This window comes from Zeugodacus cucurbitae, chromosome 3 (assembly GCF_028554725.1).
Source record: "Zeugodacus cucurbitae isolate PBARC_wt_2022May chromosome 3, idZeuCucr1.2, whole genome shotgun sequence".
Lineage (NCBI taxonomy): Eukaryota > Metazoa > Arthropoda > Insecta > Diptera > Tephritidae > Zeugodacus > Zeugodacus cucurbitae.
In genome coordinates this window covers 69,291,438-69,363,526 of record NC_071668.1, presented here as the reverse complement: position 1 = coordinate 69,363,526, position 72,089 = coordinate 69,291,438, and the positions used below count along the sequence as shown (strand labels likewise).

The following is a 72,089-nucleotide window of genomic DNA, read 5'->3' as shown; positions in this document are numbered from 1 at the left end:
ACTTGCTGGATCACTTATTGGCCTACAAGAAAACTGAATTAGACATATCTCACTCTCTCTCGCTCCCTCCATATACTTCTTGCTGCTACTACGTTTTCAGCTGTTACTTTTATTTCCATTTTATTGTTGCTTCGTTAGTGCGCTACTGAAAATCTATTTTATTAGCTGGTTTACCATCCGTTTTCTCTGCATTCGAACACAATGCTTTAAAGTTGTTTTTTTATTACCGAAAGTGTTGAATATTTCCAAGTTGACATATCTGATTCGTTACGGAGGCTGTTGTGCTCTACTTTTCAGGCCTGGTAGTAAATTGTAAATTAATTTTATGTTTGTACGATTTCGAGTTGGATTTTTTTGTCGAAAATGGTATTTGTATATACCAAATTGAAACTCCCAAATTACATAATTATATATGTACATTTATGTTCATCTAATTTTCTACATAGAAATGCATAACCTGTTTGGTAAAATATATTCGATGCCTAATTAAATTAGCTGTTTCACTTTTTGTTAAAAATTAAAAATCATGCAAATATACAACCGATAAATTTGTTCAATGATATTTTCGGAGACTTCATCAAAGTAATTAATATTAGATTAATGTTGGTTCATTAGGGTAATCTTAACCCGCTTCGAACACATCTTATTATGAAATTTCTCGAATATTCATCAGAAAAATCATGTTTACAGCATTTTATATACATATGTACGTTTCTTAAGGTGTCTATAATATTCTTCACAAGAGTAAGTAATTCCTTCAAAAATCAAAATTTCCTACCAGGAAACACAGAACACACATACAAACACATTCATATTCATAAATGGTCAATAATTCTAGCAACTCAATCACATAGCATATCGAATTAACTTTCAGTCCATGCAAAAACCGATAGTGGCGATATTAACATGCACTCATAATGATGATGTCACGCACTGATTATACCGCAGGCAAATGGTGTTGATAGCTGTTTCAGACATATGCAAATTTGTGGCATGCAACAATGAAGTCATCTTGTATCGATAACTGTAATGCAGTTAGTTAATTGCAGTTAATGATGATTGCAATGAAAGTTTGCGGACTTCGTGGTGACAATAACTGTATATATGTAAGCTACTTATACATTTATCCAGATATTTGTACTGCTGCTGCAACATTTATGCCACGGCTTTCGATTTGCAACGCCATCACTGAAATTAAAGTGCATTTGCTCACAAACTGTATATTTTACTGAACAATATTGACAACCGGGCAGACATATTGGCTGGAAGTTAGTTAGGCTGTCGGTGCTGTTCTATTAGCCACCCATCCACATCCAACTATATTTGTCTTTGACCGTACATGATATTGTGGATCTGAACTATGCAAAGTGGCTGCATTTGGCGCTTTACTCCATTCATTTACCAATTTGTGTGATTGTGTGCGAAAGTGTTTCGCAATCGATGGGTTGTGTGTGTGAGAAAGTCCCAATGAATGGCTGTGCCACACGTCAGTTTTTGCCAATTTAGCCTACTCCATTAGCGGCGCTACAAAATTGGTCCAATTTTTGTGTACAGCCATCTTCACATAAACATTTTATATTTAGGCTTATGTGTATTTTGGTCCCTGGTCTTGCATATATATATATACTTGAAACCACATCATTCCCTCTTTGTGTTGATATATGGTGTGGTACATGTATGTATACGAGTATGTGTCCCCTGCAACACCCTTCCCTTCCATCCATCTTCACATCCAGTTTTTCAGCTCTTGGCTGCCATTTCACCAATTAATATCCATGCAAGCTCAATTTTCCATGCTCTTGCTCTTGACTTTCTTGACTGTCGGTTTAAAGCGCCATGAAATTGAATTATACGCTATAGCACTGGGCTTTGCTGCAATCGCGCCAAAGTTGCACTGTTCTACACTCATAAATGCATACATTGGGGGCAAGAACACAACTCCCAAAAAGCACTAACAAAATATGATTTCTAGCCTTATGTATTATATGTACATCGTTGTTCGTTTTGCATCAATGACGAATTGATTACTAGCATGAAAAATCGGTGAATGATGATATCATTGAACAAGGTCGCACAAGGTCCCTAATATAAACTCATATCTAGATATTTACGTAATAACCACTTTGTCATAAATGCTACACCAGTTTATTTGATTAAACTTGTCTTTGAGTTGTTTTTATACTTTCGCAACAAAGTTGCTACGAGAGTATTATAGTTTTGTCCACATAACGGTTGGTTGTAAGTCCTAAAACTAAACGAGTTAGATATGGGGTTATATATATCAAAATGATCAGGGTGACGAGAAAAGTTCAAATCCGGATGTCTGTCTGTCCGTCCGTCCGTGAAAGCTGTAACTTAAGTAAAAATTGAGATATCTTGATGAAACTGGAAGACGTATTTCTTGGCACCATAAGAAGGTTAAGTTCGAAAATGGGCGTAATCGGACCACTGCTACGCCCACAAAATGGCGAAAACCGAAAACACTTAAAGTGCCATAACTAAGCTATAAATAAAGCTATGGCAGTGAAATTTGGTATGAAGGATCGCACTATGAAGGGGCATATGTGGATGTAATTTGTTTGGGGAAGTGGGCGTGGCCCCGCCCCCTCCTAAGTTTTTTGTACATATCTCAAAAACTACTAAAGGCATATAAAGGAAACTTTCTAAAGTCGTTTATTTTAGATACAACCTTATACAGTTCAAAAATGGAAAAAAACGGATTGTAACCACGCCCACCTCCCATACAAAGGTTACGTTGAAAACTACTAAAAGTGGGTTGACTCAATAACGAAAAACGCCAGAAACACTAAATTGCACATAAGAAATGGCAGATGGAAGGTGCACTCAGATTTTTTTACAAAATGGAAAATGGGCGTGGCATCGCCCACTTATGGGTCAAAAACCATATCTCAGGAACTACTCGACCGATTTCAATGAAACTTGGCATATAATAGTTTAGATCCTTTACATCCCAATGATATGTTGTGAAAATAGGCCAAATCGCTTCACAACCACGCCTGGGCGTGGTTATATGTAGTACCAAAAAGAAACGACTCTAGACTAGCTTTAGTAGTTTGTGAGATATGTACAAAAAACTTTGTAAGGGGCGGGGCCACTTCCACTTCCCCAAAAAAAATACATCCACATATGTCCCTTCATAGTGCAATTCTTCATACCAAATTTAACTTCAATAGCTTAATTTATGGCTGAGTTATAGCTTTTTATATGTTTTCGGTTATTGCCATTTTGTGGGCGTGGCAGTAATCCGATTACGCCCATCTTCGAACTTAACCTTCTTATGGTGCCAAGAAATAAGCCTTCCAAGTTTCATCAAGATATTTCAATTTTTAAATCAATTTTTCAATTTCAATTCAATTCAATTTTTACTAAAGTTACAGCTTGCACAGACGGGCGGACGGATTGAGAGAGTGACAGACGGATATCCGTATTTGAACTTCACTCGTCACCCTGATCATTTTGATAAGTATAATCCTATATCTAACTCGTTTAGTTTTAGGACTTACAACCAACCGTTATGTGAACAAAACTATAATACTCTCGTAGTAACTTTGTTGCGAGAGGATAAAAATATTATCGTGCTTTTTATATCCAGGCGCATATGTATCGTTGTTTTGAACTTCATGATATTCGTAAGATCTTTAATGGCCCTTTTTTTCTAGAAAAATGTCTAGCTAATTTTTATTTTCAGATTTGATAAGAGTTTGAACGAACTAGTGTCCTCGACCCTTAGTAATTTTTTTGTGAATATCTCGGAAATCAATAAAGCTATATAAACCAAAATTTCTGAAGTCGGTTCCCTTACGGATCCCATTACACACATATAAAATTGATATAATCGGATAATAACCACGTCCATCTTCCATAAATTTTAGGAGAGCTGCACTCAGATTAAAAACATTGGAAAAAGGGCTTGACATCGCCCACTTAGACCCATAGACTCATATCTCAAAAACGAATCGACCGATTTCAATGAAATTCGGTACAGAATACTTTCTAGCACCCTGATGACACTGATGGAATATAAGCGAAATCAGTTCACAATCACGACTACTTTCCATATAACTCAATTTTCAATTCAATATACATTATAAAGTATTAAATTGAATTCAAACCCTCTCATGCCCGAATTAAAATGGGAGAAGCTAACATGTTTTTAAGGACAGATATATATTACTCTCAACTAAATATGAAGTGATAAAAATTTCAAAGTCCTATGTTTCCTGGTTCATTAGTTACAGGATGTTGCTTATAGGCACAAATTAGATTATTATAAATAAACTAAACACTTTTCTCATGAAACTTTTTTTAAATAACTCTCTTACCTTTGCTTATTTATATAGTTCACTTTGTTTTAAAATAAAATAATTATTTTTATGTTTTTGAACACTTTTTGTACAAATAAATAATAATTATAATATGAACACATGCACAGCTCATAACAAAAAATGTAACTGTAAGCTTGTTTACATAATTGTAAAAACCGCTGGTCAAAAAAATTTCAATAATGAGAATTAGAAGCCGGTAAGTACAATGTTGCCATTTTTGTATCCTCACTGATCGACTGTATCGCATAAAATGCACCAAAGTATAAACACATCAACACCGGCAATAACAAATATCCATGGTAGCAACAGCCACTGCATTTTACCTGCGGCATTGTGCGGTGGCACATTGCTGGGTGTGGCATGCCACAAGCGCCTGAATGCGCTTACTCTCACTATACTCGTATGAAGAAGTACAAAAACGTGTTCAGAATCATTTTCGCGGTCAAGTGTGCTTGGCATATTGAATTATTAAGCGTGAACGCACAGTTTTATTTATGCTCACACATTTGTAAAGGGTGATTTTTTAAGAGCTTGATAACTTTTAAAAAAAAAAAAACGCATAAACGCAAAATCTCATCGGTTCTTTATTTGAAACGTTAGATTGGTTCATGACATTTACTTTTTGAAGATAATTTCATTTAAATGTTGACCGCGGCTGCGTCTTAGGTGGTCCATTCGGAAAGTCCAATTTTGGGCAACTTTTTCGAGCATTTCGGCCGGAATAGCCCGAATTTCTTCGGAAATGTTGTCTTCCAAAGCTGGAATAGTTGCTGGCTTATTTCTGTAGACTTTAGACTTGACGTAGCCCCACAAAAAATAGTCTAAAGGCGTTAAATCGCATGATCTTGGTGGCCAACTTACGGGTCCATTTCTTGAGATGAATTGTTCTCCGAAGTTTTCCCTCAAAATGGCCATAGAATCGCGAGCTGTGTGGCATGTAGCGCCATCTTGTTGAAACCACATGTCAACCAAGTTCAGTTCTTCCATTTTTGGCAACAAAAAGTTTGTTAGCATCGAACGATAGCGATCGCCATTCACCGTAACGTTGCGTCCAACAGCATCTTTGAAAAAATACGGTCCAATGATTCCACCAGCGTACAAACCACACCAAACAGTGCATTTTTCGGGATGCATGGGCAGTTCTTGAACGGCTTCTGGTTGCTCTTCACCCCAAATGCGGCAATTTTGCTTATTTACGTAGCCACTCAACCAGAAATGAGCCTCATCGCTGAACAAAATTTGTCGATAAAAAAGCGGATTTCACATTTCGAACCGAACACTGATTTTGGTAATAAAATTCAATGATTTGCAAGCGTTGCTCGTTAGTAAGTCTATTCATGATGAAATGTCAAAGCATACTGAGCATCTTTCTCTTTGACACCATGTCTGAAATCCCACGTGATCTGTCAAATACTAATGCATGAAAATCCTAACCTCAAAAAAATCACCCGTTATATACATATGTACGTGTGATCGAGTATGTGCAAATGCCTGCAGTTATGTGATATATTTTCTTTTCACTGGATTTGGTAACATTCTAGTTGCAAAAAGTCTTGAGTTATGAGGTAACTTAACGGTAGGTGAACAAGTTAAATCCGTTATTCTGACAGCTTATATTTCTTGTTACACTTTCGAATGCATTCAAATGGTCTGATTTCAAACCAGGGATTTTCATATCAATTTTCATATAAATTACCAAAAATTTTAATTCGAAAAAAAAAAAATATATTTTTAATCATTGTTGTTTCATTTGCTTATTATTAAATTTTTAATAACAAAAGGAATACCCAAGTGTTGTAGTTTTACACCTCTTTATCACTTTTTATATATTTTGGTTTTTAGTAAATGTTGCCCACCTCTTTTCAATATAAACTCATCTAGTTTTATACCACGTCCTACATAACTGTGCGTATAATTTATATGCACATATATTCCCCATTATAATATCTTCATTTTGCATAAAATATGTTCTGCGTGTTTGTGCGTGCACTCAAATTCAATACAAAAAATTGCAACATGAACAAAAAACCTTCATTTCTCATTATCATTATTATTTATGCTTGCCTACATACTATATACCTATGTTGCATATTACAGTTTTGGGCTTGTTGCCAGAAAAGCGCTACGAAATAATTGATTTAAATTAAATTGTATACCATACCATGCATACCATATAGAACAAAAACAAAAATCACTAATAACTGGCAACAATAAAAAAAGTATAATGGGAAAATTGTTATAAGAGCTTGTAGGAAAAATATTGTAAATACATTAGTAAAGTATAAATTATAATGGATAAGTGTAATTGAAGCAATTCTTCAATGGCAGAGTGATCTACAGTTTCCTTTTTATTCAATCCAGGATACTTTGAGTATATTCCAATGGACAAAGGAATAGATTCTTTAAGACATGTTAGTTTTTAGCCAGTATCCAGTAACCAGTATCTTGAAGAAGCTATAACCCTCTATGTATGTGATTGGCGTTGCAACCGTTTAGCCGGTTATAGCCGAATCGACGATAGTGCGCCACCTGTCTCTCTCCTTTGCAGTTCGGCGCCAGTTGGAGATCCCAAGTGTAACCAGGTCGCTCTCCACCTGGTCCCTCCAACGGAGTGGAGGCCTTCCCCTTCCTCGGCTTCCTCCGGCGGGTACTGCATCGAACACTTTCAGGGCTGGAGTGTTTTCGTCCATTCGGACAACATGACCTAGCCAGCGTAGCCGCTGTCTTTTTATTCGCTGAACTATGTCAATGTCGTCGTATAACTCGTACAGCTCATCGTTCCATCGTCTGCGGTATTCGCCGTTGCCAATGTTCTGAGGACCATAAATCTTGCGCAAAATTTTCCTCTCGAAAACTCCTAGTGTCGTCTCATCTGATGTTGACATCGTCCAAGCTTCTGCACCGTAAAGCAGGACGGGAATGATAAGTGACTTGTAGAGCTTGATTTTGGTTCGTCGAGAGAGGACTTTACTGTTCAATTGCCTACTCAGTCCAAAGTAGCACCTGTTGGCAAGAGTTATTCTGCGCTGGATTTCGAGGCTGACATTGTTCGTGTTGTTGATGCTGGTTCCCAGGTATACGAAATTATCTACGACCTCGAAGTTATGACTGTCAACAGTGACGTGGGAGCCAAGACGCGAATGCGCCGACTGTTTGTTTGATGACAGGAGATATTTCGTCTTGTCCTCATTCACCTCCAGACCCATTCGCTTCGCCTCCTTATCCATGCGGGAAAAAGCAGAACAAACGGCGCGGTTGTTGCTTCCGATGATATCAATATCATCGGCGTACGCCAGGAGCTGTACACTCTTGTAGAAGATTGTACCTTCTCGGTTTAGCTCTGCAGCTCTTATAATTTTTTCCAGCATCAGGTTAAAGAAGTCGCACGATAGTGAGTCACCTTGTCTGAAACCTCGTTTGGTATCGAACGGCTCGGAGAGGTCCTTCCCAATCATGACGGAGCTTTTGGTGTTGCTCAACGTCAATTTACACAGCCGTATTAGTTTTGCGGGGATACCAAATTCAGACATCGCGGCGTAAAGGCAACTCCTTTTCGTGCTGTCGAAAGCAGCTTTAAAATCGACAAAAAGGTGGTGTGTGTCGATCCTCTTTTCTCGGGTCTTTTCCAAGATTTGGCGCATGGTGAATATCTGGTCAGTTGTCGATTTTCCAGGTCTAAAGCCACACTGATAAGGTCCAATCAGTTTGTTGACGGTGGGCTTTAGTCTTTCACACAATACGCTCGATAGAACCTTGTATGCGATATTTAGGAGGCTGATCCCACGGTAATTGGCGCAGATTGTGGGATCTCCCTTTTTATGGATTGGGCAGAGCACACTGAGATTCCAATCGTCAGGCATGCTTTCTTCCGACCATATTCTGCAAAGAAGCTGATGCATGCACCTTATCAGTTCTTCGCCGCCGTATTTGAATAGTTCTGCCGGTAATCTATCGGCCCCCGCTGCTTTGTTGTTCTTCAAGCGGGTAATTGCTATTCGAATTTCTTCATGGTCGGGTAATGGAACATCTGTTCCATCGTCATCGATTGGGGGATCGGGTTCGCCATCTCCTGGTGTTGTACTCTCACTGCCATTCAGCAGGTCGGAGAAGTGTTCCCTCCATAATCCCAGTATGCCCTGGACATCGGTTACCAGATTACCACCTCTATAGGGCTGTGTTATTCCACGGTAGTTCAGTTTACCATCAGAAAACTGCAGTTTCACACTTTTACTTACACCCTAGATGCATCCATAACGATTTTTCTAGCATAGCACTTGTATTTCCATTACTACCTCGAATCTACAAAGAAATGAAGCTAAAGGCATTCAAATTTACTATTGGGTTTATAGTTTTTCATTGTTACAACATTTTACTCTTCGCTGGAATTGTTAGTGTGGTGACTGACTGCGTGCTCGCTCTCCCTAAACAACCATTTTCAGACATCGTCTATGGAAAAACGCGATTTTAATTGTTGTGGATAAATGAAATATGCAGGAAATTAGAAAAATTAATGGCGCAATGGCTGCACAATAAATTAACGAAATTAATTGTAAGCGTCGGAAAGTAGTGTAATTGTGCAACAAATGCCAGTGAAGGGCATCTACATTACATTATTCAACATTATTTTTAGCAGGGATTTCAGCACAGCACACGGCTTGCAATGAATGTCATAAATATTTAGCTTAATGATGAATTGCATTGTTCAATTTTACTATATAATAGGATTTGGATGATGGAACATCACAATGCTTTATATTGTTTTTGTATATGTTCATTCTTTCCGCTCTGGTGTCTACATTTAAAACAATAATTGATATACATATATCTATTAAGGAATTTTAATTCGAATTCTCTTTGATCCTTGGTTCAAATCAAAATTTTAAAATTCAGTCCGAAGAAGTAACCATCATCGACTGAAGTCTGTTGCCAGCCGACACTATCAATAGAGGTGTTAATTTCGACATAATGACAGAAAAATATAGTCAGGAAGCAGTGAGTTTTTAAGGGAACTTTAAACAATAAAAAACCCGAATCATACACGGAGCATTTCTACTGAATCAAAAAATAATAACTCGAATATAGAACAATTAAAATTTTTTTAAATATAGTTATCATATATTGAAATATATGAATGTATCCTATTCTGGAACTCATTGCCTTGCTGTCGATTAGTTTCAATTTGATTTAAAAAATTCTTAAACACAAATATATGTATGTTTCGGTAATATTTGCATTACCCACTCATGTTGCCAGCAACATATGGATTTTTAATTATCAATACATTACTCACCTATGTTGCCAGCAATATGTTGCTCGCTAATTATTTCAACATTACTCACTTATGTTGCCAGAAACATGTTGTCAGCAACTTATTGCCTGAACATGAATTCAATCAACTTATAAAGTGTAGCTACTGAAATTTCTTGCGGTCCAACAGCTAGCAACATTTACACTTTTCCGATGACAACAAACTCAAACCACCCGTCAGTGGCTTGCGCTTCGTAAAGCCGGCTCGCTTCGGCTGCTATTGTATTCACTACACTGTGACTACTTGTCGTGCAATTATGGTGAATTTCCACTCGTATGCACTCAATTGCGTGTGTGGAGCATTTGGCTTTGTTGTCATTTGAGCCGAAACGACGGTTAGTTTCATAGTGACCGCCATTAAAAATAGTTTACCTTTTGGTGGAAAATTCTATATCCAAATATACCATAATTTCACGCGTTTCTGAGCGTTGAAGTACTAGTGTTATAGTATTAGAGAGCAGTTCATATTTGAATTTTGGTTATTATATATATACATATCTTTATATGTAAAATAATAAAAAAATGGTTTAAAGAAAGTGCTTACTAAAGAAGTGAAGTGAAAAAGTGTTAAAGATTCTAAGTTATTCGACAAAAAATGGTGGCTTGGCTGCCGATAAGTGAAAAGCTAATCCAAAAATGAGTGTTCTTTGTTTAAAAGTAAAAAAATTTAGTAAGCTAATAAGGCACCGGCATTATTCGGTTGAATAACAAATAAATAAATAAAAAATATCAAATACACACTAACATTTATAAAACAGTCCCAACCAAATCGCCTTCCTTGCATTGTCGCCATTCACATGTCGTCACATTCTCTACACTCACAACCACACGCATGCATGTGCCAGACACTTCGACCTGCTTTTCAGCCACTCGCTGAGTGCCACTTGGCGTCTCAAGCCGTTACGTCTGGCCACGCTGTTTGCGAGCTGTGTCTAGTCTGCCGCCGCGTGTGTATCCTTGCGTCACGCCACATTGTCGCTGTGGTGCATCCTTTATTCGTACAAATTTATTTGTTGTCTATATTTTGCTTGCCACCTGAATCCCCCTTAGCTCAACACCACACATATTGCAACACCGACTGTTAGTTTGTTTTTCTTTTCGTTTTGCCTCGTTATTTTTGTTGTCATCCGTAAGGTGTTTGCGGATTTCATAAACAATGATAATGTTATTTCACTAGTGTCTCGAAAATCCATTGCAAGGTTAGTTGTTGTTTAGCCGCTGCAAGAACGCCGACATAAAGTCTAAAGTTAAGTGCCGTGCGTGCTCAAGAGTATTTGTGTGTCTGTGTAAGTGTTGTTGTTGTATGCACAGGAAGTGAAAGTCGGAAAACGTAAGCGCAGTGAAAGTGTATTTCATCCTCATGCAAAAATGAGGAAATGTGCACTCTTTATAGTATTTACATAGCTTTAGGACCAACCAATGGAAATAACGATGCAAAAACCAGACAACCACAACAATATCACAAACGCGGTGCATTGCTTTCTAATTTATGCATTTTTTCCATCTTCTTTATCTAGTGTTCGCCGTAACAGTACATGGCTAAAAGTGCAATAAAACGTGGAGCATAAAAGAAATCACGAAAACCAGTAGAAGTCCTACAAAAGGATTTGTGCAAAACAGTTACAATTTTATTCTCTTCTCGAACAAAGCCGTAAAAGGTGTGAAAAAGTTTGAAGTAGTTGGTCTTTTGCAGTAATAAAGCTGGAAGTGTGTGCAAAGTCAGAAGTGTAAAAATTAAAACTTAATTCTAATAAGAAACAAGTAAGGAAGGGCTAAGTTCGGGTGTAACCGAACATTTTATACTCTCGCAATTTATTGATGTAATTTTATAAAGACAACACAATTCGACCCATATATTCGGCATAAAGTTCAATAGAATAACGAAAATCTTCATAAATAGTATATGGGGACTGAGGTAATTCCTAAACCGATTTCACTCGTTTTCACCACCAAGATACAACGTATCGAAGACTATACGCTCACTCAATTTAATATTACTTATAATTAGGTATATGGGATCTGGGGGAAGTTATGACCCAATTTTTACCATTTCAGGTACAGAGAGAAACTGTTATAAGAAAAAAATTCAGAGGGAATGAATTACATTAAAATATCTGAGGGATTTACCTATATTTTCGGTGAAAAATTAACCTTAGGCACTGAGTTCTTCATGTTTGATATCAGGGGCCTTGAAAAGTCATGGTTCGATTTTGACAATTTTTCCACAAGTGATGTCACAGCTCAAATACAGTATTTGTGTAAAGTTTTATTCCGCTAGCTTCATTGGTTCCTTATGAATACATTATAAAGTGAACGAATCAGATGGATCGCCCATATTCCACCCGTGTCATCAGGGTGTCAAGAAAGTGTTATATACCGAATTTCATTGAAATCGGTCGAATAGTTCTTGAGATATGGTTTTTGACCCATAAGTGGGCGACGCCACGCCCATTTTCCATTTTGTAGAAAAATCTCAGTGCAGCTCCCTTCTGCCATTTCTTATGTAAAATTTGGTGTTTCTGACGTTTTTCGTTAGGGAGTTAACCCACTTTTAGTAATTTTCAACCTAACCTTTGTATGGGGGTGGGCGTGGTTATTATCCGATTTCTTTCATTTTTGGACTGTATAAGGAAATGGCTAAAAGAAACGACTGCAGAAAGTTTGGCTTATATAGCTTTATTGGTTTGCGAGTTATATACAAAAAAACTTATTTGAGGGCGGGGTCACGCCCACTTTTCCAAAAAAATTACATCCAAATGTGCCCCTCCCTAATGGGATCCTATGTTCCAAATTTCATTTTCATAACTTTATTTATGGCTTAGTTATGACACTGTATAAGTTTTCGGTTTCCTCCATTTTGTGGGCGTGGCAGTGAACCGATTTTGCCCATTTTCGAAAGCAACCTCCTCAGGGTGCCAAGGAACATGTGTTCCAAGTTTCATTAAGATATCTTAATTTTTACTCAAGTTATCGCTTGCACGGACAGACGGACAGACGGACAGACGGACGGACAGACATCCGGATTTCAAATCTACTCGTCATCCTGATCATTTATGTATATATAACCCCATATCTAACTCTTATATTTCTTGGTGACACAAACAACCGTTATGTGAACAAAACTATGATACTCTGTACAACAGGTTGCGAGAGTATAAAAATAAAGATAACGGCACCTGGAAAGTTCAGCGACTGCAAAGCGGTGGTGCCAAATGAAAGTAACGGAAAAAACGGGCGTTGCTATCCGCATCTTATAGTCGCATAAAGTACTGCATGGATTAACAAAGAATTGCTGACTTTCAAAGCTGACACTTTTCGCTTATATACTTCCCATATACTTGGATTAATAATCTTCTACCAACGCTGGGAATGTAAGTTTGAATAAAGTATAAAAAAAAAATTTATTATAAAGATTATTTTTTATGTGAATGATTTATAGAAACTATACTTATACCAAAATTATCTCAAAATAACATTTCCCAAAGTGAAGCCGAGTGAGGCTCAATTATAATGAGTTATTTCCAAAAATATTAAAAATATTCGTATTGAAGTGAAAACGACTTTGAGAACAATTAAGAGTTGAATGATCGCAGCATAAATATACATTGATAGATCAGAGATGTACAACTAACCTTCGCTATCCCTTACTTTTTTGTCAATCCTCATCCCTTTGCAAACAAAAATGTTTCAAAAATTCTCATTTCGACTAAAATTCAACCATTTCAACCATTAAACCTAAACCGGCAGCCGGCTGTATTAACATATTTCTACCTATATACTCAACAACACCGAAGCAAGACTCAAAATCCACCGTTGCTTTCATTGCACTACCTTACTGCACTTTACAACTAGTGCTGGCAGGAACAATTACGACGACTGACTGACTGCTAACGACCGCCAGCTGACTTCAGAAGTAACGGTTTTGTTGGCAATCCACAACTCCCAATGCCAAAACTCGCTTGCAATAAGTGTACTACACGAAAATGTAATTGAAAAAGTTTATGTTTTGGGAAAATCATTTTGGTAAACGTTTGTTATTTGCAATGCAGACATTGTAACGTAAAAATATTTGGAATGCAAATAAATTTAAAGAAATTTATAAAAAAATATATTTTGTAAATAAATACAATTTTTGTAATCCAAATTCACCAATATCAGAAAAAGTAAAGCCGATGATAATCTTTACTGAATAGTTTTCATAACAAAGGTCAGGACAAGTCCTACAATTATGCAAATGGAATGTTGATATTTTTAAGACATTTTAGAACACGATCCGTTAATATTAGTATATTTTTGGTTACAAGCATAAATTATCGACATATACTACGTTATGTAACATCTGGAAGACACCTACTGCACAGACAGGCACGCAATTTAGGGCGAAATTTTGTTTTCTCTCCTCGTATTTTATTATTGTTTCTCCTTCGCCACTGATTTGTCTTTCGCTACTTTTTTTTGTTTTATTTATTTAGCAATTCGAAAATGGCGGAAAGTTTTCGCCACGGCAAAACAAATTAAAACTACGGTTTGCTGCGGCACTCGAATTTCGAATTTCGCTTGTCGCTGAGGTGCGCGTAACGATTAGCCAGAAAGTTCTTAACCCTTCTAAAGTTGTGTTTGAAAAGATTTTCTAGATTGGAGAGGAGGAAATGAAATTTTACTCGGATGGAAAAACTAAAAGTTTCCGTTGGTCCAATTAGAATGCAATGAGCTGGATTAGTTGGGAATTCAGAAGGCAAGCGTAAGGAAATTGTTTAAATGTGAATATCCGCCTAAGAATGTTGGTGTATCTTCTATTGTGAGTTTCGCATAAACCTTTAAATTTTCGAAAAAAATCTTAAATTGAAACAATCTAATATTTACCCTAACTAGTACAAACTTTAGATCAGGTTCAATTGACCTCGTATATAAATTATTGATTAGAGTTATACAATATTTATTATGAAATGTCTAACATATTCAATTAAATTTGAGAATAATTATATACGAGGTTACGTTGCTGAAAATTTTAATTCTCTATCGTATCCACATACGTTCTGTTAACTGATCTCATCTTCGTCGAAGGGTAGACTAAGGTGTCATCTGAACAAATTCGGAATCTGCTCGTCGGATCAGTGTAGGTTTTGTGATCTAACAGTCTAGACAACCTTGACTGCGCCGCGATTACGAAGAAAACGAATTGGGTCTCTATATCACCAAAGGGGAAGTATCACGTCCAGCAGCCCAGTAATACTATTAAGGCTCCAACGGGGTTGGATTGTATTTTGTGATAACAAGAGAGCTGACAATATGCCTTAGATCGCAATGCGTTCCTGAACTCTTAATCTAATCTAATCTAATCTAAGGGTAGTGAATGTCTGAGAAAAGCAAGTAAGTGTGAGAATGCGGATGAAGTCGGATCGGCAGTTAGAGGTGTTTAATATTTGAAGACCAAACAAATTTTGTAAGCATTTACATTTTGGACGACTTTTTCAGCATCACTTCCATATGATGCAAGCGAAAGAAGTTTAAAGAAGCGATCATAAAGGCAGTTTGCATTATTAGATTTGGAGTACTTTAGGTTCAAGTGCAATTTGGCAAGCTGGTTGAAATATAACGCGGTAAATTTTTTATTGAAAAGAAAATATGGAGTTTTCTATATAAAGAATGTAGCTTTTAGAATAAATGCTTCCATAGTAATGTAAAAACAAACGTATGAAAACTTGTCAATATTTCTTCTAAAGCTGCATGATACTCCTTATCACCTTTATTTTATTTCCTTTATGTATCCATCTCTCTCTTCCAAAGTAATTTTTTTGTCGCTGTGGCAATTTTTCACAACACATCCTTGTAGCCATATCACTGCAGCTTGTCAGAAACTTGCGAATCCATGAAAAGACTTATTTCAAGCTCAAGGATAAAGTTGCTGCCGATGCACTTGCACACATGCTGGCAATATTGTCACATATATATTTGTACGTGTCTCCTATTGTTATATGGTTGTATGTTTGTTTAGATATGTGTGCTTCCTCACAAGCTACTCGTATAGAACCAAAGTGGGTCACACCTGCTAACTTTTACTTGTTTTAATTTTCACTTTTTTATCACTCTGCCACATACTGGTGCTGTCACAGCTGCTGCTATTGTCGTCACTGTTCTTGGTAGTTGCCACCATTTGTGCTCCTTACTCTCTCATTCTGGCGTTGCTTTCTTGTATTTGTCGTTGCACTTTTTCACGCAACGATTTCCTTGCAGTTTTTTTATTGAAACATATATGTTTTTATGTATATATGTATGTCTGTGTTTTACTGTACTTTCATTTAATTCCACATGCGTGCTTTTCTATTTCTATGCAACTTCATGCGTGTGTACTACTATTCTGCGAAACAAATTGTTGGAAAACTTTAGACGTACTTTGTTGTTGTTGTTTTTGTTACTGCTGCCTTTGTCGGCTAATTAAATTCACGACAGTTTGGTTGTTAACACATTGTTGTGTTTTTTCTTCTTCCTCTTTCCTCATTTTTATCGCCTGTACAAATCGCATCAACTTACTTGCAGCTTTACACCTACACTCATTCATAACCTCTATTCATATACATATTTGCTTGTTAATAGTTGAGTGCGTTTGTTGCAGCCACCTGATTACAGTGTAGAAATCGTTTAAAGGCGATTACTTGAACTGTGAAGTATGCATATGGTCACATCATTCTTCGACCAATTACTGTTATTGGTAAACACATGTTGCATTATTGCTGGTCATGCTTGTTAAGATTGCCCCTACTAATGAGAAGTAAATAAATTAATTTGCTGATTTTTCAATACATTATTACTTCGTGTAGTAAATTGTTGAAAAAATGGTCGGCAATAAGGCAATGTAAAAACTTGTTAAACTAATCAATTTGAAGGCAATCATTGTACTTTAAATTTTAATATTTTTTTTGCCTTGCATACAGATATTCATTACCTTTAGTGTTGGCTTACAAACCTTACAAGAACTGTTATGATATTGCACGATAAACAGTTCTTTTACTCCATGTTCCTTTTTATCTTGTTATATCGGGTGATCCAAGTAGAGATACTCTTTTCAATAGCCGTTTTTGACTGATCACACATGAGTCGTGTGACGCTATCATGTTATTTTGGTCAGTATTGTTAGGCATTTTATCATGGAAAGACTTACACCTAAACAACGTTTACAAATTGTTTAACTTTGTTACAAAAATTTACGTTATGTAAAGAATTTGTTTCGTGCGCTTCGCTCAACTTATGGTCAACATAATCGGCCTACTGACCGTACTATTGGCAACAGCATCACCCATCTTGAGACATAGCACTCATTATTGCATAATATTCGACCGAATAGACCACGTCCTGCATACAGTGAAGAAAATATTGCAGCCGTGGCTGAGAGTGTACACGAATTGATCCCGCTTGACCTTTCCAAGCGACATCGCTTCGCTCTATAGACTGTTAAAAAAAAAGGTAAACAACCGCGTGCAGTGGATTGTGGGCCAGTGGAATCATCGGTCCATATTTCTTCAAAAATGATACTGGTGACAACGAATACGTCAATAGCGGTCGTTGTCTCAACATGATAACCGAGTATTTAATGCGTGAAATTAAAGCTCGTGATCTCGGTGACATTTGGACTCAACAACTCAACGGTTGGCCAACAAGATCGTGTGATATCTCACAGTTAGACTTTTTCCTGTGGGGATATGTAAAGTCTAAAGTCTATGCCGACAATCCGCTTCGATTCCGGCCTTGGAGCAAAACATCACGGGTGTCATTTACAAGTTACCAGTCGAACGAGTCATCGAAAATTGGTCTCAAAGGTTGGAACATCTGAAACGTAGCCGCAGCCAACATATGTATGAAAACATTGTAAATGTGTATATTTATGAAGCTGAGGAATTTAAAATATTATATTCCTATTCTTAATTAATTAGATCAACCACTCTCTATTAAATCCAACGACTTTCTTGTTCGTACAATTATTGATAAATTTATATTGAGCCGAACCACACATCAGTTCATCTTGTCCATTTTTTATTAAACTTTGTTTAAGCTGTTTTCCTTTTCTCCAATCTATCTTCATAAGTTTTGGCTTTGACATACAGATTGTATGACCTATATAACAGCATTGAGTTATTCTTACATCAACCATTATTTTTGCCTAACTTTACAATTTTATTGTCCGAAAAATTTTTCTTCCTTTTAATTAAAAAAAAAATTTAAGTTATTATTTTTTTAAGAATTCTCGCTATAATTAATTGTCTTGAAAATATTCGAGCTGTCTGTCACAAACTTTTGTACTCAACTGACCCCGTTAAAGCAGGTACGAAGGCTAACCGTAAATCAATTTGCAGGGTAATGCGGATTCTGCACGAAAAAGAGTGTAAAATTAATATATAGAAAAATGCTGAAATGTATGTGAAAAGATGCCACATAATAATTAGGAGGACACAATTGAAAGCCAACCTGCAAATTGGCGCTGCGGCGTTAGCTGTCCGTCAATCTTCATTTAGTTAATCGCGCGTTTTTAGCGCAGAGTTGCCATTCACCTCGTTTGCATTTTTCATTGCAAGTCGCGGATAATCCACCGCTCCTGGCATAAGCTTTTATTATTAAATTTGTTGTTGCTGTTCTTGGGCATTTCAGTAAACTGTCAAACAATTGGGTAGTTGATGTGCTGTAGCAACTGCAATAACAATAAGAACCACCGCCCACACAAATAAGCAATAAGAAGACTGCAATAATTTAATGAAATCACCGTTATAATATATATTTTTTTTTTTTTTGCAATTTCGTATATTAAATTTTATGCCTTGGCGTAATTGGTTAGTGGTGGGCTGCAGTCGGCGACAACAACAACAATGCTATTGCCATGAGCTGTTCCACCGTTTCAGTTCATCGTAATATGGGATCCGATGTGCATAATCTGTGCGGTTAATTAGTTAATTAGTTAATTAATTACACCATGATTGACGTGACGAATAAGGAATTTACGGTTAATACAAATATATTGACATATGCATGTACATACAAATCAAAGTATATGCATGAAGTATACTCTTTTTCTTCTCTCTTCAATAATAGATAGATATTTTATGTACGATGTAAAGCATAGAAAGGAATTTGCTCATATCTGCTATATTTATTTTGTAGAGAATATATTATATTTTTTCGATTTTTTCCATCTAAATTGTAAAATATTAAAATTATTAAGTAATTCTATGCTATTTAGTTCCTGCCTCTCCTCCGTAAGCATTTAAACTGGTGTATTTAATAATAACCAATAATTGCATCAGTTTTGAATATAGTTTCAGAGTACTCAACTTATAAGTTATATGTTCCATCGTGCAATCTGTTACCTCTTCAATGGAACCACTGTGACAATCACATTTCCAATGAAAACTGCATTAGCAAATTGCATCTCCGTGTCGCTTTTCATTTTTAATTTTTAATTAGCACAATTTGGCGAATAATCTGTGAAGTCATTCACCTCCTTTTACAGCACTGTATTTAACATTTCTGTTAATGGAGTGCCACACTGTTATAGTTGAAGTAAAAGGTTGTTATCTCCCTTTCTCTTGCTCTTGATTTAATGCTTTATAAAAAGCATTACAGTGATCGGATTTACTTCAAATATGCGCCGTTTCGTTCGATAATCTGTTTAATACAAACTTAATTCATCAAGCGTATGTGTAGCCAGCGTTCTGTAGATGGTTTAAAATGGTTTGGTGACTACCTCCCAGGTTATGTAGGTTATGTCAAGACCTTTCAAAGATGTATAGCATTGCTCTATAGCGCTTTACACATAGCTGCGAAACTCAAAAGACAAAAAGGCGGAAGGGAGATATTTCTATTCAATCTCTATTTTCCTCTCCGCCTAAAATGATATTTGTTCATATTCCTTTCTTTTCTCATTGTAATGACTTCTAAAATTAATTAGAGGAAGTTTCTCATAATTAAAGAAACTGAACTTCAACACCGACCGGCGCCAAAACTATAAGAGGCCATTCTGTATTCATTCTGTAAGCAAAGTTTGACATTTTATATAAATAATTATTGTGAACGCCATCGTTGGGATTTATGTGCCTGTCCTTCATTGCACTTTCTTCAAGAATTTTGCATTTTTAATGAGTCAGACGCTAAGGAAAAATGTTCAAAATGTCTGAACTTCAGTTTGTGGGAATTTTCATCTTAAAATTTGTATTTTTCCTACGATTTTTGCTGTAACTTTTTGAATATTTTAAGAGCCTTCCTACAGACGTGAACATTCTTCCTGTTCGTGAGTTCAAGTGGGTTGGTTGTTTCGTGAGTGTGGTTGCACGGTTACAAATGTCGATGAGCCTCAGCCGCACTTTTCTTGGAACTAAAAAAATTTCCCGCAAATGTCGAGAATTTGCCTCAAAAAGTGACATTTTCAGTTGAGAATAAGATCTCTACAAATATTTTGTTGGGTTAATGTTGACACAAATGTCCAAGATCGATATAAAAAAACAACTCGATTTAATCGACCAGTGCTTGACCCTAGAGACATCTATTGGAAAACGGCGGAAGCAAAGTTGTAGATATCTGCAATAGAATCACACACGAAGAAAAGGAAAATATATCTTAATAGGAAAAATGCAATAGGAAAAATGCAACAAGGTGTTGAATTACAAGGAATTTTTTTAAATTACTCGGAATAATAATAGTTATAACGCAAATCCAACAAATACTTTGATGTTTAATGCCCGGTTTCACAGTTCGTACTTAAGTTGTGCCCAAATAAAACCTTAGCTAAGCATTGTTGTTGACTGAGTAGTCATTTGCGTTTCACAGTCGATGCTTATTTTCTATAAAATTCTATTATGATATATGGCAGCACAATGAAAAACATTTGTTTACAAATACCATCTGACAAATTGAAATTATTGCTGATGAAAAATAACTTTGCGACGAATAAATTTAGAATCTGGGAAATGGATGGAAACAATAAAAGGACACCGAATTTCACCGCAAGCGAGTGGGGGCACCTATTGCAACTCGCAGGAAAGCATATAACCCTCATTGAATGCAAGAGATTCCAAAAATTTTTTCAGCAAATAATTTTTATTTTATTTTTTTGACAAATAAGTCAATATTCAAAACAAAAATCAGCTGCTACTTAAGCACTGCTTAAGTCTCCCATTTTCAGTACTTAAGCGGAACTTAAGTATGAACTGTAAAACGCAATATTTCTGTTTTATCATAAGCACAACCTAAGCACTGACTGTGAAACCGGGCATAAACATTTTTGAAATTTTCTTATTGCGTAATTATTCATTTTTTTGCATTTGCAACCCACATTGCAGTATTAGTATAAATGGCCAACAAAAGTCTTCTCAAAGCAATTAATTATCAAGGGTTCTAATCTACAATAGTCAAAACTTTCCTTTTTAAATTTGTTTAAGTCCCACTTTCCTGAAATTCTTTCATTCACAAAAGTGCAATTATTTTGATGTGATTTTTCGTATTGAAAGATTTTCGAACTTTTCATGCCGAATATTGAGTTTTCATCTTAAAAAGATTACAAATTCCACATTCTCTTTCAAATACAGACTTCTACGCTACTTGAAGAATTGAGTTTGCCTTTTCAATTGTTGACTTTTAGTTTGTTTCTTTTCTTTTCCCTTCGTTTTCTTTGCTGTTTAACAATTTGCGTAATTTATCAAAATGATAAATTAGTCTGGCAATTGCAGTCGAAACGAAGCAAACACGGTTTTCATTATTCTTTTGCGTGTGTTGAAAATTTCGATAGCAAAACAGGAGAAAAGGAAATCAAATCATAAGAATGGCGAAAGAAAATGAATGACATAGTGTGACCAAAGATTTGTCAAAAGAGCGTGACGACAAAGAACCAATTCGGACTGTATTATAATATTTGGAACGGTCACAAATTTGTTTGAAGAGGTACATATATCAATTAGAAAAAGTAGTATTCAATATATCCTAATCCTAAAACCCATTTCATTTCACTTTTAGCTGTAATGGGACTAATTTCACCAACATTATTTATATACTCAACGCATCTAAGGAGATTTTTAGTGAGATCAAGAGATTACGGGAGAGTGTTTTTCAACCCTTGACATCTTCAGATCCCCCTTTGGATCCAAAAATTATTAGAGTTTCATTCATCTTGTAGATTGCTCATAGGAGTTACTTGAATGGAATGCAAAGAAATTGGATCAGCATCAAACAATTTTACTGCTCTAAATTTTGCTTGGTTCAACACTTTCTCTAAAAGCTGGAGTTTGTGAAGTTCATTGAAATCCAATCGAAAATAATAAGATTTATTGAAATGATCAGAAAATCAATATAATCAGAAAAATCTGTGTGGATAGTTAGAAATATGAAGTTGTTGAGGGAGAAAGATCCGTTTTGGTAGGGTTCCAACGTAGAAGAACCTTCAACGTTATAATTTAATAATTTGAAACAATATCGATGGTTTTGCATCAGAAGTTTTAATGGTTCATTTGAAAATCAAAGTTTTAACACCAATGACTTGATGGATCAAATAAAACTGTTTTATGTCAGGTTTGTCATCAACTTCTTCTATCGGGAAACGGTTCGCTAAGGGTTTGTAAAGAAAATATAGTACCTACAAACATACGATATGAAAAACTCGAAATAAATAAAGTTCGAATGTTTCGATATGGCAACTTATATGGTATATGTAATGTACGAGAACTAGACATAAATAGTTTACCAAAAACGCTTTTCGAGTTTTTAAATGTTGCATGCGCCAGTCGTTTCGCCATATGTTTTTTACAACTTCAACCCGTGCGAGTCCATTGCCATCCATTTCAAGTGGTGTAAGCATTGCTTTTGCTGTAATAGTTTGTTTGCCATTTCCAAAACTTGTTCGCCTATGTTTAACAGTTTTCTCTCCATACCCTTCAAAAGCCAACACAATGCCAAGTCTCCTTACTACAACAACACACTTGAACTTAAACTTCCTTTTTGCCAACACTGCTATGTAAGGGATACTCGCAGAGTGCGATGTATGGAAAAGGATTACATAAGTTTGACTGTAGTATGAAGCAACGACATTTGCAATTTTTTGGTCATCGAGCATTTTGTGTGTGAAAGTTTTAGAAAGCTTGTAGAGGAGATGAAGCAGTGTTAGGAAATTATCTTTTAGCTTCTAATTCTGAATGATTCTGCTCAGTTCTTTAATTCTATTTTTGCATTATATTGTTATATTGTTTTCTGAAAAAAAACAATTTTAGAGGAAACTTAAAGAAATCGCATTAGAAACGACACCCACACATCTAGAAAGAAAGACCAAAAAACACATTGACAACAACAATGCTAAGCTGTGCCTCAGCTGCTGAGGCCGTTTAACTGACATAAGTGCCCATAACCTAATCGCTGTTAAAGACTAATATTGTTGTTGCAGTCGAATTTGTCCATGGAGCGTACAAAGTTCTCAGCTACCATGCAGACTGTTAGACGACTACACAAACGGCTCAAAATAGAGAAAATCGGCGTACAAATGACACTTTCCGTGCTCAGAAAGACAGCAGGCTGAGAGCAAAACGAAGCATTGTTCAGTTGGCAACGACAACTCATTCACATTGCCGCATAGGTCTTCCTCTTACCATTTGCACTTTTACAGCGGGCAAACACAGAAAAAAGGTAAATCTAAATAAAAATTTATGAAGAAAATGCGGAAAACGATACGAAACGTTGACATTAAGCTGCGGATTGTAACGTCTGGTGGCGCTGTTAATACCACACGAGTGCATTCACAAACACACAAAGCAGACAGAGACACTTGTCCAACTGGCATAGCTTTCGGTCATTAGTAGTCGGCTGATGGCAGTGACGGTGTCCAACGATCATTTAAAAGGCGTACAAGTGTCTCTTTAAATTTCTAAGTGCCTTTGTTGTTGTTGTTTAATATAATAATACGCCAGCGGCATTTCAAGATATTTTAGCTCAAATTTTCAGTTGGTTTGCTATCTATGACGTAAAGGGATGTTTTCCTGGACTATACGCAACTCACTACGGTGAATAATGATTACTTCAAATAATGTTTTGTTATATGAATATCGTTTCATTCCATGGTGCTCCGGTTCTTCTCTACGATCTAAAGGTACCTTATTCGTTTGCTCAAAATAAAGATTCACAAAATTTGAGGTTAATATATGCCAACTACAAACATTTTGACATTATGTCTAGAATAATGATGATACTTTCTGATCTTCAATAAATCCAATAGTCTTTAAGCGAATATAAAAAATAGAATCAGAATACATAGTGTCCAAATATCAGACTACAAATGTGAATGAAATATGCTCTCTCGCACAAATCCAGGTATCTACTAAGCACAAATACCAAACAAAGTCCTGCTAGAACCTGACGAAAATGTTTGACCAAATAATGTCAATAAAGAAGATTGAAAGACAAGTGCAACCCTTGGTACCAATAACTACTTTTATGTTAAACATTTATATTTTTTCTTGCTTCTAGGTACGAGAAAGGGCACACACACATTTTGGGATAAATATAGATTTTTGAATATGTAAGTCCGTCCGTTCAACTATTTTCCTCATTTGTTCAAAGCAGCAAATAGCAAACGCGTGCACATTAACATAGCATACTTATAGACGACAAAGCCAAGTATATAGTTGATTGCGTACTTATACATATATATTCAGTATGCTGAAGTATATTTAGTCGGCTTCTACCTTCTTTCCAGCTGTGCATTTGCTGTCTTTTTGCATAAATAACTGACACTTTCGTAGAAAAAGTTGCTCAAAACACACTAGAGAAACAAGAAACAAGAAATACCAGACTATTACAAACACACATACATTTAGTCTTAATATTTGTAAATGTTTGTGAATGTAATATTCAGTGCCTACATATACTTTTTTTTCTAAAATTGACTTCCTCCCCCCACTCGCTTTGGCACCATAATATATCACCATTCATCTTCTGTGTTGTTTTTCCGCTTTTATTGAACTTCCCGACACATACTGCATTCTCCAACACTTCTGCCACGTTTCTGAACTTAAGCGTCATGCGAAATGAGTTATTGAAACTGTTTCAACTCATAAATAAATAATTATTCGAATGGTAAATGAGGCAAAGCGTTGGCTATTTTTACATGCCTTTAATGCACGCATACAAACGTAAGGATATCAATGTACACATAGCTGCAGAGAGTGTACAGAGTTACACAGAGCCAGACTCCGTAGAGCCAGTGAGGTCAGCCTCGGTACGATTGGAAGGCCTACCCCATAACACTGCAAGATAAATAGGCAACATTATGTGGCCTTACGACTACACGTACGAGCATATATGGATATTGTATATACGGTTATGTACGAGTATGTGTTATACATGCTCATGACATTAATTTTTCCTTAATTCAGCTATTGGCTTGCAAAAATTTTGGAAATTTGCCTAAAACTTATTATAGAGTTGGATGGTTGAATAACTTCCGAAAAAATATAGAAGTATTTAAATCAACAAACAGCCAAATATTAAATTAAATCGAATCAGTTGCCACCTTAGTCGGATTTTTTAATTATTGTCATAAGTACCGGAATATTGAAAATTCGGGTTTCCTACGAAAAAAAAGCATGTTAAACTGGCAACCTTTGTAAAATCATATATATAGGACTCGCTTTATTTGCCTGCACAGCTTCTACAACTGAAATTTATACCAAAATACAACGACACTATCAAACACCCCTGTTCCCATCCTTCAATGCCTTCATCGCTTTGCCACACAGTAATGGAGTAATTCTGTAATGGATACTTAACTGGTAATTTATTTTCCTTTCTACCCACATAATACTGAGTATATGCTAGATTTTATGTTGCCTCTTTCCAATAATATTTCCAGCTGTCGGCAGAAGTCACAAAAATTCTTATTCAACACTTGTAGCGCTCAAATACCCTGACGACTGCTGCATGCCACAGCGGTAGGAGGTCTATGCGAAGTGTGCGCTGAACAAATGTTTACGGGTTATATATTTTACTGTTGTTGCAACATACTTTCTGTTTTTTTTTTTTTTGGGTTTTTACCAAATGGACTGTCGGAATGCTTAAATGAGCAGTGAACTTTTGCTGCTAGTCAGAGGCGGCTTCCCTTCTGTACAGGCAAGGCAAATAACAATTTGGGAAGGACGTGCGCGGAATTGAAATCGTTGAAGGTTCCATTTATGATCCCTATTGCTCGCGTGAATGATGTGTGAGCTATGAGTGTATGTATACTCATCTTATATTTTATCTTTTGTGAAAAAAGTATTAGGCTTTTACTTTAACTTTTCAATTTCATCTTTTTTTCTACTTCAATCTTTAAAGAAATGTGTTGATTATTGCATATAAATAATCAATTAGCATAATTTGAAAAACTGTGTGGAGTGGACAGAGCTCAACACGCTTCCAAGTTAATAATTCATAAATTATTCACAATTTATTAACATTGAATTGTTATTGAGTGAAATACAAAGCGGCCAGCGCCTGAGAGATATCATAGCAGCTTAAAGTAATTTTCTCAAATTGTTTTAAAAATTTTAAATGCTTTATTGTCTATTAAACTGTTTCATCATTGTGAATTTTGTAGATTTCGTTGGGTAGGGACCCTTCTGTTATTAGTTTGTAGAACTTTAGAGAGTTATGAAGTTTAGAAATCAGTTAGTTTAAACTCAGTCCCGTCCCTGAACAGTTCTTATGATATCAATGGTCAAATGGATAAATATTGCCTCCGATTTCGAGAAAGATTCAAAAACCTTATCAGACCTTTTTACTGTTCACTACTATTTTGCATTTGAAATTTATTCTCTTGCTTGCCATTTATCTATCTCTTCTTCAGTTAGATAGACCAAAATTTTAACTGAATTTGCTTAAAATCTTCAAACTATCATTAACCCTTTTTGTAGACATCACAACGTTCTTTTTACACTACTTTTTATTTTATCCTATTATATTTGTATATATTTGTTTTGTTTCCTTTGTTTTTTTTTTTCAATATTCTGGGCCATTAAAATGCCTTAACAGGACTATCACAACGCTCCGTCGTCGAGCCCGCCAATCCAGTTTATACTTCTGGCAACTGTTGGCGACTGACACTCTCATATTCTTGTTTCCGTTTTACTTCGGCCTCGACCACGGTGGTAGTCGTTTTTGCATTCGAAATTCGAAATGGCAGCAACGTGACTGACTTACTGACTGACAGCAAACGACACAAATCAATTATTTAAAAGTCAACAACAACAACTGAAGGAACTTAAGCAACATCCAAGAGCGACAATAATAACAACCTCACCAACATCCAAAGTAATAATAACAACCACTAAAGCCTGACGTAGCGCAATAAATGTAAGGGTTATGGGGCAATAACGGTGTAAATAATAATAACAAGTAACATGCGCTATCCGTGTGTGTGTCTGGATTTTAAAATGTGTACTTATTTTACAAATGAAAAATTTCCCTTTTTTCAAGACTTTAATATAATTACTCTGCTTCTAGCATACTCATTTGCATTTCGTACTTTTAGTCTATTTTTAGATGACAATTTTTATTGAGAATACATCAGTGGTGAAACATCTGAACGCTAGTCAAGCTTTCAATGACATATGGAACACGGCCTCCGATTTGGAGAATGAACTTAAAGTGAGTGCAAATAATTAACAAAAATTACATACATACGGCAGGATACCAAAATCAAAAATAAATCACTATTAATTAAAGACTTAACCTTTTTACTCCTGGGCTCTTCACTTTTCGAAGGTACTATGCTCACTCTATGCAAAGTCAGTCTTATCTTTATACCTACAGTCCTACTCGATTTAAATCAATTTATTTAAATTCATTACCAAATAAATAAATACGATCTATAAGGACCCACATAAACCAAATATATATATAAAAGTCGCTCCACTTACGCTGACTATCTTTCGAGGATAGAGATTATTACCGGATAGAGCGACTGTGAGCTCGGAAGACCTTGAATAGTATATTCCTGGGAGAATGGGCCGCGTTAAGCTCAATGTAGTGCGTATAATCTTAGTTACTTCACCGATTACAACTGAAATTAATCCCGCATTTAACACGAACAATTCAATAGACCTAACAAGTCTATCCATGTTCTCCCAATAAATATATTTAATTTTTTTGAAATCTCCTCCTCCGAGCCACTGCTGTCATATTTCTTGTAGCCTTAGAACGCACTTATTTATTTATGTGTCCATGTTTTTTTTAGCTTTTGCTGTTGTCTCCCCTTTCTCTATTAACTTAGTGAATGTTGCAGCAAAAGCGTGCCAAAAGCAGTAGCATCAGCAGCATCTCATCAGCGTTGGGCAGCAAAGATGGCCAATGGTCCGGCTAATCGGAGTGATCGACCTGTTCACTTGCCTGCGATGGCGACATAATGCAACAAATACGCCGTTGCTACAACAAAAACGACTGCAAGGGCGAGAGCGTAAGGTATCGCATCTGCAACATGCAACTGTGTCCGGAGCCACAAGACTTTCGTGCGCACCAGCGCCTACAATGACGTGCCCTACGATGGCACACTCTACGCGTTAACATCCAGGAGAGTGTTGCGATGCTTCAACAAATAACCATGGGTAGTGTGTGCAACATACATTTACTGTTGCTGTAGCGTCCGGCGATAGTTGCATCCGCCGCGATCTGAATGTCAGTTATGTGAAATTTATGATTACGAGCGGTACACCACATGTGTGGAATTTTTTTTTTTTTTTAATATTACGGCATCCACAAAAGCAAACCAAATGTATGGGATTCGTATAATCCCTAGGTTATAACTAAATTAACTTTATAAAAGGGCGATGATCTTTGAACCGTTATTCGCGTACCATTTGATGTGGAATTTTTTATCGATTTGTTTGTCGATACGATGAAAGAATTGATTATTGTGAGATCTATTTCAGCAAAATGTGGACCAAACGTCTCAGTACCATTTATAATAATTTTCGAATAGCCAAATAATTTCAATTCAATCGGCAGTTTAAGCCAAAGTAAGTGTATATACTCGTACATATATACTTTGGGTGACCTGCTAGAAAACTCGTTGCTATGAAACCAAGAGGTTATCAAGATCAGCAGAATATCTGCCCTATCTGTTATGGTACAGTTATCGGCGGGCCTACAAGATGGCACACGCTGCCGAACGGGCAGTCTCGATATGTGCATATAGGGTCAGGTGAGTGAGAATTAAAAAAAAACATAAAAAATGTCATGTAACAGTTCATCAAGGTCATGCAAAGGGATTATTGAATTAAAGGTGTGTGCAAAATTATGAAAGTCTAAATTAAAAATCAATTTGAATTACACCTTCAACACAAACTTTTTGAAAGCATTTTTGAGAATGTGAAGCGATTTTCATTTGTACTGTAGCTAAAGTTTTTGACAGCGACAACTGCAATGCTAATGGCACCGTCTATCCGTAATGGCGTGCAATTTAATATGTTGAGCCCTTGTTTCTCTGTAATATAATACCGATATTTGCTTTTGGTTTTTCTACTGTCAATAACAAGGTTAAAATTCTTTGAAAATGTAATGGCTTTCCGCAGTTATACCACAACAAGTATACAATTCGGTTGATATTAAAGCCAAGTAGTGTGGCAATTCGATATAAGGCTGCTATTGACTAAAGTTACGAGCGTTGAAATGATTTTATTGTTAGTCATTACTTGATTTTTATTTTCATTCCTTTTTTATTTCATTATATTGTTATTGTTATTCACTAGTTTGTACTATTTTTACTACTTCTTTAGATACATACATTTACATATATTCATTACATATATGTATACCTTCTTTCGCCTCATAAAAGCGCTTACACTCCACTGCGCTTGTAAGGACAACTCTTCCAGACACGAACAGACGCATAGTCCATGTTAGAATGGCACATAAGACTAATATTTCGCATTGTTGTTCGCATGAGTTCGTAGCCAAACAAATAAATCATTCGCAACCACAAGCACTCCAACTCCTCGAATCAACTTTTGTCTGGCAGTCAACATGAGATACAATCACGTATACGTAATATCTATCTCAATACATACAGTTGTGCACACATACCAACGTAATGTCTTTATGTATGTGTGATTGTGTTTTTTGAGTGCCTTTCGAATGGCAATAAAGCACTTTACGTGGCCTTTCAACGCAATTCGTGTTTACTGCCACATATCTTGTAATACATCACATTGTAAACGAAATGGGAAATGTAAATAACTGTATTGTTTTTTGTTGTTTTAATTTACAACTACAGTAAAAAAAACTCTAACAATTAATATTTATATATATTTTTTTTAACATCTCCTCGCCGCAATGTTTCATATTTCAATATGTTTACAAATGATTACCTCAATTTATTGCAATAAATGCCAGTATGTCATGCGGTTTTTTGGATGCTGACATCCGACTCAAAGTACCACACTTCGAGTGTCTGCAGTAAACTTCCGCTACCAGTAAGTTAGACATGTGTGTGTTTCAGTTTAGTTGTGCCAAAAAAAATAGAAATGAATCAAAAAGAAGGACTCAAAGTCATTCCCAATTTGACACCATCTGCCAATGTCAAGGTAGCCAAGTGAGAACGTGAACTCTCCCCAGAATTACATAAGCTCATGTAAAGAGGTATGATATCGTCTTCCAGTTCTTCATATTCGATATTGGAGTATAACACGGCTGTGGTTTGTTATTTACAAATTGTGGCGATCTTTCTACAAAGAGGTGTTATTACTTGAGTTCCGCTATATTTTTTTGTGAGAAAAAATCCAAAAATGTAATAATTTATATATCATATATATCTGCATTATTTACGATATTATTTTATGCAAGAGTTATCTCTTTCCAGCGCGTCGGCTGTGATTTAAAAATCAATGTGCCAAAAAGCCGTTGCTTATAAAAATATCACCACAATAAAGTAAATAAGTAGACAAACAAATTGAAATGTGTCACAATGTTGTGACTAAATTCTTGCGTCAATTTGTTTTGAGTAACAAATCACTGTGACATTTCAAGTACGCTTTTGCCCCACTTTCAAACGCACACAAAATTTGGACCGTATTGTGGCAAGAGACATTAAAATTATTTTAAATTTATTTGAAATATATTAGAATAGAATTAGAGTTTTTGAGTTGTCACGTATATTTAATTCAAATAACAGAGTAGTTAAAAAGTTCATGTGAAATTGTAATATGATGTATATGACTCTTACGGAGGAGTTCTCCTAAAATGTATCATGAAAAAAATACTTTTTAAAGAGTTGCCCTTTCACTTGAAAAAATTTGTTCGGTATGTTTTCAATGGTTCGGCTTAAAGTACAAATTTAAATTGGGTTGCCATCTTACTAAATTTCTTGCTAAATAAAAAATAAAAATTAAAAATGGATACGAAATACGAATTTCTGGGCCAGTAATGTTATCACCTGGTTTGAATTTAAGAATGTTTAAATTTGGAATCAACATATTGACCACATATTTGACCACTTGACAAGGTTGCCCACCATGTGAACCGATTATTTACTGGAATACATACAAATTAAAAACGCATTATTACTACCACAATTATTGTCACACATATGAATAATATCATTCATCTTCATTAAAGAAATCACAAAAATCACAACTAAATAATTCAAATGTATGATAAATGGTCTTCTCAAGTTGTCCAAATTTGTTTGACAATCAAATCATTAGGGAGTAATTAAAAGTAATTATAGGTTGGGTGACATTATCTATTCGAAATGGTGGACAAGTCAAAAATCATTGCAGACAAATAAGAAATCAAATTGTACCTAAGTGAGGGCCTAATTGATATGTATACAGACATGATGTATATAACAATGTATTTATTCATGTGAATTATTACCATTAGCTGAGCATACCGACAAGCTGTCGCAAACATTGCCGACCTATTGTCATTTATTATTTACAATTATAATGTGAGTAACGACTATTAATCGATTGTAAGTTGTCTATAATTGATTTCTTTGTACAGAAAATCAATCATTTCTCCTGTCAAACACATTACAGATTACTCATACGCCGCGTGCGACATGAACACATTAGCACACAATGGTCAAATAAATGTCTACAGCAGAGTCATATGCACGAATATTTAATGTTCTCAAGGCTGCAAAGTCAAGTGGTAGTGATTAAAGGAAGTAAGAAATGTCGATAAAGAACTACAAAGAGTTGACACGCAATACACGCAGGAATGTGCACTTAACTGAGAGTTGGAATAGCTAAGAAATGTTATAATGGTTGATGTGTTAATGATATATAAATATATTTTGTGCTTTACATATTTCAAAGCATTTGTACATTGCTCTTGCGTGTTGCGGAAACGAAAAATGTGAAATTGTGCGTTAGATACACAGAACACTTTTCCTTTCAATAATCCTCAGGAGGAGAGCACATTTATAAAAGTACGAAAAAATTATTATTTTTTTGTGCAAATGTATTTATATATTTCATGTATATATTTATGTATTTTTAGTCACTTCTCAGAAGCATTTTTTGTTTTACAAATAAATTTTTTCACATTTGTATATATCTTCCCCCCTTTGCAAGCAATTTAAATCGATTTGTCGCTTCAACTCCTCTTCACTTTTTTACCTTTCTCGCTTCTTTACGCAATTTGTCAATTCCCTTCGCGCATTCGAAATTCCCTAAGGCTCTCTCTATGAAAATTCCACTCTTCGGCCTGCTGAAAGCCAATAATGGAAGCGCTTAAATCACCCAAATAAGGCTGGGAATTTATTTATTTCTTTCCACGGTACCATTCCACTCACTTCTATATATTTTACCACAAGGTTTAGCAAGACTGGCATTACGCGAGTTTATGGCTTTGTTTTGGTTTATGCTTTGGTTTCAACAAGCTCTAATTAATCCCATGGATATGCCGCTGAACCATAAAAAGCCAGTGAATGTCTGATTTGGTGATTATTGCCTGTAGCTGCTCAAATTAGAGTTTTATTGCTCTGATTGTTGTTGTAATTTGTATTTGTTGCTTTAAGTTGTGTGTACTGATAATTCGCGTCCAGTTGTAGTATTAAATGTTTCGTAGCTTAGTCAACGGTATTTGTTTCAGCTTCGTATTTCAGCTTGTATTGTTTATTAGGGTATTTCAATATCAATCAAGCTAGAGGAATGTATATGATGATATTTCAGACTTGTTTAATCACTTCCTTCCGAAATTATAATATAAGTTGCATTTAATTCTTCGAGTAGTATTTCATATTTAAGGCCCCTTTCTTTTAGAGGATCACAATTTCTGTCAAATATTGCTTTTCATTAAAGTTTTATATCTGCGTTTGGAACTTTGGGACAGAATTCAATCAAGTCTTGTCGGATTCTTCCCTGTCATAGTTAATGGATGTATTATTGTACTTCATTGATCTCTCATCATCTCGTGAGCGCGTGCTCTTCAGCTAATGCTCCGCTGTCAACAGTTGAATACGGCGCGTACTAGCGCTAACACAATTGCGCTTCTAGTCTGTGAGAAACGCGTGTATAATATTCTCATTTCCAATTTTCTTGCAATCGCGTAGTCACATCGTCCTAGCAGCGCAGCCACTTGAGTACTTAAATTCAGCAATGATTTTGCGTGATGTCGTCCCGCCTAGCTGGAGCTTTTTAGCACTGCACCTTGTTCTCACTTTCGCTTTGTCTGTTACCAACGCGTGTGTCTTCGTGTCCTTCTTTTTGTGATGGAATTTACACTTTCATTGATACATAGAAATGTTCCTATCTTGATACCCATTATACATATCTTAAATGTTTCCTGCCAGTTTATACAATGTCAAATTCTCTCATATTTTATTATTTCATTTTATGCGCTATTTTCTGTATATTTCATTGTTCTATCTCTCTTGTCTGTTTCGCCAGCAGGCTATAAGATGTCTCAACCAGTGTGTAGAAATCGTTTCACTGGCGTAGAAGTCGAGGAATCCACGTGCAATGGTCCCCATCACTGCTCTGCTCTGAAACACGCACACCTGTCCGCCAGTGTAAGTTTTGTGGTGTTTTGTTGCCACTGGCAACATTCGCTTATATCTTATATGTCTATTGGTACGTTTATCCTTTCCATTGTCTGCTGTCGATGCCATCTTTGCCGCCACTTCCACATTTTTTGGTGGAATGGTTTTTTCCTGCCAAAACTTTATTTTTAAGCTCGTTCGAAATAGTTTAGAGCTCCGTTAGAAGAGTGTTTTAAAAGTGAAAAGTACAGCTTCCACAAGATTTAAATTTACACAAAGTGTAATCTATTTTAGCATAAGTTGTGGATAAACACTATTATAAGTATATCTATGTATAATGTCATGTACGTAAATGAGTATTGATATTCAGATTTAGAATACGAATATAAATTCGAGCATGAATGTGAGTATGAATATGAATATGAATATGAATATGAATATGAATATGAATATGAATATGAATATGAATATGAATATGAATATGAATATGAATATGAATATGAATATGAATGTTCTTTAAATATATGAGTATTAAAACTAGTAAAACTGCAAAGGATACGTGTTTAAAAAAATCAGTATGTATACGAATATGTGACTTATTATGAATTTGAGTCAAATGACAAGTATGAATACGAATACGGGTACAAATATATGACTACTATTTATGGAAACATAAAGATGAAAATATCTACAGTTATACATTTTAAATTGAATATGATTATGTATTAGCAGAAAAAAGATATTAGTATGAGTATAAAAAAGATTAGGGCTGTAAATAAAATATAATGATATTTTAATTTGTATGACTATAAATATGTAAATGAGTACAATAACGAATATGAATATGAGTATTGAAAAAACAAAATGTCAGCCTCTAATAAATGTTGCATGAATATGAATTGAATATTTATAAATATGCCTAGATTCCAATCTTTTGAGTACGTTATTCATAGGCTTGCTTAGAACATTGTTTCAATTTTAGTGCAGAGATATATTTGCTTCTTGAAAGATGGAACAATAATTAAAATGAAGAGTACCGAAGTATTAAGCAAGACTCTTTAAGAGTACTTAAATAATACAAAATTGTATACAACTAGTTAAATAGTTAAAGTTCTCGATTTTATTTAGAAAATACAAATTTAAAAAAATATAATTGTGAAACCAAATTTATTTATTACACTTTATATTTGTCATCAACTTAGAATTTATACTCGTAAAGGTCAATTAGTTCTTTAGTATTTACTTTAATAATTTTTCCATTTAAGGCCATTACTGCTATTGAATGTCCTATGAACTCTGATCTCCATTAATACGTAGTGTTATCTCAAAATATTTACAATATTTGCGTCATTAGCTGGACATACCTTTCGACTTCCTGTCAATGCTTTCGTTAAGTTTTAATGGTATTTTTTTCAACGTCACATTACTTGCAACTCACATTTTGCCCTTGGCAACATTGTTGTGACGCGTAAATGGATTTTTTTACGCCCACTTCATTTACTGTTAACGCGTCACCCATAACAGCACTGAAATTCAGTCAGTTAGGAAAAACTGTTCAACTACTGGCGCCTTCATTTGCAAGCATCCAGTAACAACACCACTGTCACTTTCGCTAAAGTTTTATGACCAAACCTTAGCGCAATTTCCTGCCTCGTTTGCACACAAACTGGATAAATGGTGATTGTTATATTGAGAGCCGAGGGTGCATATGAGTGCACTGCATAACTTTGTATAACTGTAAGATCTTTTGCAACAATCTAGCCAACAACAACAAATAACTTAAAAAAATTTGTAACAACAATTTTTGTACTATGGAAGTTCTTTATGGCCAATGGGTCAGTTGCAAATACTTTAAAGTGAGTGGGTTCACAGAGAATAAATTGTGTGCAGATATTGAAGGTGATACAAACAGGTGGCTTATAAAAATTATAGAAAGGCCTTCAAAATAATGTACTGCCCCAAAGTAGACCGTCTTAATGGTACAATCTGGAATGGAATTAAACTTTTTGACGGACGCCAATGAACCCATTTTTCTGGAAGAAGAAGAGGTTTAAACATCTCGACGTTGACTCTCTTTAGCTTCTCCAAAACCGTACCAAAAAATGCATGATAGGCCCAAAGAACTACCTAAAAGTTTTAGCATCACACAAAGATCAGCACCGATACCTAACCAAATCTAACCTATAAGAACCGAAGTGTTCGTCCAACATGTTTCTTTTCACAGAACATATTAGGTGTTCAAATAACTTCCAAGACTATATAGTCTACTCAAAGGCCGATCTACCAATCTATAGAAGATAAGGTACTATAAGGTACTTCGTTGTCGCACATTTTCATTTTATTCTCTTCACTCAAGCTCCGTCCATTTCGTTATCAGAAAAAGTAATTATTTGCTTTAATTTTGTTTTCATTTCGCTTCAGGTGGTTCACCGATGACTGGAGTCCATGCAGTCGTCTCTGTGGACCTGGCTACCGTGAGAGCATTTGATGTTTCGTGCGGAGGAGAATAATGGCATCAAGGCAGCGGTAAGCGCAAATTGAGCCATAAACCAGCAAGAAAAAAAAACAAACAGCGAGCACCTTCGCGGTGTTGGCTTTTGTAACTTTCCATTTCAAGCGCTTTGAAGACTATCAAAAAGCGCTTACAGCTCTTGTGTGCGCAGCTGGAAGTGCGCCCGTTGTTATATTCATAATTGCTACTGAATGTTTATCCCACCCATGCTTCGGTTGTTTTGTTGTGCTGTAACTTGACTAATTTTGTGAAATTACCGCCAACCAGCCCCAATTTTCTTATACAATTTACACTTTTTACTCTTTTTCGTTTTTGTTTTATTTTTTCATTTTGTCCGCCATTTCAGATGCTGGATATGAGATGACGTACGCCAAAACCAGCCACAAAGGAGTCCTGCATGATTGAGAAGTGCACAACATGAAAGGTGGAAGAGTGGACTGGAGTGAGTATACTCAGTTCTGTTAAAATGTAGTGTGTGTATGCTTTTGTTGTGGAGACGAAAGCATTAAAACTCGTGCCGCTAAGCATTTTGCTTTCACAGTTCATCCCTTTGCCTATTTTTACATTATTAAATCCTCAACTTTTCTTATACGTTGTAAAATTTTCATTTGCGACTTTTTGCGCTTTAGTTAATTTGAAACTTTCATTTTCCACATAATTTCCGCATGTGCGATTGTGGGGTGTAAAAGTATTCAGCAATGTGTCTGTAATTTTGGGTTGATGGTAAAAAGGCTAATATTAATTTGAATAATTTTACTCGCGTACATTTGAAGTGAAGTTTGGTTTATTTTACGGAAAAGGGTTATAATACATTTCAAAATTTCAATTGTTGGATCAACTTGGTCCAGAAATTCCGAAGAAATCGGAAATTAGCCATAACTGCAAAAGCATTTTCACTTAAAAGAAGTTTTTTATGAATAATTTCGTTGTCATAACTCAATCTTGGTACGTCGAAACAAACTAGAGGACGAAAACGGGCCACAGAATTGATTTTCTATCAGTGAGCAACGTGAAAATAAATTTAAGAAAGGTTTGACTGGAAAAAGTTTAGAGCGGTAGATTTTCTGAGTAATACACACTCAAAGTTTTGTCGGCTCTTAATTATTAAATCCCAAAGTTAAATTAACTCTCTTATATCAATTATAACGAGCGATGTAAGTTCCATAAACTGACAACTGCAGCGATTTGATAAATAAAATTTATATATTACAACATTGTAATAATCTACATCAGCAACCACTATATCCCGCAACAACTCGCCCATAACTACAACTCCTTCACTGAGTTCACTTGCGTTCGGAACACAGCTGATACATCTCTCTCGACAGACATCCCCAAATGTTGAGTTTATGTTAAATGTTTACCGGTGTCTTATGACGTAATTGCATTCGAGCTGAAATGCAACTGAAGAGTCACTAAAGGCAACAAAAATATCGACGTCATTTAACTACAACAAGATGAAGTTGACGAGCTGGCTGACTCTGACGAACTTCTAAAATACGCTGCCTAACTATATCTATCTAGTATCATACGCACCGCACTTGTTGAAATGCGGCAGTTTGCTTCCTTGTTGTTTATAAATAGGTAGTCTTAATGCATGCCTACAATTCTTCTAAGCCTTTCTACGCTGCTGCAGTTATGCGTCTCCGCGAAAGTAGTCAACATTTGTTGAGATGAACTGCAGTTAGCTGAGTAAAGGGTTGTCGCACATATAACTCCGGGGACGGCACACGCGAAAGCATAACCAACTTTATTAAAAGCTGGTAAATCCCAGCATGTGCGCTTGCTTATGACTTGGTTTGCTCCAAAATATATGTATCCACATAAGCACCTACTTATGCATATACAAATACATATTTTTTTCATAAGGTAACGATATAAGTACTTAAGTCCAGACGGTTTATTTCCAAGTCGCAAATGCGCCTCCGCACTCAGTAGACTGCAGTACTAACAAATTCTAACGTCACATCTCTTTTAGACCCTCATCGCGTTTGGCTTGTGACGACTTAATGCTCTTTCCTCTGTTTGTAGACATAGGCGACAAAAATATTTACATACATAATATGGTTTAGGCTGTGTGTATAAGTGAACCACTTTGTTTGCGGTGGAGAAGGCTTAATTGCTGCTGCCGAAAAGAGTTGCCGTCGTTAGGTTTTTTTATATTTAATTGCTACAAACATTTTTAAGTTCATTATCTCTCTTTTCCGATACTTGGATATTTTGCTGGTTTTAGCCTATGGTATAAATTGCATAGCAAGAAAATCATCCAATATGAGTTCTGAGTGAGTAGTCACCCATAAGAAGCACTACTAGTGATGATTTCATTAGTTACGCTAACTCCTTAAGTTTATGCGGTCGCTTCTAAAATTTAAATATCTGTATTCGATTTAAAATTCCATGAAATGAAATCAAAGTCACACTCTACACAGAAGTTCTATTGTACTATTATGAGCTTGATATGAGCTTGTAATATGGTATATATAAAATAACTTGTAGTTGTTCTCCACCACCTTTGACCTCAATGAGAGTACGATACTAAAGTTTAAATAAGCCGTTATGTTAATGTTAAAGTAGAGACCAATAAGTAATACAACTGATTACTGCTTGTAAGGAAAAAATACCTATGAGATAAATTTCAAAGTAATATCCTCTCATTTATATATATTTTAAGACATCTTCTTTTCTCGATATGTTTCAAAGAACCTTAAACATCTCTAAACGTATCCTATTGTTTTTTCTAATTATTAGCGTAGATTGACCTCACTCACTGCTATTTGGAAGTGTAGATTCGTCTGAGCAGGAGGATCTTTAATTGATAATCGATAACTTTTCAACAGATTTCATTTAACTTTTTTTCGGTTAAAGTATAGCCAATTCAGTTAGAAGACAATCCTCTTCTATTTCGAAGAAGTTTCTTATAAATAGCCTAGAAAAGTATTTTTCATACTGTTGAGTATTATAATTTCTCTTATATGGTAACCCTATTTGCTTTAATTTTAAACAAATGAGATTGTGGCTAAAAATAAATACTCATGATTTTGTTATTCTGTGGGTTTTAAGTTTTCGCATATGTTTAGGCAGCTTTACTAAACACTGGTATATGTGTAAAAATGTTTTGTTACATTCTTTTTATGACAGCAAACAAAAATATGAGCAATCCTTTCCACTCCTTTTTTGCATTTAATGGGTTCGTGCTCACTTTATTATGCATATGTGACTACACTAATCTAAAGCCATATATATTTTTACCTACGTATATACCTAAGTACTTAGTACCTACAAACATAAATACCTTCAGACCATCATCCTTTGTATGTTAAAAGCTTACACAAATTTACTCACCATCTGGCTTTGTGCATTTGTTTGCTCTGAGCATCTTCTTCGTTGTTCTTTTTCATTGGTACGAATTTGCATACAATTTTGACTTTTTCACAATGCCAGACGTAATTATATACTAACCATACCTACTTTATATACACACGTATGTACATACAAACATTTTTATGCAAATTTTTAATGCCAAACACGTTTAAATAATTTATATTTCCTTATCATCTTTTGTCATTTACGTTTCATCTCACTTGCGATGGTGCCCTGAAAACAACAAAAACAACAACTGAACTCTCCTTATGGCATTTGAATATTTAAATATGCTGTAATTTGGTGACTCCAACCACGGCACACAACTCAACTATTTCGAAATGCCCTGCGGCTGACACAACCATATATGTTTGTATGTGTACCTTTGCTCCCACGCATAGTGGTTTGTAAACTGTGGGCAAGGCTTGCAAAACCGTGGAGTTGAATGTAAATCGTCCGATGGCAGACACAGCGCCAAATGCGACCCACTTATGAAGCCCATATCAGTGCAGCAGTGCTCGACGGAGGTCCTACGTGACGGTGGCGGCGGTACTTGTGCAGCGACCCACTCGCATCGGTGAGTACTGAATTAAAAACCTGGCATTAAGTTATTAAAAACGCAAACAAGTATTAAAAAAAGCTAAATGAAACCACTTTCTATTTCTGGTCTGATTATGGTGATCTAGATGAAGAGGACGAAAACTATGATGACGATTCAGCGGATGTGGAGGATGTTTAGGATGGCGCTGATAAGTCCAATAATGGTTACCTATCTGCATCACAGTACATCACTCACAAGGGCCGCAACAGCCGGTTATGGTTATCACAGTAATTCAGATCCGGAGTTGGAGGTGCCTGGAGACGATCTAAGGTGAGTGGTGAATGACTAATTGTAGGCAAGTTTAAAAGTGTATGGTATGGTCTTGATCTTGGCCTTCGTCCTTCGGTCTTAGTATTTTAGTAAACAAAACCTAAATCAGACGCTATAACAACCCTCATAACTCATATTTATCTAATCTTTATCATTATAAAAATCTAAAATCTCATTGTACAAAGCAAATAATTTTAATGAAATATAATATATAAAATTACTTCATCCAAACCCAAATACTTTCAAAGAGTTACATTTCGGACATGTGTACAACCAGACAGTAACAACAACTTATTCCTGTCTAAGCCTTTTGTTATGGTAAATGAGGCAACCTCATCCACTGCTTGTATATACACACCTCTAAACCTACTCTCAATGTTGACAAGCTTATAAAAGCTTACTTAGTCGTCAACTGCTGAGTTCTTTTTTCACTCTAGTAGCTCTAGCAGTTCCTCACCTTCGAGCACCTTCTCCACCTATAATGCCACCCTACGCCTTATTTAACTGTCTGCTTTTGACAAGTTTAGGTACGCATTTCTCTTCTCTAGAAGTTTACCACCAGCCGTTGTAATCTAACTTCACGCTGTAACATTATCGGTTAACCGTTTGCTTCAAACCTACTTACATATTCCCTCTTCCTCAGGTTTGTAGCTACCTCTACAGGCTTCTATTTCCACTTCATTTCATCGCTACAGACTCGCAGACACTTAATCGTTTAATCACCTGTGCTTTAGTCAACATTCTCAATTCTCTTATAGAATCAATTTCTATGGAATAGACGCTAGAAGCAGCCAATCTTAGCCTCGAGTGTGTTAAATGCACTAATTTATATGCGTGAGGTTATTTCCTATATTTTCTTTAACACTACATTAACTTTCTTCCATGTATTAGGAAGTTTTTTTAGGTGTGAATATTGTTGCGGAGAGTTGTATCTAAGTGTCAACCGATATACATAACTTTGCATTTGTTACCAATATTTTATTTCAAGTTTTTAAAATATTATAACTATACTTTTATGAGCAAGGAGTTAGCTTGAGACTTATTACAAGAAATCGACTGGGCATTGGACCAAATATACCACGTTTTATTTTATTGGATCAAATACAGGAGATTGAGTCATACGTATAAAAAAGATTAGCCTTCAAAATCGAAATATTTGTCTTCGAAAGGGCTAAAGGAAATATTGACCTGATTTTTGACAAAGAAGATATCTGATAGAATTGCCGTATTTTCGGTAAAAACAAAGTAAACATTAGCAATGAGGTCGTCGATATCTGTGGCCTTGAAAAGTTAAAGCCCGAATTCGGCGATGTCACACCAGATATAGTATTTGTTCAAAATTATGCAATAAATCAATCGATCAATGATCAAAGATCATAAGAAATTCGTACTAATTATGTTAAGAAAGCTGATATAGGTAAATTTTTGAACCGTGGATTAAGGCTTTTAAATGGCTAAAAATATTTAAAATAAAAAAAATCGATTTTTGAAATTGTCACACCTTAAGCTTAATTAGTTGGAACAACATAATCAGAATTGCCTCTGAAAAATATCCACTTGAGTGTAATGAAACTATACAGACTTGTATCAACTGATTCTACAATATGTTCTCAATTACTTTCGCTTATTATTTAACCAGTCTCTGAAATGATTTTGTGAGAAAATATGTAAGGAAAGGAAATTTAGTTGTCTAAATAGTTCCCGGTAGAAGAGTACAACCGAGAGCTTCATCCTGCAAGCGAGGTTATAAAAGGTTAGCGTTGCAAAATACATTCAAATATAGGGCGTCTAAAAGACATAACTATTTTATAGTACTCAACTCTACCGTTTGTGAAATGGTAACTTTTCTACCTCTTACGAATATTTTCTACTTTTATATAGTTACAGTTTTTCAATAAGACTTTTTCCTCCCACGCGCAACACACTTGATTCAATCAAAAACTGTGAACTAGTTTTATTGCGCTTTAAACATAAAATTCGCGAAGTAATGACTTAGAAATTATAGGTACTTTTGTGCAACACTCCCAACACCACAGACAGAACTATAAATTATAGCGATTGCATGGAGGAGAGAAGAGTGACGTTCGTTGATGATGGCTAGAGTTATGGCATTTGCTTGATTACAGTGTGGTAAACAGGACAGTGAATTACCGTGGTAAAGATTGAATGTCCGCTTATTTGCTCAAAGACCCCGAAGTGTAAGAGGGTCAGTGAATGAGTGAGCAAATGAAATGGTTGAGCATATTAAATGCGGCGCCACTAATAATCTCTAAAGAGCTTGTACTTAACGTCAAATATTTATTTAACAGAGAATAGGGGTATGAAGTACAAAGTGGTTTTCACATTATTATGGCGACTGACCAAACGCCAGTGCTCACATTTGGTGCGCTCCTACTCGTCACAGATCAACTGCTGTCGATAAGCTTCATTATGCCACAACCAATGGGGCGTTTGGTGCAGTCAAATGGTATCAATAATTGGGGCATGAAGAGTAATTTTCTTTGCCGTTGCTTTTGTATGTATGTGATTGGCGTTGCAACCGTTTAGCCGGTTATAGCCGAATCGACGATAGTGCGCCATCTCTCTCTCTCCTTCGCAGTTCGGCGCCAGTTGGAGATCCCAAGTGTAACCAGGTCGCTCTCCACCTGGTCCCTCCAACGGAGTAGAGGCCTTCCCCTTCCTCGGCTTCCTCCGGCGGGTACTGCATCGAACACTTTCAGGGCTGGAGTGTTTTCGTCCATTCGGACAACATGACCTAGCCAGCGTAGCCGCTGTCTTTTTATTCGCTGAACTATGTCAATGTCGTCGTATAACTCGTACAGCTCATCGTTCCATCGTCTGCGGTATTTGCCGTTGCCAATGTTAAGAGGACCATAAATCTTGCGCAAAACCTTTCTCTCGAAAACCCCAAGAGTCGTCTCATCGGATGTTGTCATCGTCCACGCTTCAGCGCCATACATCAGGACGGGAATAATGAGCGACTTATAGAGTTTGATTTTGGTTCGTCGAGAGAGGACTTTACTTTTCAATTGCCTACTCAGTCCAAAGTAGCACCTGTTGGCAAGAGTGATTCTGCGTTGGATTTCAAGGCTGACATTGTTGGTGTTGTTAATGCTGGTTCCCAGATAAACGAAATTATCTACAACTTCAAAGTTATGACTGTCAACAGTGACGTGGGAGCCAAGACGCGAATGCGCCGACTGTTTGCTTGATGACAGGAGATATTTCGTCTTGTCCTCATTCACCTCCAGACCCATTCGCTTCGCCTCCTTATCCATGCGGGAAAAAACAGAACAAACGGCGCGGTTGTTGCTTCCGATGATATCAATATCATCGGCGTACGCCAGGAGCTGTACACTCTTGTAGAAGATTGTACCTTCTCGGTTTAGCTCTGCAGCTCTTATAATTTTTTCCAGCATCAGGTTAAAGAAGTCGCACGATAGTGAGTCACCTTGTCTGAAACCTCGTTTGGTATCGAACGGCTCGGAGAGGTCCTTCCCAATCATGACGGATCTTTTGGTGTTGCTCAACGTCAACTTACACAGCCGTATTAGTTTTGCGGGGATACCAAATTCAGACATCGCGGCGTAAAGGCAGCTCCTTTTCGTGCTGTCGAAAGCAGCTTTAAAATCGACAAAAAGGTGGTGTGTGTCAATTCTCTTTTCACGGGTCTTCTCCAAAATTTGGCGCATGGTGAATATCTGGTCAGTTGTCGATTTTCCAGGTCTAAAGCCACACTGATAAGGTCCAATGGTGGGCTTTAGTCTTTCACACAGTACGCTCGATAGAACCTTGTATGCGATATTTAGGAGGCTGATCCCACGGTAATTGACGCAGATTGTGGGATCTCCCTTTTTATGGATTGCTTTTACTGTTATTTATTTTCTACGTAATTTATATTTTTTCTGTATTTGAGAAATTCGTCAGCTACACGTCTACACGGACTACTAACATTTTGTTTGTAAAAAAGGGAAAATAATAACAAATCGCATTCACTTAATTGACAAATGAAAGTGACATATAAAACCAATTAACTTTATTGTTGTTGTTGTTATTTTTATATCAGCTTTTCAGCCAGTTCACTTTGTAATTTTGCCTTTTTCCAGCATAAATGGCAGGCAGCAAAACGAAACAAGAGAAAACTTGAAGATAGATCTTAGCAAACTCGGACATATTTACTCATTATTACATTATTTGTTGAAGCTGTTGTTTTTTCTTTTGTATGCTTTAGGCAATGGAATTTGTCACCAACAGCCAATCCATTATTTCATTATTTGATGCGAGCTGTCTTGCGCTGCCAAATGACAAACAAAAATCGTAGTAAAGCTGACCACCAAGCGGCAAGTCCCACCATCTCCATCTCTAATTGCCTCCACATTTTCAATTGTAATAATATTGATTACATTCATTTCGAATGCCTAAGGTTCAGCTGCTGTGAATTGTTGTTGGTAGACAAAAAGCTAATAAATGTTTATTTGTAAGCTGCTAGGGTTTTTGCTCATTGGTTTTAATACTGAACTGTGAATCATATTCCCTACTTTTATTCTTCTTTTTCTTCTGCTTGGTTCCACTTGGCTGACTGTCTGCTTAGCAGTTCCTTCCACTGCAGTGCGTTTTTACTTGAGCCTAAGTGACTCCGTCTTTTGCTGCTTCGATTCAGCATCACAATCCAAATATCTTACGCCACCGAAGCATATCTTTGGGCGCATTGTAAAAAGTAGGTCGCCTTTTAGGCGTTGTGCAACTTTGCGCTGTGGGACTTATAGATTCATTATTGATATTTGAACTTTTATTGAAATGGGAATTCTTTCTTTAAAAATTATAAATATTGCAACAAATTTATAAACAAAAAACATTTTTGGAAGAATCTGTTAATCTATGTTCTTCAACCTATTCATTATCTTTTATATAAATTTTTTTTAAGCAATATATTTTCTATTCAACTCTATTCCCAAAAAAGTATTCAGAATATTTGTAATTTTTTCTATGAAAAACTTTTTTCAATTGATTGCATAATTTGATGAATATTGACCTAACTCTAACCACTGTGCTTAATCGGCTTTCGAATCACTAGCCAAGCTTCTTAATATCTTGTATATACGGCAGTTAGAGTAGGCCAATTCTCGCGCGACCATAAACTATACTACTATGTTTATTATTTCAAGGATATTCGCCAGTTTATTTGCCGCTGACAGCAAGCATGGCGTTGAGCAGACTTTGTGGCGCGTCGTCGTGTCGCCACCAAGTGTGTTACTGTGAGGAATACATGACCATTATACTATTGTCTCATTGTAAACATATTTACTGTTCTCTCTCTGACTGGCTGACTGGCACCAGCTACAAACATTTGGCTGTTATGCGAGAAATATTTTTTATTGCACAACATTTTTGGCAAGCAAAATGAATTGTTCGCGCAATTCATTGTTACTCTTTGTGCGAATGAAATAAAATAAGTCAGATTTTTATTACAAGTGTCCTATAACAATAACGGTAAAAAGAGAATTTACACTCAACTTAACTGGCGCTTTATGCAAAAAAGAAGATTGCTTGACATTTCAGTGCGATGACGACTGACAAAAATGTTTTTATTTCTCCTTTCTTTTCATCATTAGTTTTGTGAAGCTTAAGTTTCCGAAACCAAATCCATGACGCCACATTTTTCATTTACATTTACTAAGGTCACACACTGGCTGTAACGTCTTTTGTGGCTTTCACAAAATTTGAACAAATTTCATTTCAATTCATCCTGTTATTTCCTGTTCATCCTCCTGAAAATACATTTTTTTCTCAACATAATAGTTTGATATCTGCAGAGCAAGAATACTTACACTTATCGTTAATTTTTTCATTCAATGAATACATTGTTATCCGATTTCGTTTGCGATCATGGACATTATAACTTCACTCTTTTATGTTTATGGTACTCACACACTAAGATGTACTTTCCTTATTTCAAGAGGTCTTTAGAATTTGGTACATATGTCTTGGAGAAATTTAGAAAAATATGAGAAAGAAACGTAGCCTATTACTGGATTACGGTGCCTATTACTAAAGTGTATACTTGAGTATTTCTGCAATTATTTTCCTAACAATAATAATAATTCACTTTTTCAAAATAGAATTCGATGTTCCAAAAATGTTCAATACCTTGTGCTTAATATGATTGTTGTTCGTTTTTTTCTTTCTAACAGCTTCGTAAAAGATAGCGAATGGTCGCCATGCAGCGTGATCTTGTATGAAGGCGCCAAACCACACGATGAAGTGGAGCGTTGTGTCGAGGAGCCATGTATGCTGCCCTCACACACATGATCAAAATCCAAGTGACTCCATAAAAGTGAACGCCTCCGAACCGGGCAAAACATATGTGTGGCGTGAGCAATGTTACACCTCGTGTAGTGCTAGTGGCTTGGGTGGTGTTGAGGAACTGATAATAATTGTGAACGTGAAGGCACAGAAGCTTTAACCTCTGCCGATATGATCACAGCTGAAGGAAATACAAACAGGTAAGGATTAGAATTCAAATTTTAGTGAAAATTTTTTGCGTTTTATTCGAATAACGGTTTAGTCCTAATTGTACTGTTTTTATATTCGAGTGGCCTCTTTTAGGCTATAATCATTAACTGTTTTGTCGTAATTTTTTTTTTTTTTGATAAAGTTATATATTATTTTAGAAGTATTTTTTGAGCTCCTTAAATTAATATGATATTAGATCGATGTTAAGTGTTGTACACATGTGTCTCTTGCCAATCGTTTTTACAAAATCGCATGTTCTTCAAACTGGTACCTAAAAGGAAATATTAGAATTTATTTCCTACATATACATATATAATATGTAAGAACGATTGAATGTGTTTAGCAGGTGTACATTTACTTCGCACAAATTGACCTTAGCTACCTCTTATCAAGAGGAGCAACAGCTGTGCTTTGTGGCCTTTAAAGTAGCAAATATCCATTCCACTCACAAACATTCTACTAATACACATACAAATATTCACCTACAAACGAAGCTCCTACATTCTCACATGAGCATGAACCTTTTAGCCAAGTCCACAAGTGCTTTCGTCACAAACCCTTTCGGCAGCAGATCCTTTTCAACAGCTGCAAGAAAATACAATAGAGATGTAGTTGTAGGATTTCATGCGCTTTCACATTTGTGTTTGTCACACACATATCTCTAAAAGATAGTGTTCGTATGTCTTCCTATTCCATATTTGCTGTCTTACGTTATTACTTTTGCTCTCAATCCGTATACCCGGCGCTCAAGACATTGACTTCAAATCACATATTGTCTAAATATTTTCATCCGCTTGGTCGCTTTTTGTCACCTGCATCCTTCCTGCAATTCACTTGGCTTCGCCTAGCTTCAGTTCATTCAATCTCATTCACTTCTAATACCAAAGTCGAGCTCTATATGTTTACTGCTTACTGTTTACTTGCGCTTGTCCATTTCAAGTAGCGCAGATGCTCGCTTTTTGTCATCTTTGCTTAGTATCCTGCATGGGAAGTAAAATAGAAAAGAGTACGTTGAGTACTTACGTTTTGAGTGCACAATAGGGATTTAAAATAAATAAATGCAAGAAGAACAAGCAAGGAAGGGCTAAGTTCGGGTGTAACCGAACATTTTATACTCTCGCAATTTATTTATTTTACTTTATTTATATTATGTAATACACAATTTGACCCACATATTCGTCATATATATTGTATAAAGTCCATTGAAAATTGGAAACCCTAATATTAGGTTAGAAGCACCGAGGTCCTCATGTTCAATATATGGGGCCTTGACAACCTATGTTCCGATTTCGGAGATTTTTAGAATGGGGCTGCCACACTATAAACGTAGTACGTGTGCAAAATTCTGCATCGATATCTTCACTAGTGCTTACTTTATATATTGTAAAGTAAACGATTCAGATCGTCTTCAAAGTTTTGGTATATAGGAAGTGGGCGTGGTTGTGAAGCTATTTGGCCTATTTTCACAACATATCATTGGGATGCAAGGAAACTATTACAGACCAAGTTTCATTAAAATCGATCGAGTAGTTCCTGAGATATGGTTTTTGACCCATAAATGGGCGACGCCACGCCCATTTTCCATTTTGTAAAAAAATCTCAGTTCAGCAGTTCTATCTGCCATTTCTTATGTGAAATTTTGTGTTCCTGACGTTTTTCGTTAGTGAGTTAACACACTTTTAGTAATTTTCAACCTAACCTTTGTATGGGAGGTGGGCGTGGCTATTATCCAATTTCATTCATTTTTGAACTGTATTAAGAAGTGGCTAAAAAGACGACTGCCGAAAGTTTGGTTTATATAGCTCTATTGGTTTCCGAGATATGTACAAAAAACCGATTTGGGGTCGGGGCCACGCCATTTTCGCAAGCAAACTTCCTATGGTGCCAACAAATAAGTGTGTTTCATCAAGGTATCTTAATTTTTACTCCAGTTACAGCTTGCACAGACGGACAGACGGACGGACGGAAGACGGACAGACAGACATTCGGATTTGAACCCCACTCTTCACCCTGATCACTTTGGTATATATAACCCTATACCCCGTCGAATTCTATCAGACTCGGTTGAAATAGATTATTACGTAAGAGATATTCGAACTGAAATCAGTTATGGAAATCTGTTTTTAGTTTTAGGGTTGAAAGATCTGGAAGCTAGTTACAGGCTATCATTGAAGAATCATATCTATCCATTCCATTAGAGCTCAAGAGAAACCTTAAAGTAAGCATTTTGCATTAGAGCATTTGTTTTAGTGCTACTTATGTATAATTAAAATTGTAAAGAGCAGTATTTTCATTCATCTTATGATAAAAATAATCATTCCATCGTTTCTTTTCTGTTTCCACCTCTCAAAATACCCGCCGTAAGCAGCAATATAGATGGCAACATTATGGAAAATGAGGTGAGTCAAGCGACTTACTGAGTATTTCATACGTATTTGCACAAATATAGAAGAGTGTGGACGCAACAAAATTGAAAGCGCAATAGCAAGTACTTCAACTTCAAGCTGAAAAAGAAAATACATTCCAAGCTGGACAAGCAACTGTCCAGGGTTGTACTAGCGTGAGTGTTTATAGAGATACAACTTGATATTTGTATTTTTCACATTTACAACAAATCCTCGGAAAATCACATCTGTGGTGTGCTCTAGTTATTCTGTATGCTGGGTCCCTAAATATATTTGTGCGCTCGGCGTTGAGAATTGTTTGATCAAATCGTGGTTTCAAAGCGTTTGATGGTTGCACACCTCACGCTGTAGCTAGGCATGCAATCGTCGCCGCAGTTGTTTGTTGGAATGTAGTTATTATGGACAACAATGATTATCAACTTTACGTAATTTGATAGTTTTCCTCTTCGCTTACCACACGTTAAGCACGTTACTACTCGTTTTTCATATCTAAAGCTTCACAGCTTCGTAGCGTGCTGCCACTCTTTCGCTATTCCACAGCTGAAGCGCCCACATGGCTGATTGTTGGATTGCTTTTATAATCAGATTTTGTCAATACAGTTATTCCAGTACTTGTGTGTGCATCCTTTTCATGTGAGTGGCGTGTGCAAGAGAGGATGCATCTTCACACACGATTGCAAAGACAACAAGCGTTTAGAGGAAAATGCAATTTGTTTGCTCGATTCCATTTTGGTTTTGGTTTCTCTTCTGTGATCTTCGTTTTTCTCTTCTTTTCTTCTTTTTTCAAATACATGCCACGTTTTCGGTGAAATACATTTCCATTTTCAACTACAGAAAATGCATTTTCTAGTTTCGTTATATATGTTTCTAGCAATCATTTGCCATTTAAGTTACTTAAAATAATTTTTCACTCAAACTAATGAATAAATCCTTCCTCTTCTTCATAACCTTTAATGTATGCCTTTCAACTCTGCAACATCGCTTAACAGTGGCAGCAGGTTGACGAAGATGGCGATGGCACGCGGAAGTCCACAAGCGCCAGCAATGGCGGCAGTCAAGTTCTACTAGCGATGCCATACTTCCAGGCGCTACTCAGCGATTTGCAGGTGAGCTGATCCAACAACTTTAGAGTTCGTAGTTGAAAATGATCACTCAGAAGTGGAGTGAAACAGAAAAGTAGTAAAACCATGAAGAGAGGAAACCACCAGTTGTCGGTCAAACTGTCAGGCAAGCAGTCATAAAAGTAGTCCGTGAATCGGTCATTCCTGAAGACAATAAAGTTGTCAGTTAAATGTGACAGTCGCCCCGGCTTCATGGGCTCTCTCTCCCCTTAAATTGTGACAGAAAGCCTTTAGCATTTAGTGCTTTGTTGTTTACCTTGTTGTTTCTGGTCACTCTTTTCCAAGTTACTACTTCTGGTAAATTTACTTCGTTGTTGTAAATATTTGTTGGTTGTTTATTTAATTGTTGTTGGTTTGTTTGTTAGTTGCTTCGTTCACTTGTTTATTGATTCATTCATTTGTTTTACTTTTTCTTCACTCATTATTTAATACACTCGCTCACGGTTTGTTTGCGTTGTGCATAGACAACGTACTCATTGTGTCATTCATTGTTGTTGTTATTGTTGTTGTTTTGTAAGGTGGCAAACAATTTTCAATTTAGTTTGGAACTATTTTAGATATTTTTGTTGCTTTTGTTTTGGCACGTGTTTGTTCGATTACTTTCTGATATTCGATAACTACTTTTGTTGTGTGTTTGCTTCATCATTTCAGTCTACATTGTGTATACATATTCCTCATTGGTTCGATCCTGCATTACTTATTTATTGAATAGCAAACATTTTTCCCATCAAACATTACAAAACTTTCTTATTGGTTTACATATAAATTTAAATATATAAATCTGCTTTAAATTTTCATGGAAAATTTGGTATGATCTTCATAATTGTTGTTTGTAATATTGAATAATATTCATGTTTGTTATTCAACATTGGAACAGCGGGTTCTATTTATGATCTTGCTTTTTAGCATTTAAAAATCAAATTTTAACCTACACGTGAAACTCATTTCTATTCCAATCATTCATATTGAATTTCAATTCTCTTTCTGTAAGCAAATTTGAAATGTCCCGTAAACTTATTTATAGCTTTCACTTGCAGATCTATATAACGCGATTCATTTTTTATATTTGTTTTTCATACAATTTATATTTTATACACAGCAATGCAAGTCGGCACGCTTTTTACGCCCAATGGTTTAATTCAGTTTTCTGGTCACTTAAGTTTCACTCTTTGGCAATGCATATAACAGCCGACTGTAAAATATGAAAAAATGCGGAAATAAACACAAAAGAACTTGTATAAAAATGAAAACTAAATCAAGGCAGAATAGTTGAAAATGAAAAGCGCCAGTTGGAAAATAATAGCATACCTACAGGCGCTTGCTGCATACAAATAACCGCTGCTGAGGCAATGTCAAATATGCAGTGCAATTGGTAGGTTAGTTGGCAGTGTTGTATGTAGTAGGTTCACAAGGCGCTCTGGCATATTTGCATGGCACGACAATAACAACAAACGATGTAAATACCAACCAAGGCAAAATGTGCACGGAATGCAAATAATAAATAGTCAACAGAGAACAAAAAATGTATAAAAATAAAAACAACAATTGTTGTTACTATTATTCGCAATTTTTCTAACGATTTCCGTTTTGTTTTATTTTTCTTGTTCTCTCTTTATTTTAACTGTTTCTTTCTTCTAAACAATAATAAATATGTGTGTACGTTTTGCGTATTTATTTGGACAACAATACAAATGTCATATTTATTATGGGCGGCTACAACTGTAAAACACACTCACATACAACTGAAATCATTTACAAATACAACATGTACTCGCTTACAAAACTTCATAGGTAACTGCACTAAATTTGACTTTAAGTATAAGTATATTTAAGAGAGATGCACAGACTTACACATTTATATATACTAACAAAAACAAACGCCTATATGGAATTTAGTCAGTTTAAACTCCGATAAATCTGGACAAGGCAAACGATTCTTATGAAGTTACTCATGCGACATGGTGTTCCACAACTTCTTCCTTTAGTTACGTATACGCCGTGGATTTTATTAATTTATTAGGGAAATTAATTTTAATGGAAATGTAAAATATATGCATATAAACGTATGAAGCTATTTGAATATCCACCATTTTATTCTCAAACAAAAACAGTAGCTACACACATACAAATATCTAATTCAACCTGGTCTTGTGCGTCGACCGCCAACAATTGCTCTTGCGAAACCGCCAAAGAAAGCAAAAATATAGCACGGCAACAACAATAACAGGCTCATGTGCAGCACAATAACACACGCACAAACAGTAAAATGAATAGGTGCATCTACGATTATCATGGTTTGTAGGCCCCACGGAGACACATTATCCTAGTTTCTATGTTGCTTTTCGAGCACATATAAACGCTTCAAGTGCGCACGTACACAACATACTCCGTCGCCTCGTCCCATCCCCGCAATTAGAGTGGACAATTACATCGCTTTTGCGGCGAAAAGCACTAAATTTAGTTGTTAACTGCAATTGTAACGCAGTCAAATGGTGCGCAACAGCGACGGCTGTGTGCGGTTTTCTAATGAGTTGCGCGGGCCCGTGTTGGTGGCTTATGTTGAATGAAAGCAAAACGCACAAAACACGAAAAATTGCAAATATAAAATTTTGAGCGCAATGCCGCTGCAACGATGTCATTGCATTCAAGTGTTTAGGGTGTGTGGCCGCCACTCATTGCAACCATTAAGCAGATAGTAGGCAAACATTTTAAATTTGCAACTGCTATTATCAACAACCTGGGATACATTAAATGCAATTGTTAATGCGAATTGACGGTTACGTTATGGATCGATGGTTTCACCGACTCCAAACCGCTGTTTTTTTTTTTTTTTTTTTTTTTTTGAAGAAATGGCAGCTCTTGAATATCTTCAGGTTACTGTTCATCCCAAATGCGGCAATTTTTCTTGTTCACATGTCCAATGAGTCAGAAATGGGTCTCATCGGTAAAACGTATTTGGCTCCAAAACGTCGGATCGTCTTGGAATTTTTCAAAAGAGCAAAGAGCGAAGCGATGTCACTTGATAAGACTCAGTGGCTCACTTCAAATATTATTGAAATATTAATTTTTCTCGACTAAACTGTATTCAAAGTGTATAGAACCAAATAAATATTAATACTCAAACTTGGACATTTTGCTGAATTTAAGCTAAACAGTCAATTGAACATGTTACTTTAATTATTTCTAAGTTACAACTTGTAGTTTCATATATATATTTGGAAGTTTGTACAAATACAAATTTATTCCGCTTTTTTTTTCTGGAAGCCAAATTTCTGCGAAAAAATCCAAAAGAGTGCATTGATTTTAAAAAGTTCCTTTTATGCTACAGCTAAGAGGTTAAGGTGCTGTAAGTTGTGTGATATTATAGCCAATGGGCTACTTTAAATGATTGATTGAGAACTGGTTAGTTCCGCGGCAGCACTTGACTGCACAAACAGAAACTTTGCAGGCAAAAGTCAAAGTGAAGTAAATGAAGTTTCTGATATAAATGAAATACAATGAAAAGTACTCTTTCTATGCACCTATATTTGTAATATCGCTATAAAAGTAAAATTTTCTCGTTCTTGACTTTTATTTTAGCAAAAACTCAGCATTCAAGTCATATGCGTGACCTACTGTACCTGCTTTGATGGCAATTTAGTCTGCTTACGACATATAAATATGCATAGAGGTCCAGTATTTTCCGATATAATTAATTTTTTTTCGTTAGTCACCTTTCTTAGTATCTGTCATATAAGCTTGGCCAAAAAGTTGTATACACCATTGAATTAAAAGGAAAATGTAGTTTATATCCATAATTTGGATTTTTTAGTAGCTATATTTTGTAATTAATAATATTATTTTTCCTTTTTCGAACTTCTAAACAAATATTTCGATTTTGGAGACTAATTTCCTTTTTTTGAACTTCTAACCAAATATTTGTGATTTTGAAGGATAACTTCGAAAATCGAAGAATAATATTTTTTTACTTATGACTTAATCTCCTGAAAAAAATAGTTATGTCCAACACCCAGAAAGAAGACGATTTTGCCGTATAGTGTAATTAAATAATGTAAAAATCGAGCTTTACAAAAAAAATTGCAATCCTTCTCCTCTTTTACAAAGCAAAGTGGCAAACCTACTTGTACTGAAATAATAATGCAATACCATCAAATTTAAAATCTCCAAGGCTAACACTGGATTACACTTTGGCTATTTTAATGGAAAGCGAGGTCAAACACAATTTTTAGCATAAAAATATGAGTGATATAATCCATTTTAAAAAGTGGGTTAATATAGTTAAAGCAGCGCTACAAATTAAGAGCTGAAATATTTTTCGTTAATCGAGAAAAAATGGTGAGCAAGCCAAAAATACACAGAGTATGAATGTATGTGTATGACCTTTCTGCTTTTACTGTTCCATAAATGTATGCATATATGTATCTACTCTCAAGCGCCGCGAGCCACCAACGTTGGCATGCTGCCCACTTACAACAATCCATTAATATGTCTGTTTGTAACTGTGTGAGGGCAGTATTATGCACTATTTATGTTTTTATAAATGAAGTTGCAGCTTATTCTTTATTTCATGAGTGTTATGCAAATTTGTGTGTGCATGATTGCCCCTCCATTCCTCGACGAATCTCAGTTGAGCATTTATGGCGCTCATATTCTTGTATGTTCATTTTATTCATACAGTTGGCAAGATAATGGAGTGCCTAGCGGCTACTTTTGCTTACAATGGCGGCAGCTATTTATGCGGCATACGTACACATACATATATGTATTTCGAGTATTTTTAAGCTGCCACTGGGGCGCTACACATATGCAGATTACTTATCTATGCACATATACATGTGTGTGATTATATTTGTAAAGCAGTGCAACGTGAAATTTATGACAGTCACCCGGCGGGCAATTTTTGTAGCGATTCGGCGCAATTGTCCCATTACAACTAGCGCTCTTTTACTGTTTATATTTAGTTTTACTATTTATGGCTAAGTGGTTTGCTCGCTAACCCCAGCACATTTACATTAATGTATTGTTGTTTTTGATATACGTCACTATTTGCTGCCCCTAACACAATATATCTTTACTACTACTTGCTACTTACATATGCATGTATAATACTTGTATATTTGAGACCACGAAAATATTCACCAAATACGCCAGTAAAATACGAATTTAACCGCGTTTCACACATATTGTTGCTGACATTGTCTTTGTTGCAAGCGGTTTGCCACCTGCCAACAACACCATATATGTCACCAACTGTTGCAAAGCATTTCTATAAGTATTCGAGTCATTTGTGTGTATAAATGTGCATTACTTGACACTATGCATATGAGTGTATGGGTGCTTCAACATATTTTCTGCGGTTATATTGGTCGCACTTTATCAAAAACCCACATTATATATAGAAACAAAAATTGAGAGCAAAGCGGGAATAGATTAACTCTTTGAACGCCAATGACAATGAATAATTATGTCATATTACTCACAGAGATTTCAGCGAAAATCCGCGATATGCATATGTCAAATGCATTTAACGGGATTTTAACGGTGTCGTTGTGCGCTTAAATAGATGTGGATGAATGAGTGTAGCTGCGTAATGGTATATTTATGTATGTTTGTGTGTATGCTTACTCCTATTTGAGCGCATGGAATTGAATAAATCAAATGCAATAAATTTAAATAAATGTTTTATCAATATTTTGAAATGCTCTCTATTAATTGAGCTAATATGCATGTACATGTATTTGATGAAACAATCAAATATAATAATGAATTCGTACATACAAATACATACTTATCCTAATATAAGCTTAAAGATTTAAAAAAATCAAAAATATCCCATAGTCTGTTTTATGCTATAAAATTTTATGAAATTTTGGTCTGTATAATTTTTCATTTTATTCCATTTATATGCAAATTAAGCACACAGATTTTTAAGTTCAAATATTTTTTGAATACGATTTCCCATACAGGTATTTAAATTTTATTTTTTATAATTTTAAAATATTTTATTAATTGAACACACAAATGGGTGAATTAGGGAATAAGTTTATTTATATTTTAATTTAACAATAAAGATTTTTAAATTTTTAAATTTTGATTAGCTTTTTTAGGATCGTTAAAAAGTCATGCCATAGAGACCTATGTAGCTTATAACTGGCAATGAAGGCAGATGACATGTCTCAATTGAACCTAAATAATTCATTGTTTAAGCTTATTCGGTTTTTAATTATACTTTAAGAGCAATAAAATTTAATTAATTAGGGTACATTTAATTGTGCGAGTTAATATATGGGCCAATATGCATTGATCGTAGGAATCTCATATATTCCAATAATAATACCTTGCAACACAATAAATGTGTGACGGCTGATTCACCCCACAGCAACAACAACCACTATTAACGCTTCTCAACTATGTTAAGTTTTGCAGAAAAGTCAAACAATAGCCGATAAGCTTAACAAAGGCTAGTAATAATTGATGATTGAATTTGCAATATGTACACATTCTAACCAACATTTCTATCTTCATATGTGTATATGCATATATTTGCATATTTCCGTACTCCAATCACTTCATTAGCTCAAACAATAAAATTAACTGCAGAAATATCATTTGTGAAATTGCATTGCAGTAGCTGATTAAGGTCTTATTGTAACATAACTAGTAATGAATTTAGCTTTGCTTTCAAGCATTATGACAATACCAATTGTTGCTGCTAAAGCGCAACTTACTTAGAGCATGCATAATTCCAAAATTGGATTTCTTCTATGGAAACGCATCTCTACAATTCACTAATTCTATTGTATCAGTACCCATTTCTGTGTGTAGGCATCTCTGTACAATTGTACTGCTATCCTTAATTGACTAACTGTAGAAACGGAAAACATTGTTAGAAATCCATAAATGCATTTGCAACTGTGGTCAGCTCATTTGTAGCGTTCCTAATCAGCATAAGTCATGCGAATATCAAGTCGATATATTCCAAATATATGTTAAATAATATATGTTAATTTGTTAATTTGTTAATTTATGCATGGAAATAAACTACCATATAACTAAGATATAATTGAGCCACTACAACATATATGCAGTCGAATTTCATTACAACTGATTGTATACTCACAAGCATATATACATGTGTATTCCCTCAACCGTTGGTAATATAAATTTATATATGTTTGCCTTCAGCTATTTATACAATTTTTTTTTACCAGTTGAATTGTTTATTGAATGCATTTGAAAAATAGTTGCACTTGATTGATTTTGCATGTATTTGATTGTTAAGTACAGTTTGCCAATTGTGGAATTGATTAGTTATGCATTTATTTATATTTCCTTATTTATTTGTATTTTCTATTAATTTAGTTCTAAAGTTATGGCATGTTATTAGGGCGATAAAATATACAAGATGATACAAATGCCAAAATTGTTTTGAATTTATGGATTTTAATAAATGTATCTATATTTTTCTAAATGTCCATAAAAGTATGTGTTCATACACTGTAATAAATACTAATTCTATATATAATATAGTATATTTCTTATAGAGATATTTTTTTGTAAATAAAATAATAATAAATGTGCTATTCAATTTATTGCTTATAATTTAAAAATTTAAAACAAATAGTTGCCGGCTTCAGTTCGCCACTTTTCTGCGTTCCTGTTATAATTATTAAAGTAATATAAATGTTCATGCTATTCTTTTATAATCGATTATGTCAATCTGTTTCCCAAATTATACCAATTGTGTGTACGATTGGCAACATACTTTCTGAATTGAAATTCAAACCTTCTGAATAGGATATTTCTTGTATAAGAATTTAATTTCTTAGATATTATTTAATATAATTTAATTTAATTTAATTTTCATAGCAGCTCTTAAATGAAATTTATTAAACACCTTTAGAAATAATTATGTATATATTTTCAGTTCGAAAGTAGAAAAAACTGTCTCAATGAAATTTCGATAAATCAATTACCATTGCTTTGTGCCCTAAATTTTATCGGCATATATAACATGCCAAAAGTGCCAACACATTCATATCATATAACCATGCAATTGCATCTAAAAACATGAGCCAATTGTTGACCAAACACCATTGACGCATACGTTATGCTATAAAACAGGAAACGGAAGTGAACATCAATAGATGCATGGCATAACGCGCATATAAAGCACATATGTAAATGGGTATAAACATATAAACTTATGAACGGATATTACGCGTGAATGTCTGCTATCGCCTACTACAACATATAGCGGTTTGCGAATATGAGCAAGGTTGGTTTTTATGTACTTATATGTGTGCAACAGTCGTGTATATGAACACGTCGCTATCTGTCATGCGTTCGCCACAAATTTATTAATAATTTTCATTTATTCGCATCCAGTAATGGGCGCTGCAGAATGCAACGAGCCATGCAAATGAGTGAATGTGAATGATTCGAATGCATACAAGTGGCAGCGCTGCACTGGTCACCGTGGCAACTTTGGATGTGTATTGTAAAATTATGACATGAGTATATGAATACACACGCAAATACCATTACAGCAACACTTCGCATACTCCAAATGCCTTCGCATACCCCAAATGCCGCGCCAAATCTCGATGGTCTCTGACTGCGGATATTTTCGTTGTTGTTGTTATTATTGTCGTAGCATCAGAGACATCAATATGCGCACAACCGCGAGTCAATTCAATTATTTTATTAACTTCCAAATGCATAACGTTGATAGTGTTGGTGAAGAGAGCTCGTCTATTCGTATATATGTATGAATATGTATGTAGAAGTAGTTGTCGCAGCCACTAACCAATCAATTAATTCAGCTTTCTACGGCCGAGCTGACACTTACAGCCAAAGAGAGTGCTGGCGAATTTTAATTAGCTAGACCTGTATGAGTGTATGTCTACTGCAGTTTTGGCACACTCGGTAGCTCGCTACGAATCTGTCAAAGTAAGTGCATACTAAAACGCAGTTGGGTTGAGTTTTTTTAGAACTTCGATGCCCATAGTGGAGGTATTAATAAATGTTACTCATACGCAGTGTATTCAATTATTGCCATATTTAGATAAGAATTAAAAATTATTGAAATCATTCCCAATGCCTTTTTTTTTAATTTTTCTTTGCCTACTTTGCTCCTGTGATAATTAGTGCATAAATATTTAATTGGTTATGAGTAGCAAAGAGATTAAAGAATTTTTTGACAGCCTTTAAAAACCCTAAAATAATATTTTCTTTTCAGTATTAACTAAAATATCTCATTGAATTTTCTCTTTATAATTTAAATGTCATAACTGACAAACTTGCTATATTTAATCCACATTAATTCACACATAAATATATTCCAATCGAACTGTTAAATGCTAAATCCACCGTGGAATCTCTCGCACATGCCATAAATATAAAAGCGCTAAACGTCATATGACGAACGCATAGCAGTGCGAAATGACAATTTCTTAAATGCAAATGCACACATGCAAACATACATTGAAGCATATGCCGGCTTGTGCGATTCGCTTGTCAACCAGCTAACTGCGTGGAAAACGTCATAGAACTGTGAGCGTAACACCCAGAGTGGTAGTCAGCGTTGCATCTACTTGTCTCTCGACTTTCGAATGACACATTTAGCAAGTGAAACGCGCCGACATAAGCAAAATGTCAATAGCAATAACAACAACAATAGGGATGTTAGTAGCTAAGGCCGCTTCGTGGCACTCGGGATGCACTGGCATCTATGCTGATGCAGGCTGTCAGATTTGTATGAATTTCTGTTTGTATGTATGTGCATCTCCACGTCGCAGTAACATTTTCTAACGCAAAGTGAAACTCAATTTTGCATAATTCGCAAAGTTGCAGCATTAAATTTTCACACACACGAAGTTACTATTCAATGAAGTTTAAGTGGACAAATAAGCTCAATTCGGGAAACATAGTATCTATGAATATTCTTACATATACATACGTATCTATTATTGTCTTTTCACACAGCCAAATTATTTGATCAATTAAAATTTTGATTGAGATGCCAGTTTTTGTCCTTCACACTTAATTTTCAAGTCAATTAAAATTCAATTACAAATTAACATAGTAAAATTAGATTTTTATGTTGTATAGCAAATCGATCTAAATCAGCGTTTTAAGGCCAGTTAATTGATCAATTAGCTCCTATGTGAAAAAGCTATTACGCTGCATATGTAGATATTATAACAATAATACCTAGTATTTAATGCGGCTGCAGTGCCCCATTTCAACTGTGCTAACTCAAATCACGATTATTACAGGAACTCGCTGGAACCCACTTGTAGTCCCATAAGCAAAAGAGAAAACCTACAAAGTAATTGCTCATTTTCATTACACAATTAAAGTTAAATTTCACAGCAGCCGCAGTTGACTGGCAACTGCATCAGTAATGATGTATTCATTCCACACGCTCCCCATGCGAGCAATGCATGTTCCGTTACGATATCAGTCAATATTGTCAAAGCTTGACACAGCTCACACTCAATGATGATTTCACACTGGTGGAGCTGCTGCTGTTGTGAATGAGTTGAATGCGCCTACCCTAATATTCAAAAATTAAAAAAGTGTTCTGCTTGTCTGCAGTCAGCAATATGAATTCCAGTTATCCGTTGCGAACTCAGTGAATGCATAATTGCTCCATAATACAACACCAGCACACCGACAAAAGCATCGAGTTTGTGCAATTAACATGGCGTCGGGGATTCGTGGCCCTTTTGGTTCTTTTTGTATTTTAACAAACTCCAGCATTCACTGAGCCTGTCGGTACACCTCGTACTCGTGGGAAATCATCAAGTATTGTACCGGTAGTGACATGGTATTGCCTCGACATATAAATTGTAACTGAATTGGAATACATACATATGTATGTATGTATGTATGTATGTTAACAAGCTCCCTAGTTATAAGTTGTATTGGTGAATAGTGAATTATTGTTGGATGCATGATCTTCAATTTGAGAAAAAAAATTATCATACACATACACTTACCCATACAACCCTATAAATATACAGGAATTGCTTGCACTTTAAAAATGCTGCAATCCGCACGTACAAAGTTAAAAAGAGTTTAAAAGTTTAAAGCATGGCGGCTGAGTTTGCACTCAGTTCAGCTCCTGGCGATTTGCCGCTATTTTGAACACAGGCCACTTGGCTTGCTAAAAGTTAAAAAAAAAACAGAATCGTACACCTTTTAAGCCGCTCACTTTGCTAATCCGATTTGTTTTCTTGCTCTCTCTTTTTCCATTTCCAAAAACATCGCCACCGCAGCAATTGTGGCCTTTTCAGAAATTTGGCAACTCGAGAGGACACAACATGCTGTTCGACAAGGGTCTACAATTCGACATCGATTTGGAAAATTTCGAACAGGCACCATCAATACTGACGGCAATGAGTGGCACGAACCGGAAGCAACAGACCATATAAGTGACATTACCAGTAGAACAACAATGCCACCGAAAATTGGTGCAACACACGACTCACCGCATTCACCACACGCCAGATGGCAGAAGCATGGCGAGCCGGAGTCAGCACCGGGCCAACCATGTCACGTACATTGGCGATTGGTCGGAGTGTTCGGAGAAGTGTGGCAATGCAGGCCGCACTGGGTTCCGGGTAAGTGTTGCTGTTATACTGTATAAAAATACCCGGCAGGTTGAAGAAAATAAAAATCAATAAAAAGAGAAGGCAAATTTCACAAATGATTAAAATTATTAAATGATTAAAATTAATTAGTTATTGAACTAAAAACCTTAAAAATTAGAACAATTTTCATCCTTTTTTTTCATCTTAAAGCAATGAACGAGTTGGAACATCGCGCTAAAATGAAGGAGCTTGTTCTGTTGTTCGCTATGTTCTGAAACGCTTACATCTCCTATTGCCATTTGGGGGAAAAATCCTGCTACTCCTATTGCTATAGCTTATCTGATATTGAACGCACACTCAAGAGCACATCCGCTGGTGAAAGGATAGGAAAGATTATATTCAAACCGCTCCTTTAATTTGGTATACATTGGTATATTCAAGACTTAACTAGAATCTAATGCGTAAACTAAATAATTATATATAAATAGCTTAAATATACATGTATATACTAAAGACTGTAAGCACATGGTTGTTTACTAAAATAAAAATTAAAAAAGTGTGAGGTAATAAATAAATAAAATATATTATTTTCATAAAAAACACTTAAAATCTATTTTTATTATTTGTGTCAAGTAGCGTTTCAATATGTTTTTGTCGGTAAGTAAAATATTTGAAAGCGGGGTGATAATTTCAGTCTTTCACATTCAAAAATATTCACGAAATAATTACCATACATTGTTAAATAATGGAGTTCATATTCTGGCCTCATTCAAGCCAAAAAAGTTCTTAAAAACCGTAATAGTTTAAGGTTCAAACGTAGGTTTAATATGAATAAATAAGTAGATATATATGTATTTATAAACTCAAAGAAATTGTATTTTGCCAGCGGCAACATGAAATATTAAAAACGCTGCATATACATTTCATTTGCCTTTTGTCTGACGGGTATACATTCAAAGTTAGTAGGACACCTATTAAACGGCCGGGTAAGCAGTTAAGCCATAGTTGAACGACCTATTTGATGCTGCTCCCAACTACCAACACCGTGACTGAATTGTGCCTGTGGCCATAAATGTACAAGAACTCTCTGGTTTACATGGACCACCCATCAGCAATGAAGCACATACAAAGATACACGCATTCACCGAGCTCAGCGTAGAAATACACTGCGTATAAGTAACGTTTGTAGGCGCGTCGACATATAATAATAACGTAGCAATTGTTATTTGTTATCGTTGATTCATGAATACAACAACAGCCCACCACAATCAAGTTTTGTACATAACGTGTGAGAGGCGAAGCTTTAAAGTAAAAAGGTAAGTAAAAGGGAAATTCAAAGATAAAAGTAAATACTTTTTCTAGCATACTCCCCTTCGACGCGAAAAGTTTTGTCTATATCTGTTAATTTTCCAAAATTAACAATATGGCAACCTCAGGAATATTTTTGTAGATTTTTGGAAAAAATTAAACAGTTATTTGGTCTTAAAAAAATCAAAATTTTTGAAAACCAAAAAACTTCGATCAGGATCAGGATTATGATGCATTCTAAAAGTACAGTTGTCACCAGTTCAAAAAGCATAATTTTGAGAAAAACGCATTTAAAGATACACACTAGCGTTTTGGAGTGCCCGAGCGCTCTTTGCTATTTGTCGAATAAAAGTATTTAATTATCGGATCAACTTCAAATTTTAAGCGAATATTTGTAAGATACTACACTTAACGGAAATGCAAAAAAAAAATATGTTTGGAAAATCCCGACTACCCCTAACCCCTTAACCACTCTCAGTATGTTAAGAACGATTCATATACACACACTCATGGACAAATGTGGAAGTATTCGACTTCAATTTATGTTTCAATGGCCGGAAACTGCATACGAACTTTTTACAATAAAAACTAAATGCTTAATTGTAATGCAATTTGCGTAGCAGAGGTTAATCAGCTTCCTAAACAGCTTCCTCGTTAGCATACTATTGTAGACGTTATGCTAAGACGGAGTTGCAGGTGCGATATAATGTACTCATATGTTTGTTTGTATTTCCCTACCCTACTTAGTAGGATTTAATTTAATCTTAACGAAGTAACAATCAAATGGACACTTCCTTATTAAGATACGCTCATCCATACATAAATCTGTGTGTCTTCGATTGTTGCAAGAGACTTGCATCAGCTTCACAGTAAGACAATTTCCGTCAGCTTTGTTGGAATAATAAGTGCATTGTTTGCAGAACAAACAATAGTCCAAAAACACACATACAAACGGGCAAATAAGATATTGTTAGAGAGATTTAGCTGTTGAGGTCATGTAGCATGCCAAGTAGTAGCTTGCGCACACACAAGAACATATCTATGTATGAACACTTGTAAGCTAAGCTACCACGAAATACTCGCCACTTTGCAGTGCGTAGCATAATCGCGCTACTGCAGTTGCTGACCACTGCCGCAAATACAATATGCAAACTTTAATTTCCAATTCCTGCCAACAAGTGTTATATATGAACATACAAGTCTTTGTGATCAGGCTTGCATATTGACATGCCAGTTCATCCAAAGTAATTATCGTAAGTGCATCTCCGACTTTTGTTGCGTGTGGCATTTGGATTTTGGATCTAGGTTATAATAATATATTTTAGAACTTCATTATAGAAAGATACTGTCACAGTTTCATATATTTATGTCTATCTCTTCTGATCAGATGAAAGCATTTAGGACAAATAAGGAAAGGCTAAGGCAACCGAACATTTTATACTCTCGCAATTTATTGATGTAATATTATTAAGATAACTCATAAATTTACCTATATATTCGCCGTAAAGTCCACTAGAATAATGACTTACCGATTTCTATGGTATAAAGCCAACAAACAAAGACACACTATTAGAAGAATTTTACATATCTTACATTAAAATATCTGAGAGATTTACCAATATTTTCGTTGAAAAATTGCACTTATGTACTGAGTTCTTATTGTTCGATATCCGGGGCCTTGAAAAAGAATAGGCCGATTTCGACAATTTGAAAGATTCAGATGGAATACAGAATTGAGTTATATGGAAAGTATTCGTGGTTGTGAACCATTTTCCATTTTTTAAAAAACTCTGAGTGCAACTCTTTACCTAAGATTATATTTTAGAATCAATTATTTTCAGGACAGCGATTATTTCACTTCTTGTACAACAAATTCCACTTAGCAATTTCGCAACATTTAATTCTAACACGCTACAACTCTGACTGTTGGAGAATGGTCACAGCAAATTGTATTAAATCATCAGCAAATATGTAAGTGAGAACTATACAAATGTGTCTCCGCATTGGCTACACTTCAACTCGTTTATAGGGGCAGCTAATGCGTAGTGACCAAAAGCCAGACAGACGCCGCACACACTTAATTATACTTTATGTAGGAATTTGTTAGCAACGAAGATGAATAATCTAGAAAAATTAATCTAGATGTGTCTAGTACATATGTTTGCCAAAATTTGGCAATGTCTGGCAAGCGTTTATGTGGCGCCAACGGCGAAATGATCTGAGTCACAATTTGTTTAATTTTCTCTGTTTGGCAGTTTTTTGCTTTTCATGTTAGCTACCGTATCACTTGCTATTCGTTCGAAGGGGTACGTCAACGCCTCAATAAATTCTACTCATCAGAGTTTGTGGTAATTTGTAGTTTTCAGTTGTCCTTTTTGTTGTATAATTTATGGATGAAGTCGATAGTTTTTTATGGTTTGGTAAGAAAGTGCCAAAATGCATTCAAGCGGATTTTATATGACCACATTTCAGTTATGTTAGCACTTTATTGGTTTCATTTAAGAGCTCAAGTAATTTGTGTACAGAGTAACGAACCATTTTACGTTCTAGTTGATGTTCGTATAAATTATTAGAATTGTAATCTTATGTGAGAGCTTATAATTAATAAGAATCTGATATTGAAAAGCAACTTTGTGGAAATCAGCTAAATATTTAAGGCATTTCATTGAGTTAAAACTAAGAAAGATGTTATATATTACAATAGTGCAGCTATAGTCTTTATATATATACGAGCACCTAACAATATTTTTCAGGCCGTCATATTTTTCAAAATTAACTTGACCCTTAAACCGACATTTTCTGATTGTCAGATAAACAGGCGTCAGAAATGAAAGAGTATTGAACATATATCTGTGAATTTAACAAAAAACATCATCACCATAGCCGAAATTGCAACAAAAGAAATATACAGCTAAAAAGTAGAGGGAATTTTCAAAGTAAAATGTGTTTGTAAAAATTCAATATGTACTCAATCTTTGTACCGTTGAAAGCGCTAAAACTACGTCACAGAAAGCATTTTGCTTTAAAAAGGCTTTGCTTTTGTTTCTTGCTTCTGAGCTAGCTGACTGTTCAAAATTGATAGTTGGAAATGTAACACAACAGACACTTTACTTTTTTATTTCGTCTTTACTTTTGCCTTATATTGTTCATACCTCTCTTTTTTGGCTTTGTAAGCTTTCGATTGCATTTCAAAAATGGATTTGTATTTCGCCAAAGGAATATTGCGATTTTGAAACAACAAAAGAGCCACATGTAAATCGATCTTTATATGTAGGTGTAGTCGGAAAATTTGTTGATTGAAAATAAGAATCAAATAAGAGCAATGACCTAAAACAATAAAGGTGAGTGTTGAAGTTACAGAACGCTTAACAGAAAAATTGTGTTGAAAAATTAAGGTGTCAATTGTCAAAGGTATTGAGAAGATGACGTGCTATATATCGGCATTTCTTTGTTTTACTGTCGCACATTTGCAGAACTGAGGTCATCACCTTGGGGGCCTTCACAGCCTTCATTCAGGCTCATCTATTTACGGAATAATTTACCTAAAAAAAATGTTTACTTTCCCATCCTAATGATGAAACCAGTAGTCTTTAGGAGTACTTCCCATTTGCTCTCCTTTTTTCTTATTTGTTCTCAAATTGATTCAAAATAAGTGAAAATCTGGTAAATGCATTTGATTGCATTACGCTCTCAAAAGCACTACGTCTGATATCCTACCTATTTAGTTCACACCCTAGCAAGCAGCATTCTGTTAATACGATATTAACCTGTCGCCAACCGACAAAGAACACGCAAACCACTGAAGCTCATTTGTGCGCACCAAGCGCGCTCAATTTATGTTCAAAGTTGGGCATTTGAATAAATCTTCTTTAATGAGAAAATGCAAAGCATTGCATTTTTCCTATCTCCACTTTCCCGCATTTCTATCTATGGTCGCACTTTGAAGTTAAACTGATTGATTGACTGACAAACAGTCGAACTAAATACTCAAATAAATCGAGGTGTCTAAATCCACAAAAGCGCCGCCCGACCCGCTAAAATCAGTGAACCGTCGCGCAATACATCCTTGCCGACCAAGTCGACGGGGGCGCGCAGGTGAACACCAGAAGTAGGTTGGTGTAAAATTCCAATAAAATACGTATTAGCCGCGACACATCGGACGTTTATTGAAGCTTAATGCCGCGTTGCGTATCCGTTGCTTAAATCCATTAAGGTGTCAAACCGAACAGCTATTGTGGTACGCAGTTAATACTTCCACTACCACCGCTATGTACACCTCCACCGCACATATAATATAATCCGTTTAATGTCAGTCAGCGCTGGTACTATATATATATTTGGACATTTTTTTTTGGAAGTGGTAGCACCACTGCAGTCTTCTTAAGAGAGCCATTTTCCAAAGCAAATCCATTCAAGCCTTGAAAGCAACAACAAGTAACGAAATGCATTAATATTGTGTTTGTTATTGTTCTTGCCAGCGGTTACTATGAAATAAGTAAGAATGCTGACAAACTTCCTGTCTTTTTCGTTTTATGACAAAATGCTTTTAAGTATTTTATGCAGATGCGTCACAAAGGTGGTGCAGTAGTGGTTTCGCTTGATTAAATTTGGCTGCCTTTGTCTCTGTTCTCATGCGTTTGAATGACCTAAATCTAAAAATCTAAATTGGTCTTGAGTATTGAGTACTATTTTCTTCACTCGTTGTCTCATACTTATATATCAATGAAGTTATAGAATGTGTCATTCTAAGGAGAAGTCTTCGTGTATTTTAGGTTTTTGAATTGAATTTTATTTGACTTGAAAATGAAATACAACTCAGCGGCAAAGACCGTATATATACGTTCTTTGTTGTTATACAACGCTAGAAGCCGCTGCTGGAAATAAATAAAAATAGCAATCAGCTAATGAAATTACCAACTCCTTATGAAAAGCAAAAAAAAAATATGTAACAGCTGATCGATTATCGAGTAGCCGGCAGTGTGAAGGGCAAAAACTGGTTTCTCAATCAAATTAATTGATCAATTAATTTGGCTGTGTGAAAAGGCCGCACATAGATATTAATTTCAATTACATTTAACGTTTCTTCTCTCAAACGAATAGCGAACCAATGTATGAATTATTAATTGTACGTTTTATATTAGTTTAAGAAATACCGATTATATACAAAATTCTTTATTATCATCAATTCAAAATCATATAAATCTTTAAAACCTATATATATGTAGTAAATGATCCGATATATCCTTCTGTATTTATATTCTCTACTGCTTTTAGCCATCTTACACTTGATAATTTATTGTTAAGCATAACTTACTAAGTCCATAAGTGGCAGGTAGTTAACTTTGGTGTGCAGAAATTTACATATTTTACATTATGATTTTCTATTTGATAAAAAGTTGTTTTTGTATATGCATATTGTCCTACCCAAAGGGCAATACCCAACTATTTACTGGCGTTGTTGCTACTTTGATGTTAATGCGGCATATACACAAAAAATATTACAAAAGCAATAAAACTACAATATTACACATAAAATTTAAGGTATGGGTGTACATAATACTATTATAAAAACATTTAGGTTGTCCATTTTATTCTCAAATAATAGTTGAATTTAAAGATTTTACATAAACATAAGATGTAACATAAGCTCCTTTAAAATATTTTTGGAATTTTTCCCCCCGTAAATTTAGATGCATTGGAGCAATCTTTTGAACCGCCCTAATTTTAGCTGTTATTTTGTCACAAAGTCAAATTGTTCTTTATCACTTCCCCATAAAATTGTGTAAATTTTTGTAGGTACAAGTTGTAAAGTTTTTTTTGCGTATAAATGGTGAATTGTCCATGAGACCCTTAATCGACCACAACAACAAACATTGCTAAACTTTTGGTCGACTGCTACTACTGTAGGTTAATATTTGTAAATACTGAAGCACTTGCTGACCTTTTCGCATGTCACTCAAAGCTGAAAACTGGTTTTGCTATTTTTCTGCTGCTTTTTAACTTAACTTTTTATTGGTATTTTTATTTTATATAATTTTTGGTCTTTTATCACATTATTTCCCTTGTTTGTGCACATATCACCCCATGTCGCTCAACGCACTCAAAACCCTTCCAACCTCAATACTGCCTACCACAGCAATCATATTTTTATGAAAATGCAAATTTTGCGAAAGTTTTACCATCACCCATGCACTACTGAAAGGCATTGTGTTCGCTGGCGGCTGACAAACAACCAGTCAAATAGACAGATAAGCAGACTAAAAGTGAGGTTATAGCCAACAAACGAGCAGCCAACCAATCGGTTAACCCGAATTCAATGTTCATTTCAACCCATCAGCGTTACGTATAGCTGCAAGTGGAAAAGGTCACACAAACATATACACACATACATTTAAGATCTGGTACTTGAACGCATTGGTCTTCTCGAAACTTCACTACCCACAGGTTTGCTGCATTCAGCTAGTAAAGCCCATTGAAATGCCGAGATATCTCCGTTGTCCGCACGCTGGCAGGCGATGACCGCTACCCAAGAACTGAGTGACTCTTCGGTTTGGCATCGAAAAGGACTGGTTGCGTGTGCGAAAAGTGTGGCAAAAAGGATAATCGGATACTATTTTTCTCTTCGCACTGCGCTTCGATAAAATGATTTGCAAACAAATTGGTTCAGGAAATTCGATTGAGCTGTGGGATTTCTTTTGTTAACTTGAGTAGCGAGCGAAAAGTGTAGAAGAGCGGCGGAAAATATGCAAAAACAGAAAGCGCTGCTAACAACAAACAGTTGAAAGTGAGAAAAAAGGAAAAGCCAACAACAACAGTGGCAAAAACTTTGTATTATGACAATAGCCAACGGCTTGGGTTAGCAAACTTGTTCAACTTCCAATTGGTCACACTTTTGCGTACAGCAACAACAACAACAGTGAATATTAACAACAAACTTTCCACAGTAATAATAAAATCAACAGCAACATCAACAGTACCGTTACCAGCTAAACAGCAATAACATCAACAGGCATAACAAGCATTTTACAACAGCATTAACAACATAGTGTACAACATTATTTGCGAATAAACGGCTCGCCATTTGCACATTTAAAGTCACAGCAGTAAAAGGACTCTGAGCGCTTCTTTACTTGCTTAGCTTTATAATATTTCCACAGGTTCGGTGCGGTCACAACTTTTTACGCTTTTCATTTTTCTTATATTTTCTATTATCCACAAACAAATAGAAAAGCGCACAGGCACTTGACTTAATGTCCCTTAAAAATTTTGCATTATTGGTTTTGAATTAGGTTAGAACACTTATATTACTGTCCTAAGTGAATTAATTTTGGAAATGTATTGACTTGCGCTTTGTAGATTCGCAATACCCTTGAAGATCTGAAATATATTTGAGAATATTAGATTTTGCTTTATGGGTCAAAATGTAATATTATTGTTCAAATAATATACATAATGGTGAATACAGCTATAGGAATTTAAGCCCCCCCCTTTCTCGGTTTCAAAAATTCGTTTTTTTATTTAATTCGAACCTATAACCACCAACAATGTTCCTTTAAAATTTCAACTGAAAACTTCAAAAACTCTTTATGGTGGAAGCGTAAGGCGAGAGTTTCTCAAAATTTTAAACACGTTTTTCTCGAAACAGTGTTTTTACGACTGGCGCATTAGGTTACTCAAAAATTATTAATCCAATCGGTTCCAAATTTCAATACGTTATTCTATACATATATAGCTATGTTATGAACTAGGGTAAATCTAATCGGTGAAGATCTTCTTTACTTTTCAACTTGATTTGTGGATGTAAAAAAGGCGATTTTCAAAAAAAAATTCGGACATTTTGTTAATTTTTGTGCGAAATTAATAATCCTAGTTCATACCAGAGCCAAACATGTATTCTTTCTAATCCCGTTGGAATTTTTGGTTTCAAATGTTCCAGTGAGCGGAATTCACATGCGCCGCCGAAAAGAAGGGCTTTTGTTTGATCAAAAAAAACAACAACAAAAGAGTATGTAAACTTTTTTTCGTCCGTTTTAAGTCTCCAAATAAATGTGTGTAAAGTTAAAACCCTAAAAATCGTCGAAATTTGAAATCGAGAATGGGACCTAAAAGGCCTTGACTGGTAAATGCTTTATCACAGGTTTTGACGCATGAGCATTTTGAATAATTTTTAGCTGAAATATTAGGTTAAAAACACTTTGCAGATGCTTCAAGATTGTTCTACACCAAATTTTAATAATTATTTTGGGCATGACATTTAACTACAACTTGTTAAAATATCTTTATTTGCAATCATACCATGCGTGTCTGGTATTAAAATTGAGTTTTCTTGTAAATGACAATGCCTGACATTTAATAATGAGTGATGGCTAACATGTTAAAAAGCAAAATATATCTTTTAAAAATTTAAATGCTGTTCATAGCCTTGAGAGCTTATATGGGACGTCAACCTTTAATTATGATGTAGCTTGCTTGCGCTGTGGAATTTTATTTTAATTTGGTTAATTATGATGGTAAGATATTTTAAATAGTGTATTTTAGGTTAGATTAAATTTCAAAAATGTATTTTAATCCCTTTAAACAGTAAGGTACTTTGTCTCATACCAACCCTCCCACTCTTGCCCTATTAGTATTATGCAACCCACGTGCAAGTAGGGATAGCATAATAGGACTCTATAATAAACTGCAGCAATCAATAGCACTTAAAGTGGCAGTAAATAAACAGTAGAAGATGGCAGTCTACATAAAAGTACCAAGTAATTTTTATAGTGT

The 72,089-nt window shown here is 35.4% G+C and overlaps 1 long non-coding RNA gene across 2 annotated transcripts; it reads left to right on the top strand.

The window, feature by feature from the left end:
• Positions 1-27,177: 27,177 nt before the first annotated feature.
• LOC105220073 (uncharacterized) lies at positions 27,178-62,570 on the top strand. 2 transcript variants are annotated; one of them, XR_008470496.1, is made up of 10 exons: positions 27,178-27,293; positions 27,919-28,319; positions 33,542-33,660; positions 36,052-36,156; positions 36,489-36,584; positions 39,904-40,079; positions 40,189-40,373; positions 46,565-46,876; positions 61,698-62,042; positions 62,223-62,570. It is a non-coding gene; the product is annotated as an uncharacterized LOC105220073 (long non-coding RNA). The 2 variants fall into 2 exon arrangements; XR_008470497.1 differs by lacking the exon at positions 27,919-28,319.
• The last annotated feature ends 9,519 nt before the right edge of the window (positions 62,571-72,089 follow it).